At 37.7% G+C, this 72,089-nt stretch overlaps 1 protein-coding gene and 6 non-coding genes across 7 annotated transcripts; 5 read left to right on the top strand and 2 right to left on the bottom strand.

The window, feature by feature from the left end:
* Positions 1-2,183: 2,183 nt before the first annotated feature.
* Positions 2,184-40,589, bottom strand: LOC136203902 (uncharacterized; the record flags this gene model as incomplete). Its single annotated transcript, XM_065995127.1, has 7 exons — positions 2,184-2,643; positions 18,881-19,014; positions 19,084-19,952; positions 29,278-29,985; positions 33,565-33,568; positions 39,339-40,082; positions 40,218-40,589. Coding segments are annotated over 7 exons (3,291 nt in total), but the record flags the coding sequence as incomplete, so codon positions are not given.
* LOC136204981 (small nucleolar RNA R71) lies at positions 12,215-12,321 on the top strand. The gene has a single exon (XR_010675791.1). It is a non-coding gene; the product is annotated as a small nucleolar RNA R71 (small nucleolar RNA).
* On the top strand, positions 22,247-22,353 carry LOC136204982 (small nucleolar RNA R71). The gene has a single exon (XR_010675792.1). It is a non-coding gene; the product is annotated as a small nucleolar RNA R71 (small nucleolar RNA).
* On the top strand, positions 31,793-31,899 carry LOC136204984 (small nucleolar RNA R71). Its single transcript, XR_010675793.1, has one exon. It is a non-coding gene; the product is annotated as a small nucleolar RNA R71 (small nucleolar RNA).
* A 2,962-nt stretch (positions 40,590-43,551) lies between the features above and the next one.
* Positions 43,552-43,658, top strand: LOC136204986 (small nucleolar RNA R71). The gene has a single exon (XR_010675795.1). It is a non-coding gene; the product is annotated as a small nucleolar RNA R71 (small nucleolar RNA).
* Positions 43,659-45,430: 1,772 nt separating this feature from the next.
* LOC136204320 (small nucleolar RNA R71) lies at positions 45,431-45,536 on the bottom strand. Its single transcript, XR_010675164.1, has one exon. It is a non-coding gene; the product is annotated as a small nucleolar RNA R71 (small nucleolar RNA).
* A 3,429-nt stretch (positions 45,537-48,965) lies between these two features.
* LOC136204987 (small nucleolar RNA R71) lies at positions 48,966-49,072 on the top strand. Its single transcript, XR_010675796.1, has one exon. It is a non-coding gene; the product is annotated as a small nucleolar RNA R71 (small nucleolar RNA).
* The last annotated feature ends 23,017 nt before the right edge of the window (positions 49,073-72,089 follow it).

Genomic DNA, 72,089 nt, shown 5'->3' on the forward strand with positions numbered 1-72,089 from the left:
TATGCTATTCAGAAACAGAGAACAACACAGAATTTTTAGACATTTAACACAAAGTACGAGGAATTAAGAAAAACTGCGAACATGTACTAACATTTACAAGATAGAAAAAGAAAGAGAATGACACAACATTTGGGGTTCGAATGACACACTAACAACCATATCAAGCAAGTGTCTAATTTTGAGTTTCCTCAAATTTTCACAAGCTAATTTCACCTTTCAATCACAGTTTTCATCAAAATTTTAGGGCTTTTATCCCGTTCTCACAACAAATATATCAAGATATTCATTTTCTTTCCCCACCCCCAAATTAAAATATAACATTGTCCTCAATGTTAAACTTAAACACCGTGAGAGTGGAAATTTGCAGATTATCAACAAGCATGCAGTAAACAAGAAATTAGAAGTAGGGTTAGATTCGTTACCGAAAGAGGAAGACAGCAAACACCCCCAAATTAATTTGGTAAAAATTCGAACTCCATCCTAATTTTAGGAAATGAAAGTTTAAAACCTTTGCCAACAAAATTTAGGAAGAACCACAAAATTCAACATTAGTCATGTTAGTGCATAAAAATAACAAAATTAAAAAGGAATTTAACACAAAACTAACTAAGGGATAGATAAATTGGGGGTTGCCCAATTAGTTTGCTGCAATTGGTGTTTGCAGCGAACACACTGTTCTCTTTGAGTCATGGTGGATCCTGGAAGTGGACGGTCTCAACTACTCCTGGTTTAAAAATTTCTACATCCCCATTAAGGAACACCTTGTTCACAATGTAAGGTCCAGACCATATGCACTTCAATTTTTTAGGGAACAGCCTCAACCTGGAACTATACACGAGCACTTTCTGCCCTTCATGGAATTCCTTCCCTTGAATCTTTTTATCACGCCACCTTTTTGGGGTGGGTATATCAGGTGGTTCTTTGAGTGAGGCCCCAGTTGTGTTTGGTGGAAATGGTGCTTTTGTTGCTGTTTCTAGGGAACAGCCTGTTCCTAGGGAACAGCCTGTTCCTTCACAGATATTCACTTCTTCCCCCAGCAGCGTTTCCAAAGTGTCTTGGTGATAGTCCTGCAAAACAGACGAGGTATGGCATGCATCCAAAAAATAGCATGTATCATCACTTGAGTTAGCATGCCTCATGGCCTCATTCATCCTAAAAATTATTTCTTTACCATTTATCCTTAAAAACAATTGTCCCTTTTCAACATCTATCAAGGCCCTACCCGTAGCTAAAAATGGTCTGCCTAAAATGATGGGCACATGCAAATCCTCATCTATTTCCATGATAATAAAGTCTACGGGTAATATGAATTTCCCTATTTTAACTAGCACATCCTCCACAATTCCCCTAGGATAACGTACAGACCTATCTGCTAATTGAATCGACATCCTAGTAGGTTGAGGTTCTCCCAAGCCTAGCCTAGCATAAACAGAATACGGCATAAGATTGATACTAGCTCCAAGGTCACACAATGCATTTTCAATATTCAATTTACCAATGGAACAAGGGATTGAGAAACTCCCTGGATCTTTGAGCTTTTTAGGAAGCTGCTGCCTGTTCTGCAGTATTGAGGAACAGTCTCGATTCAGTTTGATCATGGAGATGTTCTCAAGCTTTTTCTTGTTGGACAGAATATCCTTCAAGAACTTGGCATACTTTGGCATCTGAGCTAGAGCTTCCACAAATGGAATATTGATGTGTAACTTTCTCAATGTATCAAGGATTTTGGAGTTTTCCTCTTTCAACTTTTGATTCACAAGCCTTGCTGGATAAGGAACATGTGGTACATAGGGAGGAGGTGGAATATACTTCTCCACAGGTTCCTCCTGAACTTGAATAGGCTCATGTTCTTTAGCAACCTGCCTGGTGGCCTCTGGAACAGTCTGTTCCTTAACAGTTTCAGCTTCTTTTGAGGTACCTGCAACATCAACAACTTTTTTAGTTTTAGTAAGGGTAGAGAGTTCTTTACCAGACCTCAGCGTGATAGCCATGACATCTCCTTCAAGATTAGGCTCGGTATTGCTTGGAATGACACCCTTTCCCTTGGATGAGCATGAATATGCCAATTGATGCATTTGAGTCTCCAGATTCTTGATGGAAGCCTCAGTTTGCTTCATGAACTGCATCACCATGGTTTTCAAATCTGGATCAACCTCTTCTTTAGCTTGAACAGGCTGTTTTTACTATTGCTGAGGTTGTTGTTGGTATTGCCCTCTTTGTTCCTGCTGGTACCTAGGTTGTTCTTGCTGATTTTGCTGATGGGTCCACTCAAAGTTGAGATGATTCATGGAACCAGAATTATATGTGTTTGAGTACGGATTGGGTGGATTTCTTTGATTGTACCCAACATAATGACATTGTTCTTGGTTGGCTTTGCTCGGTTTAACTCTTGGGCAATTGATATCGAGGTGTGGACCACCACAAAAGTCACATTCATCAGAAAATGAAGGTTCACTATGAATGGAAGACACATTCATCTTGCTGATTTGCTTAACAAGCTGTTCCACCTGAGTTGTCAGCTTTGAAACAACATCAGAATCTGAAATCTTCTTCCCATCACTCCTCACCGAGTGCCAATTGTAACTTGTATTGACCACCCTTTCAAAGAGATCATATAGAGCTTGCGGTTCAAGATCTTCGGGGCTACCATTTGCAATGGAACACCATAGTCTTCAAGCTATTGCTTAATCCATAGGACTTGAGCAACACAGTGTCCAGCAGCAATGTACTCAGCTTCAGTGGTAGACAAGGCTATTGACGCCTGCTTCTTGCTGAACCAGGATACAAGACAGCTTCCTAAGAAATGACATCCTCCAGAGGTGCTTTTCCATTCTAGCTTGTCTCGTCCATAGTCAGCGTCAGTGTATCCAACGAGTGTAAAACCATGAGTGTTGGGATACCATAAACCTGCGTTCACTGAGCTTTGCAAATATCTAAAGATTCTTTTTACAGCTATGTAATGAGATTCCTTAGGGTTAGATTGATATCTAGCACAGTAGCATACTGAGAACTGAATGTCCGGTCTACTTGCTGTTAAGTAAAGTAGAGAGCCTATCATACCTCGATACAATTTGCTGTCTACTGACTTACCATTCTCGTCAGCGCAGAGGACAGTGTCAGTGCCCATAAGAGTGGATATTGGCTTGCAATTTTCAAGATCATATTTCTTCAATATCTCCTTGGCATATTTAGCTTGACTGATGAAGATGCCATTTTTCCCTTGTTTGATTTGAAGTCCAAGGAAGAAGTTGAGTTCTCCCATCATTGACATCTCAAACTCAGTTTGCATTTGCTTGCTAAATTCCTTACACATTGACTCATTAGTAGCACCAAAAATAATATCATCAACATATATTTGAGCCAGCAGGGTATCTTTACCCTTTCTCTTAATGAATAAGGTTGTATCAGCTTTGCCCCTGACATAATTTCTAGTCAGCAGGAAACTGGTCAGCCTCTCATACCAAGCACGTGGTGCTTGCTTGAGGCCGTACATAGCCTTTTTGAGTTTATAAATGTGGTTTGGGAATTTAGGATCCTCAAACCCTGGAGGTTGATTAACATAATCTTCCTCGTTTATAACTCCATTAAGGAATGCACTCTTAACATCCATTTGAAACAGTTTAAAGTTCATGTAAGATGCATATGCACATAAAATTCTAATTGCCTCTAGCCTTGCCACTGGGGCAAAGGTCTCACCGTAGTCAATACCTTCTTGCTGACTATAGCCCTGAGCTACAAGTCTTGCTTTGTTTCTGACCATGTTCCCTTGTTCATCCAGCTTGTTTCGAAAGACCCATCTTGTTCCAATAGTCTTCTGACTCTTGGGATGAGGCACCAACTCCCATACATCATTCCTTCTGAATTGATCAAGCTCCTCTTGCATTGCGATCATCCAGAACTCGTCGTACTCAGCTTCAGCAAAATTCTTTGGTTCCTGAACTGAGACGAAGGCCACGTTGCTGAGGTATCTCCTGAGTTGATTTCTTGTCATCAGGGTATTCTCAGTGGCATCAAGGATTGCACTCTCTGAGTCTCCTCTTGGAATTCTTATCTCCTTTGGTAGATTTATGTCTTATGCTGTCTGTGTTTCAACAATCTCTGCAGGTGAAGACTGGTCAGTGAAAACTATATTTGGTTCACTTTTACCTTTGGTCAGCCCTTGAGGGAATGACTCAGCGGTTGTATCTTGATCAGTGGGTACTGAGTGTGGATCATCCTCGGTCAGCGGCAGATATCTTCCTGTAGGGTTAGTTTCGTCAAACTCAACATGTACTGACTCTTCTAAAACTTGAGTTCGTTTATTAAAAACTCTGTATGCTTTGCTGTTTGTTGAGTAAAGATAGCTTCATCAGCTTTTGAGTCAAACTTAGCTAGGCTATCTTTGGTGTTTAAAATAAAACATTTACAGCCAAAGGCACGAAAGTATCCAATGTTGGGCTTTCGTCCTTTCCAAAGTTCGTAGGGGGTTTTCTTTAGTATAGGTCTAACAAGAGCCCTATTAAGAATATAGCACGCTGTGTTAACAGCTTCTCCCCAAAAGTACTTTGGAAGCCTATGCTCACTCAGCATTGTCCTGGCTATTTCAACCAAGGTTCTGTTCTTCCTTTTAACAACCCCATTTTGTTGAGGCGTCCTAGGAGCAGAGAAATTATGGTCAATGCCGCTGGCTTCACAGAATTCAACAAACTGTTGGTTTTTGAATTCTCCACCATTATCACTTCGGATGTGAGCCAACTTTAGGTCTTTATCATTTTCAAGTTTTCTAACCAAATTTGAAAATGTCTCAAAGGTCTCATCCTTGCTACTCAGCAAGATGACCCAAGTGTACCGAGAGAAGTCATCTACAATGACCAAGGAAAATCTTCTTCCACCCAGACTCAGCGGCTGGACTGGACCGAAGAGATCCAAGTGTAGTAATTCTAACGGACGCTTAGTTGAGACAATATTTTTACTATGAAAAGATTGTTTGGTTTGTTTTCCAGCTTGGCAAGCGTGGCATAGTTGATCTTTTTCAAATTTAAGTTCTGGCAGTCCCTCAACCAATTGCTTTCTTGCTAATTTGGCCAGGAGGTCCATGCTTACATGACCAAGTCTCCTGTGCCATAGCCAGGAATTTTCTTCCTTTGAAACTAAGCATACAGTTTTTGAAAACTTTTTCTTCAAGTTCAGCATGAAGACATTATCAATGCGAGGGGCAGTTAAAATTAACTCATTAGTTTTACCCTCGTATATTTTACATCCATTGTCATCAAATATAACTTTTCTCCCATTATCACATAGCTGAGCTACGCTGAGTAAGTTATATTTGAGTCCGCTGACTAGGGAGACTGACTCAATAGTAGGATTACCTCCAACGGTTCCTGACCCTACTATCTTACCCTTTTTGTTGTCTCCAAAACTTACGCTTCCTCCTCATTTACGCTCAAATGTGATGAACTGAGTTTCATCACCAGTCATATGCCTCGAGCATGCGCTGTCAATATACCACATCTTTGACTTCTCAGCACATCTCAGGCTTACCTGCAATGTAACTAGTTACTCTTAGGTACCCAATTCTTTTTGGGTCCTTGCTTGTTAGGTTCAACAGGTAAAGCATCATATTTAATTTTATGGCGGCATACTTGGACAGTATGGCCATTCTTTCCACAGAAGTCACATCTGACCTTCCGTTTAGGATTTCTCACTGACTGGTCAGCACCCCAGTGCTGAGCGTGCCAACACACCTTTGTGGTGTGTCCTTTCTTCCCACAGAAGTCACACTGGACATTCTGCTGAGGATTCCATCTCTGCTCACCAGTACCTCGGTACTGAGTATTCAGAGGAATATTTCTTTTGTTTGGAACCTTTAGTTGGTTCTGGATAGTTGTGACGTCCTTTCTCAGTTTCTTAGAATATTATTGGACTTCAGAGACAGACTTATGTATGATCTCCATGTTATCATGCAAAGTTGAGTTGTCCTGAAGAAGGAATCTGAGGTCACTCAGCTTGACCTCTTCAACCTCGTCACAACGCCTGCTGAGTGCTCTAACTTTCTTATTACACTTTTTGACAAGTGTGTAGAGGTCACTCAGGGCATTTACCATTTCATTTCTGAGCTGGGGAAGTGATATTACCTCATTTGATTGCTCCTCATCGTCAGATGCAATGGAGGGGTCAGCATGCTCAGAGACGCACGGCTCAGCAAGTTCGTCAGCCATAAAACAGATCTTTGCTGACTCAGTGGCATCAGCTTCTGATGATGAAGACTCATCACTGTCGCTCCATGTTGCCACCACTGCCTTTTTGCCGTTCTTCCTTTCTTTCCTCAGCGTGGGGCAGCTTGACTTGATATGGCCAGTTTGATGACATTCAAAGCATGTAATGGGCTTTGAGTTGTCCTTCTTGTATTTGCTGTCGCTGGACTCAGCTTTATACTTATCAAACTTTCTGTAAGGCTTCTTAGAATATTTTTCATTCTTTCTGAACAGCCTTTTCATCTTCTTGTGAACATAGCCATCTCTTCATCATCTGTTGAGCTCCCATCAGTGGAGTCAGCTTTCATGACAAGAGATTTTTGCTTCTTGTCTTCAGACTTTTCCTTCACCTCGAAATTCTTCATTGAGATCTCATGGGTCAGCAATAAGCCGATGAGTTCATCATATTTGTAGGTGGTTAAGTCTTGAGCTTCCTCAACAGCAGTCTTCTTTACTTGCCAGTTTTTAGGAAGACTCCTAAGAATCTTCTTGACTTGTTCTTCCTCAGTGAAGATCTTCCCAAGTCTCTTGAGCTCATTGATGATGTTTGTAAACCTTGCATTCATGTCAGATATTCCCTCATCATCGTTCATTTCGAACAGCTCGTACAGTCTCATCTGCTGGTTCACCTTGGACTCCTTTACTTTATTGGTTCCTTCGTAGGTGACCTCCAGCTTCTTCCAGATCTCTTGCGCCGACTCACAACCTGAAATTTTATTAGATTCTGCAGCATCGAGCGCACAGTGAAGCATGTTTATAGCCGAAGCGTGATTTTGTAGCTTCTTAAGATCATCCTCTGTCCATTTGGCCTCAGCTTTAACAACTGTTTGGCCAGCCACAACTTCGACATGTACAAATAGGCCTTGGACTATGGACAGCCAGGCACTCATATTTGTAGCCTGAATGAAATTTTTCATCCTATTCTTCCAAAAGGTATAGTTAGACCCGAAGAATAGGGGAGGCCGAGTAATGGACAGCCCCTCAGGTAAGATCTGAGTTGTTTGGTTTCCTGGGAGAAACCGAGTGCTGTTTTCGCCCATAGTGGGGATCAGCTCAAGGTGGTTAAACCTTTTACAGTGAGCTTTCAGGCTCTGATACCACTTGTTGGTCCCTTATAACGTTACAAGTATAGTTCCAAGGGGGGGGGGGGTTAGGAACTATTTAAAATTTTTCTTTAGGGCAGACTTCTTTTTCTTCAAGAAAAAGGTTTTAACAGCGGCGCTGAGTGAATAGCAAGACACTGGCTTAGTCAACTGGTGACTAGGTCAGTTTCTTTACTTGAGTCAGGAGATAGCACTTAGGGTCTATTCCTGAGCTCAGATATTCAATGCGCACAACTCAGCTTGACCTCTTTACTTGGTCAGTTTTGTTTAAGCAAGCAATATATATATTAAGGAGTTTAAGGTTAGAAAGATATTACTCAGCAGATTTATCCAGGTTCGGCCTCCAAGCCTACGTCCTGTCCCCGGAACACGTTCCGAGATTTCGAATTCTCTACTGAGCTCTTTAACGGTAGAGCATCAAACCTTTTACAACTTAGAAGCTGAGTATAACAAGAGTACCTTCCTCTATACCTCTACTCACTCCTAATCTCTCGCTGAGTACTATAACCGAGTACTCAGCCTCTCCTTTCTAATCTCTAGAAATGATAAGTGTTTGTCCTAAACAACAATTGCTAAGACACCTTAGATGATTGAATAATCACTCTAGACTTTTACACGTAAGATATGAAATTTGGTGTAAGATTGCTTTGCTTTTTCTTGCAGAACTTTGAGTAGAATTTTGGTCAGCGTAATGGCTTGTTCAAGTTCTGTGTCGAATGAAGCAACTGAAGGGCTCTATTTATAGAGACGTCTGAGACATCGGTCAATTCGAATTTCGAAATAACCGTTGGAGGGAAACGGCTTCCTGTCGTTGTCACTCAGTCTTGCTCAGAGCTCTCGGCCAATCAGATTTGAGTATCTTCTGTCCTCGGTCAGTGTTGAGCAGCTTTTAGTCAGCTCGCCAGATTGTCTCTCCATTTATGGTAAGGTCAACTAGACAGCGTTCTGTGTCTTCTGAACTTTACCCAAAGTGGAAACACTTTGTCTGGAAGTTGTTCTTGCTCAGCTGCTGTCTTGTACTCTTTGTCGATTCAACTCAGCAGCTTCGTCCCGAAGTTGTTAAACGAAGGTCTTCTAGATCCTTCTTCCGCTGAGCTGCGTTTTGTACATAACGACAGCGTTTTGACATACGCGGGCCGAGTTGCCTTGAACTGTTTGACTTGGGCTTTGACTTCCGTATTACGCTTTGGGCCTTTTAATCTTTATGTCTTATAAACAATTTAACTCAACATTGAACAAACACATTAGTAGAATAAATCAAAGCATTTAAACTTAGTGTGTTTAGAATATTTTAGATTACACTTAAACAATTTTGTCAAATCAAAATTATGTGGAAAGGTGTTTCAACAACATGCCTTCAATTCTTAAGTTATCTACCTAAGTAATGATTTTAGCATTTCTTCAAAAGTAGGGTCTAAATGCAAACTTTAGCTCTTGCTTTTACAGATACAAGGGTTGTGTCCTACACCTAAACTAGTTGTCCTGCAATCTTAGATTCGGTTCTCAGCTCTTAAAGACAAATAACGAAGTTTAGATTCGAAGGAGGTTCACGGTTTTAGGTCCTAAACATGCAAAAACATACATAAAACCCGAAAACGCTAAACTAAACTAGACACGATGCAACAAAAATTTAAAAATTATACAAATTTTTGTAAGTTTGTCTACCCCTCCTCCTCACACTTAAATCATGCAATAAGTTCCAACATTGCATACAAAACCATTAAGCGCATGTGCAAAAAGTTAGGGTGGAGAAGACAACTTACTGATTTTATCGCAATCGCCAAAAACTTGATGATTTGCGGTGCCAATTTTTTTTTTTTAACTCGTTCGGGATTTAAAAATCCCGAACTGTTGCTTATTTCGGCCGAGCAGCGGGCTGGGCGGCAGCGCCCAGCGTGAGCTGGGCGGTAGTGCCCAGCGGGCTGCTGGGCGGCAGTGCCCAGCTCGGCGAGCTGGACCTCCCGGGGTGATTTTTTTTTGTCCAGCTCGCCGCGAGCTGGCAGGCAGAAGGTTCGAATAAAATATTTATTTATTTATTTTTTTTTTATTTTTTTTAAACCCGAACACTTAAAAAAAACGTAAAAGAAAACTAAACAACTAAACTAAAAGATCAATGTATAATCTAAATAAAATAAACCTGAAAAGTTTTATTAAAACTTGGGTTGCCTCCCAAGAAGCGCTACGTTATAGTCGGTGAGCTCGACATAGAATTCCCTCCTAGGTGTATGCTGACATTCGCGTTAGGAATTCAAATTCCTGAATAAATAATCCGTACATGCAAAACGGATTATCAGTTTCAAAGAATTTTATTGAAAACAAATGATCAAATTTAAATAAATTATGAAAAAGTTTAGTTTGCTCCCTTTTTGATTCTCTAGGTAGATCAAAGAGAATGAAAATTTCTGGACTTGGAGCAAAACTGAACTCTTCTATCTTTGGATTCTTTTCTAGAGGCTCAATTTCAACTGATTCTTCAATTAATATTGAAACTTTTGGTTTCTCATAATTAGGGATTAGTTCTTCATTGTTAATGGGAAAATATATTACCTGATCAACCTGACCTACCAAATTGGGTTCTTTAATTGATTCGTCCGCGGTTGAATCAACTAGGATCCCTTTTTGTATGCATAATTTTTTGATTGAGGCATACAAATCGTCAGTTTGATCTTCGTGAGTAGATAGGAAGTTAAGCAAATGCGTAACGGACTCCTTATTTCCATTGTTTCTAGCCATTTTCTCAAAAAAGAAGAATCATTAGAAATAACAATAAAAATTAAAAACAAATATTCACAAAAAGAAAAGTATAAAGTAATATATATAAACAAGTATAAACGATTATAAACAAGTATAGATTAACAAGTATAGATGATATTCACAAAGATATTCACAAAGGAATGCCTAAACTAACAAATCGACCTTTGGTTCGATATTGCAGAAGAAATAAATCCCCGACAACGGCGCCAAAAACTTGATGCGCCTCCCGTAAGAAGGCTCACTAAGGGATAAGTGTACCCCGTCGTTATCAAGTAATAAATCTGGAAAGTCCAGGTATCGAATCCACATGACTTATTTACCACAAATATCGAGCTATTTGGTCTCAGGTGTTATCTAGGCTTTGGGGGGTTTTGAGTTTGTTTGTTTAAGTTAATCTACTCCTAGGTTGAATTACGCTACTCCTAGCTAAATTATGCTAATTCTAATTAAGTTATTCTACGCCTAATTAAGTTAAACTACTCCTAATTAAGTTATACTACTCCTAGGTGATCTTTCACTAATGCAATTACCCAAAGGAACATGGTATGAACGATAATAATGAAGTTAGGTTATTAGGTCTATTGATTAAAAACCTAATCTAAGTCACTTGTATTCAAGGCGATTAACCCTACTTACCCTCCTGAAGTTCCTAGTTCGTGATTCCCTTGTAAGGCCGAAACTAGGTCTAAGGCTCAGCAATTTGGGCTTAATCAACTAAGAGGTCGTCAATCTCCTAGGATCTGACTAGGTCAGATTCAGCTTACAATATGTGCCTACTCGATTTTGGGGCTTTTGAATGAGTTAAACCAATTGAATAAAGCATAAGATAAAGATTAAACAAATAATCATAGAACAAAAGAAGAGCTAAAATATTATTAAAGGCGAAGAACAATGTCACAGGATACAATTAGCCTAGGATTCATAGACTGTATCAAAGAGTACAAACAAGGAAAGATAAAAGGAGATACGAAAATCCCTTTCAGGGAACCTGTCTACTCTGCAGCCGGCTTCATAGGTCTTAAGGACGGACCTTGAATATTCCTCGGAGAACAGCTTTGAAGGAGCTTCAATGGAGGTTGAAGAAGATGGAGGAGATGGAGAGGAATTTCAAGGGGAAAGCTAAAGTAAATTACAAATAATGAAAGATATCTAATTTACATTGAAAAAATCCTATTTATAGACGCGGTTCAGGCCCTCTTCTTGACCTATTTCGTGTCCTTATGTAGGTGGGAAGTCGTGGGACCGGTCGTGAACTCGTGGGGGCGGAATTGGTCTTTTTGACCAATTCCCGGTAATGTTACATCTTTGGGCATTTCAGGCCCTTGATAATTTTTTCCTGAACGAAAAGTAATAGCCTTCACCTGCTCTTTCGGATTTTCTTCCGTATGGCTGGGAAGACTTCCCTCTTTTCGGGATGGAATTGATTTAGCAAGTTGACCAATTTGAACCTCCAAATTATGGATGCTAGATGAGTGGTTTTTAATAAGCTGATCGAATTTATTTTCGATCCGTTTAAAACCATCGTCGTGATTACTTATTTTTCCACTGATAGCATCTATAAACTTGTCGATTTTAGAAGATAAAGTGCTAATCGTATCTCTTGACTGATTTTGATAATTAGTGGTACGATTTTGATTAGCACTAATATTATTGTTACTATTATCTTTCCAATTAAAGTTAGGATGATTCCTCCATCCAGAATTATAAGTATTAGAATAAAGATTATTAGTTTGGTTTTGCCCTTGGACAAAATTTACCTGTTCAATCTCACTCATATTTTCGTAATCCACATCCGTTTGGATTGGATTACCATTGGTATCGCGTGGTGCCATAAATTTGTCAATTTTATGCGATAAAGCAGAAAATTGGGCTTGTAGCATCGCGACTGGATCAAGTTCAACTATACCCTTAACTGATGATGAGGTTGAGGATGATGGTTTTGCCACCGGCATATGTCCACGTTCCGCGGGCCACATACTACTGTTGATTGCCATTTCCTCCAAAAGTTCTCTCGCTTGGGCTGATGTTTTCTTCATAAATAGCCCTCCCGACATAGCATCTAATGAACCCCTAGTTGTAGGATTTAGTCCATTGTAAAATGTTTGCATTAAAAGTTCAGCGGGTAATTGGTGGTGTGGGCATAAACGTTGAAGTTCTTTAAAACGTTCCCAAGTTTCATAAAGGGTCTCATTATCATTTTGAGAAAAAGATGTTAACTCCTTTATGACTCTTGCGGTTTTTGCTAAAGGAAAATATTTCGATAAAAACGCTTGGGCTAATTATTCCCAAGTGGCAAAAGTTGCGGCTGGCATAGAAGTTGACCATTCTTTGGCTCGATCCTTCAAAGTGAAAGGAAAGAGGCGAAGTTTGATTGCTTCTGCAGTCACATCTGGAATTTTAAAAGTGTCACAAATTTCTAGGAAATTTGTTAAGTGGGTGTTAGGATTTTCGTTAGGTAACCCGTAAAATATTACATTATTTTGCAACATATTAAGCAAAGCTGGCTTAATTTCAAATTGATTTGCGGTGATTCTGGGTCTAACGATACTATTGGTTACACCGGCCACACCTGGCCTAGCGTATTCCATAAGTGTTGGTGGGTCTGCCATTTTTTCTGGCTCGGTATGGGTTTTTACTGGGGTCTTATTTTTGTTTTTCTTATTTTTCTTGTTCTTCCTAATGGTTTTCTCAATTTCTGGGTCTATAGGGTCTGGTACAATGCCTGAACTTCGAGAACTGCTCATGAACCTGAAATCTTGCACGAACCGAAACTACCTACAAAACAGAATTTTGAAAAATAAATAAATTAGTAAATGAAAACTTTTAAATTATAAAAGTTAGAATAAATATGTTTAAACCTAGATTCGAAATAAAACACGAAAAATTTAAAATTTTGTCAAAATTTTTGGCGTTCCCCGGCAACGGCGCCAAAAACTTGTTGAGCGATTTCCGCAAGTGCACGGTATACGCTTGTAGTAATAAAAGATATCGAACCCACAGGGAACGCTTTTTAACTAAAACTTTATCTAATTCGGTTTAATCACGTGTTTAGGTTTAATAAAAGAAATACGTTTAATTGATTGTATTGGTTTTGGTAAATTAGGATTAGATAGAAGGATTATATCGAGTTTAGAGAACAATTCCGTTTTGGAATTTTGATTATAAAACAGATACTTCCGTAATTTGAATAAAATAGATTTTATTTTCATAAAGCAAAGTTAACAACTTTAACTTTGTGAGATTATGGACATGTAACAATATAATAATTTACTCAATTAAATGGCTTCGAACCATAGAAATCCCTCTAGCGTAGAGACGATTCCTACCTTAATCAAACTAGTGTTTTACTTCTGATAAGCCGCGATCAGCGATCATGTCATCCATAAAAACTAAATTTGTTAAGTGTTCAACAAAGTTCTTATAAGAATAAGATGGAATAGAACGTTTTAATAAAAACACCAATATATCATTTTGAAAATCATTTTGTCAGAACAATATCAAAATAACAACAGCAAGAATATATTGAATAAATAAGTATATCATTAATTGAAATGTGAATTTTCACAAGTTAACAGAGAAGTAGAAACTTGGATAGCATTGTAACGAAGACTTTGAGATCCGGGTCGTCAATCTTTCTCTCAAACTTCGTAGGCTCGTCAAACCATATGCGCTTCAGCCGTCAATTCTTCTCGCTGGATCTTTGGAATAGAGACTGGTCTCGTCCACTATCAGAATGAAAACTAAACTAATACTGTGTTTATAACTAATCTAAATACAATTCGTGTACAGCACGATTGCTTACAGAAATGAAATCTAACTTTCTGATTCTTTTCTGAATCAGAAAACTCTACATAACAACTTTCTTCTCTAATTTCTCTAACTTTTCCCAACATAACCAACCTTGATTTCTGAAATGGATCACTTATTTATAGTTGGTGAAAGGTTGTAAATGACGGGTCGTGTCTGCTGGTGAAGGATTGCTTTTATCCGAACGAACAGACGCGTTTTTACGAATTAAACATGTGTTCTGTGTGCAGGAAGACTTGCTGTCGCGACTGAGATTCTGAAAATCTCAGTCGCGACAGGGGGTATAGGGGCAAGCTTGAATACATTGTTTTCCCCCGGTCTGGCCTCCGTAAGTCGCGGCTGAGATTTAGAGAATCTCAGTCGCGACAGAGAGATGTTCTCCCTGGCGTTCGACTGTTTTTCGTCCTCCTCGGTGGCATTAACATCAACATTCTCCTCTTCTTCTTCTTCTTCATCAAATTCCTCTTCATCCTCCTCATTATCATCTTGGGCACCTAAACCTTGAGAACCCGAGGCTTCACTACTCATCGTAGCAAAAACACGTCTCGTGCGATCCGCATAAGATATAAAAGCGGGTGGTCCCAACTTCTTCAATAAATTGGCCCTTTGAAGTGCCGAGAGATCCAATGATGGTAAACCAACATGAGGCATATTTTGATAATCCGCTAATTCACCTCGAGCGCCCAAAACAATACCGGTAATCAAATTACCCATAGGCACTTGCTTATTGCGGGACTTGGAAGCTCGAACTAAATTAGTAAATATCATCTCAATACTATCAATTGTCAAACCCTTAAAAATAGCATCAAACACAACCAAATCACGAACTTGCACTTTTGAACTTTTAACCCGACCAAATAAGGAGAATGATAAAAACTTGTGAAAGAAGAATACACAATCATCCTTAATTAGCTTACTAGATGTATTCTTTGGACTAAAAACATCTAAACCGGTTAAAGAATTCCAAACCGTGTGTGAATCAAAAGGCTTTGGCTTCGAATAAAAATTGCGAGTAGGAAAACCAAACCAACGGTTCATGGCCGCATAATTAACATCATAACGAACTCCATCACTCCGAAAAGAGATAACTCCTTTCTTCTTGTCATAGGTTAGAGTAACCAAAAACTCAATAATATGCGTTTTAAAACTAGGAAAACCCATACTAGCAAATCGTTTCCAACCAAGAACGGTAAGAAATTCATCAATACGCTCGGTAAAAGAAAGAGTATCTACCGTGTCGGTGTCAAGAAAAGGCATAGCCACGAACTCTACGAGGACATTAGAAAACCGGCGATATTTGCGTCCTTCGGCTTCCGACGTGATATCGAACGGAGCGTCATATTGAACCCGTAATCTATTGATCTCGGTGGCCTTGGCTTTGTTTGCAACGGTCTTTTGTCTAGGCATATTGTTTTGGTTTGTGAAATTAGGGTGAAAATAGATGAAATTTGGGTGACATAGGTGAAAATAATATGAAAGGATGAAAGTTAGAATGAAAGAGAATGGTGGTGAATTGGGGAAGAAGATGAATAGGGTAAAAATTTATGGGGAAGATGAGTGAATCTTGTTATTGGGAAGAGAAAAGATGATTGATTGGTGTAAAAATAGGTGATATATATAGGTGTAAGTACGCTTACCCTTCCTCGCTAACCAATCTTTAATCAAAAAAATATAGGTGTAAGTAATAGGTATTGATTAGGATAGTTGAATAGGGTAGTAAATAGAGTAGGAATAGGAAAAGATGGTGAAAATTTCGCCCAATCCCGCACCTACATGTCGCAGGTCGCGACTGAGATTTTCAAAATCTCAGTCGTGACAGCAAGTAGGGAAGGGGCGAAATTTTGCCTAAAAAATTCTTCCTTCGCTGTCTCAACTGAGAATTCGAAATCTCAACTGAGATTCTGAAAAATCTGGGTAAAAGTGGGACTGTTTTTTATGATTTTAACACTTCAAAACCAATTCCTCTTAAAATTAAGTACCAAAAATATGAACATTAATCCCTGAAACTGAGATAAACAAAACTAAAAAATTAAATTAAAGGAAAACCAAAGGTTGTTCCTTAAGAAAAAAAAAAAGAAATAAACTAAACAATCAATGCACTTTTATTTATCATTTGTAAACAATACCATAATATACATCTACATAGAAACATTATAAAAACATAATTTACAAACAAGCACTCATATATATATTAAAAACAACAAACAGAAACACAAAAAAATATATATATATATCCCTAACTAAATTACAGACGACGTGCATTGGCCCTTTTAATCTTCGTTTGAACGAAGACTTGCCTCTCTGGTGCAGAAAGGAATGTTGGACCAGAACGGAAAACTCGTTTGACAAGTCCCTCGTTCTCTAAGAACTCGTAGTCTAAAATCGGGTATGGTTCTGTATTAGTCCAAGGAACAGAAATGGTTTCCTTGGCTCCTAAAATTATTCCACATATGATGTTGGCGAACCCAATCTTCCGTTTCTTCGAACGGGAAGCAGCAAGTAACCCCTCCATCAAAATCTTTGAGGAGTTAACTGAGTTGTCTTGGAAAATGTCGCCCAACACATAAAGATCAGTATCTTTCACAACATTGCTACTGACTCGACCAAAAAGGCTATGACAGAGGAATTTGTGCAGATACAATATGGAATTAGAATTAATGGATTTGTTGAAGGCAATACGTGGATTGAATTGCCAAAATCCTGTTAGCATCCTCCATATATCTCTAGAAGTCATATCCCTTCCAGGATGGTGCTGAGTTGTGTCTCGGGGTGGAAATCCAAACCAATTGTGAAGTTCTGGATAGCCAAAAGTAAATACCTTCCCCTCACAACGAAAACTGAGACGAACACGTCTCTTGTTGACGAATCGAACTGTGGAGAAAAATTCCAGAACCCAATTTCCAATAATAGGAAATTTCATATGAACAAATTTTGACCAACTCAAATTAGTCAGATAGCGATCAATGTCTTCGCTTATCCCGAGTTCCTCGTTCAGAAACTCGTCCAGATACATCATGCCAAAGAACTGAGCATATCTGAATTGCGTAAAACGTTTCCCCTCGTCATGGTTATAAATGGGAAACCATGCTCCATATCTATCAGAGATATCAACTTTCTCTTTTCGAGAAGAATTTTGTTTTTGAATGTTCTTTAAAGACTTAGTCATGTTTGTGATAGAAAAGAAAAATGAAGTCTGTAGGATTTGAGAACTTGAGAAAGAAATTTAGAAAGATGAAGTAAAATGGAAGAAGTCTGATCCTACAGGAATATATAAGAACTATAAGTGAAAGGTTATGTCTGTTAGAAAGAAATAGGTGTCAAAGTGATACCTCTTCGATTTAACTGACAGAAAATTTTGAAGAAAGAAGACTGTAATCACTTACAGTTATTTCAAATGTAAAAAGACAGAAAATTTCTCAACTGAGATTTTCGGAATCTCAGCTGAGATTTCCAAATCCTGGAACATAGAAAATCTCAACTGAGATTTATGCATATATAATTTCTAAATAACACTTAACACTTAATGAAAATTTCATAACATGACTAAATTAAAATTTTAATGTGAACAAAACTCATTTGTACTTAATGATAAATATATAAAAATAAAAATTAAAGTAAATAAATTAAAAAGAAAACAATAAATTAAAAAGAAAAAGAATGAAAATAAGAAAAGCTATAAATTAAAAACATAAAAATCAAAGAAATTAATTTTTATAAAATTTATCCACGGATTCAATTGCTTGAATAGGAGCTCCGTCGAAATAAATTTTGCAACGATTACCATTGACCTTAAATCGGTCGCCATTAGACTTTTCTAGCTCCAATGTTCCGTAATCAAATGTTTGAACAACCAAAAATGGTCCAGCCCATCTAGATTTTAGCTTACCTGGAAATAATTTTAATCTAGAATTAAAAAGTAAGACCTTATCTCCAACATTAAAGTTTTTAATTTTTATTTTGGCATCATGCCACTTTTTAATTTTCTCCTTATAAATGCTCGCATTTTCGTAGGACAAATAGCGTAATTCATCCAACTCGTTTAAGTCAAACAAACGCTTTTTCCCTGCGCTCTGCAAATCATAATTAAGGGTTTTTATAGCCCAATATGCTTTATGTTCTAATTCAACCGGCAAATGACAAGCTTTACCATAGACTAATCTATAAGGTGTCATCCCGATAGGTGTTTTAAATGCAGTACGGTATGCCCATAGTGCATCGTCAAGTTTATGTGCCCAGTCTCTTCTAGAAGACGAAACTGTTTTCTCAAGTATCCATTTGAGTTCTCTATTTGAAATTTCTGCTTGACCATTCGTTTGAGGATGGTACGGTGTAGAGATACGATGGTGTACTCCGTATTTTTTCATAAGTGACTCAAAAGCTCTATTTACGAAATGGGTACCACCGTCGCTTACCATAACTCTAGGAACTCCAAATCGACAGAATATTGAATTTAAAAACTTAACAACTACTTTAGAATCATTTGTCGGGGTTGCAATTGCTTCAACCCACTTTGAAACATAATCTACGGCTACTAATATATAATTTTTGCCAAAAGAAAGAGGAAAAGGACCCATGAAATCAATTCCCCATACGTCGAAGATTTCAACTTCCAAAATGTTCTTAAGAGGCATCTCATCTCTCCTTCCTATATTCCCTGTTCTTTGACATTTATCACAGTGGAGAATAAATGAACGGACATCTTTAAACGGAGTAGGCCAAAAGAATCCGCATTCAAGTATTCTAGCTGCTGTTTTGCTTACGCTATTATGACCTCCGTAAGCGCTAGCATGACATTCTATCATTATATTGTCATATTCAAACTCACTAACACATCTCCTAAATATTCCATCGCCGCATGTTTTTAACAAGAATGGATCTTCTCAAAAATATTTCTTAACTTCTGAAAAGAATTTCTTCTTTTACTGGTAAGTCAATCCATCTGGCACAACATGTGCAGCTAAGTAATTGGCTATATCCGCATACCATGGAGTTATGACACTTTGTAATTGCATGAGATGTTCATCGGGAAAATCATCTCGAATACCTGATGTTTCACCGATGGGACCGTTTTCATCCTCAAGTCTTGACAGATGATCGACGACCAGGTTTTCAACTCCCTTTTTGTCTTTAATCTCAATGTCAAATTCTTGCAATAGTAAAACCCATCTAATAAGACATGGTTTTGCATCTTTCTTAGCAAATAAATATCGTAAAGCTACATGATCAGTATAAATAATAACTTTAGATCCTAACAAATAAGATCGGAACTTATCGCATGCAAAAACTACTGCTAACATTTCTTTTTCAGTTGTGGTGTAATTTAGTTGTGCACCGGACAATGTGTGACTCGCATAATATATAACATGAAGTTTCTTATCCTTCCTTTGACCTAATACACATCCTACAGCTAAGTCACTCGCATCACACATAATTTCGAAAGGTAGATTCCAATCGGGTTTTGATATTATTGGTGTACTGACTAAAGCCGTTTTCAAAGTATTGAAAGCTTGTAAACAATCTTTATTAAAATCAAAAGTTGAATCGTTCATAAGCAAATTAGTAAGTGGTTTGGAGATTACAGAAAAGTTCTTTATAAACCGTCTGTAAAAACCTGCATGACCTAAAAATGATCTTACTCCCTTAACAGTGGTTGGTGGGGGTAATTTTTCTATAACTGAAGTCTTTGCTCTGTCCACTTCTAAACCTTTTTCAGAAATCTTATGACCTAAAACAATTCCTTCGTCTACCATGAAATGACATTTTTCCCAATTTAATACTAAATTCGTTTCCTCACATCTAGACAATACTTTATCTAAGTTTTGTAAACACGCATCGAAAGAATCTCCATAAACTGAAAAATCATCCATGAAAACTTCCATTATGTCTTCAATGAAGTCATTAAAAATTGCTGTCATACATCGTTGAAATGTTGCTGGTGCATTACATAGACCAAAAGGCATTCTCCTATATGCAAATGTTCCGTAAGGACATGTGAAGGTTGTTTTATCTTGGTCATCCGGGTAAATGTAAATTTGAAAGAATCCGGAGTAACCGTCTAGGAAACAGTAAAATGCATGACCGGCTATCCTTTTGATCATTTGATCAATGAAAGGTAGAGGAAAATGATCTTTCCTGGTTGCTTTGTTTAGGTTCCTATAGTCTATACAAACCCTCCAACCGGTGGTGGTTCGTGTAGGTATCATTTCACCTTCATCATTTCTTACAACAGTTTTGCCTCCCTTTTTAGGTACACAATGGATTGGACTAACCCATTCACTATCCGAGATCGGATAAATGATTCCATTGTCTAAAAGTTTAGTAATCTCATTTTTTACTACTTCTTTCATGTTCGGATTTAAGCGTCTTTGCCTATTCGCTTTAGGTGGCTTATCCTCTTCTAAGTGAATTCTGTGCATTACTATACTAGGATTAATTCCTTTTAGGTCTGAAATTTTCCATCCCATACTTCCTATCCTATTTCTAACAACTTCTTTCAATTTTTCTTCTTGATCGCTTGTTAATTTGTTAGAAATAATTATAGGTAGAGAATCGCCTTCGCCTAAGAAAGCGTACCTCAAATGACTGGGTAACTCTTTAAGTTCTAATTTAGGGGGTGTTACAATTGAAGGCGGAACTGGTCCATCTTCTCTAATCAAAGGCTCTGGGTCCTTATCATCTAATTCCTCGTCTACTATAGGTTCAATTATTTCTTCACTTTGAATTACATCATTGACACATTTCTCGACTAAGTCAAGTTTCATACAAGTGAATTCCTCCATAGGGTATTTCATCGCTTTGTTCATGTTAAACTCGACCTTATCTTCTCCTATCCTTAAAACTACCTTCCCTTCCGACACATCTACTAGAGCACGTCCCGTGTTCATAAACGGTCTACCGAAAATTAAAGGGCAATTTACATCATATGCAAAGTCTAATATAACAAAATCGGCAGGAAAAATAAATTTATCGACTTTGACTAAAACATCTTCAATTATACCATACGGCCTTTTAGTGGTTTGATCCGCTAATTGCAAAACCATATTGGTACGTTTGATATCTTCTTCTAAACCTAACTTGTTAAAAATAGACAATGGCATTAAGTTTATACTTGCTCCTAAATCACAAAGACAACTTGGGAATTCAATATCTCCCAACTTACATGGAATAGTAAAACATCCGAGATCCTTGAGTTTAGTGGGCAAATTACTTGATACTATTGAACTACAGTCTTCAGTTAACGAAATGGATGAAATTCCTTCCGAACTGATTTTCTTTGAAATCAAATCCTTTAAAAACTTACCATAGTTAGGAATTTGTGTGATTGCATCCATAAACGTCAAATTGATATGCAAATTTTTGAGTTTATCAAAAAACGTTAGAAGTTGTTTATCATAATCCTTATTGCAGACTTTGTGTGGAAAAGGTGGTTTGGGTGCAAAAGTTTTAGTACCTGTGTCAAATGGTGAAATATTTGTGTTTAAGATATCTTCTTTGGACTTTGGTAAATCATTTCCCGGTAATGTTACATCTTTGGGCATTTCAGGCCCTTGATAATTTTTTCCTGAACGAAAAGTAATAGCCTTCACCTGCTCTTTCGGATTTTCTTCCGTATGGCTGGGAAGACTTCCCTCTTTTCGGGATGGAATTGATTTAGCAAGTTGACCAATTTGAACCTCCAAATTATGGATGCTAGATGAGTGGTTTTTAATAAGCTGATCGAATTTATTTTCGATCCGTTTAAAACCATCGTCGTGATTACTTATTTTTCCACTGATAGCATCTATAAACTTGTCGATTTTAGAAGATAAAGTGCTAATCGTATCTCTTGACTGATTTTGATAATTAGTGGTACGATTTTGATTAGCACTAATATTATTGTTACTATTATCTTTCCAATTAAAGTTAGGATGATTCCTCCATCCAGAATTATAAGTATTAGAATAAAGATTATTAGTTTGGTTTTGCCCTTGGACAAAATTTACCTGTTCAATCTCACTCATATTTTCGTAATCCACATCCGTTTGGATTGGATTACCATTGGTATCGCGTGGTGCCATAAATTTGTCAATTTTATGCGATAAAGCAGAAAATTGGGCTTGTAGCATCGCGACTGGATCAAGTTCAACTATACCCTTAACTGATGATGAGGTTGAGGATGATGGTTTTGCCACCGGCATATGTCCACGTTCCGCGGGCCACATACTACTGTTGATTGCCATTTCCTCCAAAAGTTCTCTCGCTTGGGCTGATGTTTTCTTCATAAATAGCCCTCCCGACATAGCATCTAATGAACCCCTAGTTGTAGGATTTAGTCCATTGTAAAATGTTTGCATTAAAAGTTCAGCGGGTAATTGGTGGTGTGGGCATAAACGTTGAAGTTCTTTAAAACGTTCCCAAGTTTCATAAAGGGTCTCATTATCATTTTGAGAAAAAGATGTTAACTCCTTTATGACTCTTGCGGTTTTTGCTAAAGGAAAATATTTCGATAAAAACGCTTGGGCTAATTATTCCCAAGTGGCAAAAGTTGCGGCTGGCATAGAAGTTGACCATTCTTTGGCTCGATCCTTCAAAGTGAAAGGAAAGAGGCGAAGTTTGATTGCTTCTGCAGTCACATCTGGAATTTTAAAAGTGTCACAAATTTCTAGGAAATTTGTTAAGTGGGTGTTAGGATTTTCGTTAGGTAACCCGTAAAATATTACATTATTTTGCAACATATTAAGCAAAGCTGGCTTAATTTCAAATTGATTTGCGGTGATTCTGGGTCTAACGATACTATTGGTTACACCGGCCACACCTGGCCTAGCGTATTCCATAAGTGTTGGTGGGTCTGCCATTTTTTCTGGCTCGGTATGGGTTTTTACTGGGGTCTTATTTTTGTTTTTCTTATTTTTCTTGTTCTTCCTAATGGTTTTCTCAATTTCTGGGTCTATAGGGTCTGGTACAATGCCTGAACTTCGAGAACTGCTCATGAACCTGAAATCTTGCACGAACCGAAACTACCTACAAAACAGAATTTTGAAAAATAAATAAATTAGTAAATGAAAACTTTTAAATTATAAAAGTTAGAATAAATATGTTTAAACCTAGATTCGAAATAAAACACGAAAAATTTAAAATTTTGTCAAAATTTTTGGCGTTCCCCGGCAACGGCGCCAAAAACTTGTTGAGCGATTTCCGCAAGTGCACGGTATACGCTTGTAGTAATAAAAGATATCGAACCCACAGGGAACGCTTTTTAACTAAAACTTTATCTAATTCGGTTTAATCACGTGTTTAGGTTTAATAAAAGAAATACGTTTAATTGATTGTATTGGTTTTGGTAAATTAGGATTAGATAGAAGGATTATATCGAGTTTAGAGAACAATTCCGTTTTGGAATTTTGATTATAAAATAGATACTTCCGTAATTGGAATAAAATAGATTTTATTTTCATAAAGCAAAGTAAACAACTTTAACTTTGTGAGATTATGGACATGTAACAATATAATAATTTACTCAATTAAATGGCTTCGAACCATAGAAATCCCTCTAGCGTAGAGACGATTCCTACCTTAATCAAACTAGTGTTTTACTTCTGATAAGCCGCGATCAGCGATCATGTCATCCATAAAAACTAAATTTGTTAAGTGTTCAACAAAGTTCTTATAAGAATAAGATGGAATAGAACGTTTTAATAAAAACACCAATATATCATTTTGAAAATCATTTTGTCAGAACAATATCAAAATAACAACAGTAAGAATATATTGAATAAATAAGTATATCATTAATTGAAATGTGAATTTTCACAAGTTAACAGAGAAGTAGAAACTTGGATAGCATTGTAACGAAGACTTTGAGATCCGGGTCGTCAATCTTTCTCTCAAACTTCGTAGGCTCGTCAAACCATATGCGCTTCAGCCGTCAATTCTTCTCGCTGGATCTTTGGAATAGAGACTGGTCTCGTCCACTATCAGAATGAAAACTAAACTAATACTGTGTTTATAACTAATCTAAATACAATTCGTGTACAGCACGATTGCTTACAGAAATAAAATCTAACTTTCTGATTCTTTTCTGAATCAGAAAACTCTACATAACAACTTTCTTCTCTAATTTCTCTAACTTTTCCCAACATAACCAACCTTGATTTCTGAAATGGATCACTTATTTATAGTTAGTGAAGGGTTGTAAATGACGGGTCGTGTCTGCTGGTGAAGGATTGCTTTTATCCGAACGAACAGACGCGTTTTTACGAATTAAACATGTGTTCTGTGTGCAGGAAGACTTGCTGTCGCGACTGAGATTCTGAAAATCTCAGTCGCGACAGGGGGTATAGGGGCAAGCTTGAATACATTGTTTTCCCCCGGTCTGGCCTCCGTAAGTCGCGGCTGAGATTTAGAGAATCTCAGTCGCGACAGAGAGATGTTCTCCCTGGCGTTCGACTGTTTTTCGTCCTCCTCGGTGGCATTCACATCAACATTCTCCTCTTCTTCTTCTTCTTCATCAAATTCCTCTTCATCCTCCTCATTATCATCTTGGGCACCTAAACCTTGAGAACCCGAGGCTTCACTACTCATCGTAGCAAAAACACGTCTCGTGCGATCCGCATAAGATATAAAAGCGGGTGGTCCCAAATTCTTCAATAAATTGGCCCTTTGAAGTGCCGAGAGATCCAATGATGGTAAACCAACATGAGGCATATTTTGATAATCCGCTAATTCACCTCGAGCGCCCAAAACAATACCGGTAATCAAATTACCCATAGGCACTTGCTTATTGCGGGACTTGGAAGCTCGAACTAAATTAGTAAATATCATCTCAATACTATCAATTGTCAAACCCTTAAAAATAGCATCAAACACAACCAAATCACGAACTTGCACTTTTGAACTTTTAACCCGACCAAATAAGGAGAATGATAAAAACTTGTGAAAGAAGAATACACAATCATCCTTAATTAGCTTACTAGATGTATTCTTTGGACTAAAAACATCTAAACCGGTTAAAGAATTCCAAACCGTGTGTGAATCAAAAGGCTTTGGCTTCGAATAAAAATTGCGAGTAGGAAAACCAAACCAACGGTTCATGGCCGCATAATTAACATCATAACGAACTCCATCACTCCGAAAAGAGATAACTCCTTTCTTCTTGTCATAGGTTAGAGTAACCAAAAACTCAATAATATGCGTTTTAAAACTAGGAAAACCCATACTAGCAAATCGTTTCCAACCAAGAACGGTAAGAAATTCATCAATACGCTCGGTAAAAGAAAGAGTATCTACCGTGTCGGTGTCAAGAAAAGGCATAGCCACGAACTCTACGAGGACATTAGAAAACCGGCGATATTTGCGTCCTTCGGCTTCCGACGTGATATCGAACGGAGCGTCATATTGAACCCGTAATCTATTGATCTCGGTGGCCTTGGCTTTGTTTGCAACGGTCTTTTGTCTAGGCATATTGTTTTGGTTTGTGAAATTAGGGTGAAAATAGATGAAATTTGGGTGAAATAGGTGAAAATAATATGAAAGGATGAAAGTTAGAATGAAAGAGAATGGTGGTGAATTGGGGAAGAAGATGAATAGGGTAAAAATTTATGGGGAAGATGAGTGAATCTTGTTATTGGGAAGAGAAAAGATGATTGATTGGTGTAAAAATAGGTGATATATATAGGTGTAAGTACGCTTACCCTTCCTCGCTAACCAATCTTTAATCAAAAAAATATAGGTGTAAGTAATAGGTATTGATTAGGATAGTTGAATAGGGTAGTAAATAGAGTAGGAATAGGAAAAGATGGTGAAAATTTCGCCCAATCCCGCACCTACATGTCGCAGGTCGCGACTGAGATTTTCAAAATCTCAGTCGTGACAGCAAGTAGGGAAGGGGCGAAATTTTGCCTAAAAAATTCTTCCTTCGCTGTCTCAACTGAGAATTCGAAATCTCAACTGAGATTCTGAAAAATCTGGGTAAAAGTGGGACTGTTTTTTATGATTTTAACACTTCAAAACCAATTCCTCTTAAAATTAAGTACCAAAAATATGAACATTAATCCCTGAAACTGAGATAAACAAAACTAAAAAATTAAATTAAAGGAAAACCAAAGGTTGTTCCTTAAGAAAAAAAAAAAGAAATAAACTAAACAATCAATGCACTTTTATTTATCATTTGTAAACAATACCATAATATACATCTACATAGAAACATTATAAAAACATAATTTACAAACAAGCACTCATATATATATTAAAAACAACAAACAGAAACACAAAAAATATATATATATATATCCCTAACTAAATTACAGACGACGTGCATTGGCCCTTTTAATCTTCGTTTGAACGAAGACTTGCCTCTCTGGTGCAGAAAGGAATGTTGGACCAGAACGGAAAACTCGTTTGACAAGTCCCTCGTTCTCTAAGAACTCGTAGTCTAAAATCGGGTATGGTTCTGTATTAGTCCAAGGAACAGAAATGGTTCCCTTGGCTCCTAAAATTATTCCACATATGATGTTGGCGAACCCAATCTTCCGTTTCTTCGAACGGGAAGCAGCAAGTAACCCCTCCATCAAAATCTTTGAGGAGTTAACTGAGTTGTCTTGGAAAATGTCGCCCAACACATAAAGATCAGTATCTTTCACAACATTGCTACTGACTCGACCAAAAAGGCTATGACAGAGGAATTTGTGCAGATACAATATGGAATTAGAATTAATGGATTTGTTGAAGGCAATACGTGGATTGAATTGCCAAAATCCTGTTAGCATCATCCATATATCTCTAGAAGTCATATCCCTTCCAGGATGGTGTTGAGTTGTGTCTCGGGGTGGAAATCCAAACCAATTGTGAAGTTCTGGATAGCCAAAAGTAAATACCTTCCCCTCACAACGAAAACTGAGACGAACACGTCTCTTGTTGACGAATCGAACTGTGGAGAAAAATTCCAGAACCCAATTTCCAATAATAGGAAATTTCATATGAACAAATTTTGACCAACTCAAATTAGTCAAATAGCGATCAATGTCTTCGCTTATCCCGAGTTCCTCGTTCAGAAACTCGTCCAGATACATCATGCCAAAGAACTGAGCATATCTGAATTGCATAAAACGTTTCCCCTCGTCATGGTTATAAATGGGAAACCATGCTCCATATCTATCGGAGATATCAACTTTCTCTTTTCGAGAAGAATTTTGTTTTTGAATGTTCTTTAAAGACTTAGTCATGTTTGTGATAGAAAAGAAAAATGAAGTCTGTAGGATTTGAGAACTTGAGAAAGAAATTTAGAAAGATGAAGTAAAATGGAAGAAGTCTGATCCTACAGGAATATATAAGAACTATAAGTGAAAGGTTATGTCTGTTAGAAAGAAATAGGTGTCAAAGTGATACCTCTTCGATTTAACTGACAGAAAATTTTGAAGAAAGAAGACTGTAATCACTTACAGTTATTTCAAATGTAAAAAGACAGAAAATTTCTCAACTGAGATTTTCGGAATCTCAGCTGAGATTTCCAAATCCTGGAACATAGAAAATCTCAACTGAGATTTATGCATATATAATTTCTAAATAACACTCAACACTTAATGAAAATTTCATAACATGACTAAATTAAAATTTTAATGTGAACAAAACTCATTTGTACTTAATGATAAATATATAAAAACAAAAATTAAAGTAAATAAATTAAAAAGAAAACAATAAATTAAAAAGAAAAAGAATGAAAATAAGAAAAGCTATAAATTAAAAACATAAAAATCAAAGAAATTAATTTTTATAAAATTTATCCACGGATTCAATTGCTTGAATAGGAGCTCCGTCGAAATAAATTTTGCAACGATTACCATTGACCTTAAATCGGTCGCCATTAGACTTTTCTAGCTCCAGTGTTCCGTAATCAAATGTTTGAACAACCAAAAATGGTCCAGCCCATCTAGATTTTAGCTTACCTGGAAATAATTTTAATCTAGAATTAAAAAGTAAGACCTTATCTCCAACATTAAAGTTTTTAATTTTTATTTTGGCATCATGCCACTTTTTAATTTTCTCCTTATAAATGCTCGCATTTTCATAGGACAAATAGCGTAATTCATCCAACTCGTTTAAGTCAAACAAACGCTTTTTCCCTGCGCTCTGCAAATCATAATTAAGGGTTTTTATAGCCCAATATGCTTTATGTTCTAATTCAACCGGCAAATGACAAGCTTTACCATAGACTAATCTATAAGGTGTCATCCCGATAGGTGTTTTAAATGCAGTACGGTATGCCCATAGTGCATCGTCAAGTTTATGTGCCCAGTCTCTTCTAAAAGACGAAACTGTTTTCTCAAGTATCCATTTGAGTTCTCTATTTGAAATTTCTGCTTGACCATTCGTTTGAGGATGGTACGGTGTAGAGATACGATGGTGTACTCCGTATTTTTTCATAAGTGACTCAAAAGCTCTATTTACGAAATGGGTACCACCGTCGCTTACCATAACTCTAGGAACTCCAAATCGACAGAATATTGAATTTAAAAACTTAACAACTACTTTAGAATCATTTGTCGGGGTTGCAATTGCTTCAACCCACTTTGAAACATAATCTACGGCTACTAATATATAATTTTTGCCAAAAGAAAGAGGAAAAGGACCCATGAAATCAATTCCCCATACGTCGAAGATTTCAACTTCCAAAATGTTCTTAAGAGGCATCTCATCTCTCCTTCCTATATTCCCTGTTCTTTGACATTTATCACAGTGGAGAATAAATGAACGGACATCTTTAAACAGAGTAGGCCAAAAGAATCCGCATTCAAGTATTCTAGCTGCTGTTTTGCTTACGCTATTATGACCTCCGTAAGCGCTAGCATGACATTCTATCATTATAGAGTCATATTCAAACTCACTAACACATCTCCTAAATATTCCATCGCCGCATGTTTTTAACAAGAATGGATCTTCCCAAAAATATTTCTTAACTTCTGAAAAGAATTTCTTCTTTTGCTGGTAAGTCAATCCATCTGGCACAACATGTGCAGCTAAGTAATTGGCTATATCCGCATACCATGGAGTTATGACACTTTGTAATTGCATGAGATGTTCATCGGGAAAATCATCTCGAATACCTGATGTTTCACCGATGGGACCGTTTTCATCCTCAAGTCTTGACAGATGATCGACGACCAGGTTTTCAACTCCCTTTTTGTCTTTAATCTCAATGTCAAATTCTTGCAATAGTAAAACCCATCTAATAAGACGTGGTTTTGCATCTTTCTTAGCAAATAAATATCGTAAAGCTACATGATCAGTATAAATAATAACTTTAGATCCTAACAAATAAGATCGGAACTTATCGCATGCAAAAACTACTGCTAACATTTCTTTTTCAGTTGTGGTGTAATTTAGTTGTGCACCGGACAATGTGTGACTCGCATAATATATAACATGAAGTTTCTTATCCTTCCTTTGACCTAATACACATCCTACAGCTAAGTCACTCGCATCACACATAATTTCGAAAGGTAGATTCCAATCGGGTTTTGATATTATTGGTGTACTGACTAAAGCCGTTTTCAAAGTATTGAAAGCTTGTAAACAATCTTTATTAAAATCAAAAGTTGAATCGTTCATAAGCAAATTAGTAAGTGGTTTGGAGATTACAGAAAAGTTCTTTATAAACCGTCTGTAAAAACCTGCATGACCTAAAAATGATCTTACTCCCTTAACAGTGGTTGGTGGGGGTAATTTTTCTATAACTGAAGTCTTTGCTCTGTCCACTTCTAAACCTTTTTCAGAAATCTTATGACCTAAAACAATTCCTTCGTCTACCATGAAATGACATTTTTCCCAATTTAATACTAAATTCGTTTCCTCACATCTAGACAATACTTTATCTAAGTTTTGTAAACACGCATCGAAAGAATCTCCATAAACTGAAAAATCATCCATGAAAACTTCCATTATGTCTTCAATGAAGTCATTAAAAATTGCTGTCATACATCGTTGAAATGTTGCTGGTGCATTACATAGACCAAAAGGCATTCTCCTATATGCAAATGTTCCGTAAGGACATGTGAAGGTTGTTTTATCTTGGTCATCCGGGTAAATGTAAATTTGAAAGAATCCGGAGTAACCGTCTAGGAAACAGTAAAATGCATGACCGGCTATCCTTTTGATCATTTGATCAATGAAAGGTAGAGGAAAATGATCTTTCCTGGTTGCTTTGTTTAGGTTCCTATAGTCTATACAAACCCTCCAACCGGTGGTGGTTCGTGTAGGTATCATTTCACCTTCATCATTTCTTACAACAGTTATGCCTCCCTTTTTAGGTACACAATGGATTGGACTAACCCATTCACTATCCGAGATCGGATAAATGATTCCATTGTCTAAAAGTTTAGTAATCTCATTTTTGACTACTTCTTTCATGTTCGGATTTAAGCGTCTTTGCCTATCCGCTTTAGGTGGCTTATCCTCTTCTAAGTGAATTCTGTGCATTACTATACTAGGATTAATTCCTTTTAGGTCTGAAATTTTCCATCCCATACTTCCTATCCTATTTCTAACAACTTCTTTCAATTTTTCTTCTTGATCGCTTGTTAATTTGTTAGAAATAATTATAGGTAGAGAATCGCCTTCGCCTAAGAAAGCGTACCTCAAATGACTGGGTAACTCTTTAAGTTCTAATTTAGGGGGTGTTACAATTGAAGGCGGAACTGGTCCATCTTCTCTAATCAAAGGCTCTGGGTCCTTATCATCTAATTCCTCGTCTACTATAGGTTCAATTATTTCTTCACTTTGAATTACATCATTAACACATTTCTCGACTAAGTAAGTTTCATACAAGTGAATTCCTCCATAGGGTATTTCATCGCTTTGTTCATGTTAAACTCGACCTTATCTTCTCCTATCCTTAAAACTACCTTCCCTTCCGACACATCTACTAGAGCACGTCCCGTGTTCATAAACGGTCTACCGAAAATTAAAGGGCAATTTACATCATATGCAAAGTCTAATATAACAAAATCGGCAGGAAAAATAAATTTATCGACTTTGACTAAAACATCTTCAATTATACCATACGGCCTTTTAGTGGTTTGATCCGCTAATTGCAAAACCATATTGGTACGTTTGATATCTTCTTCTAAACCTAACTTGTTAAAAATAGACAATGGCATTAAGTTTATACTTGCTCCTAAATCACAAAGACAACTTGGGAATTCAATATCTCCCAACTTACATGGAATAGTAAAACATCCGAGATCCTTGAGTTTAGTGGGCAAATTACTTGATACTATTGAACTACAGTCTTCAGTTAACGAAATGGATGAAATTCCTTCCCAACTGATTTTCTTTGAAATCAAATCCTTTAAAAACTTACCATAGTTAGGAATTTGTGTGATTGCATCCATAAACGTCAAATTGATATGCAAATTTTTGAGTTTATCAAAAAACGTTAGAAGTTGTTTATCATAATCCTTATTTCAGACTTTGTGTGGAAAAGGTGGTTTGGGTGCAAAAGTTTTAGTACCTGTGTCAAATGGTGAAATATTTGTGTTTAAGATATCTTCTTTGGACTTTGGTAAATCATTTCCCGGTAATGTTACATCTTTGGGCATTTCAGGCCCTTGATAATTTTTTCCTGAACGAAAAGTAATAGCCTTCACATGCGATAAAGCAGAAAATTGGGCTTGTAGCATCGCGACTGGATCAAGTTCAACTATACCCTTAACTGATGATGAGGTTGAGGATGATGGTTTTGCCACCGGCATATGTCCACGTTCCGCGGGCCACATACTACTGTTGATTGCCATTTCCTCCAAAAGTTCTCTCGCTTGGGCTGATGTTTTCTTCATAAATAGCCCTCCCGACATAGCATCTAATGAATCCCTAGTTGTAGGATTTAGTCCATTGTAAAATGTTTGCATTAAAAGTTCAGCGGGTAATTGGTGGTGTGGGCATAAACGTTGAAGTTCTTTAAAACGTTCCCAAGTTTCATAAAGGGTCTCATTATCATTTTGAGAAAAAGATGTTAACTCCTTTATGACTCTTGCGGTTTTTGCTAAAGGAAAATATTTCGATAAAAACGCTTGGGCTAATTATTCCCAAGTGGCAAAAGTTGCGGCTGGCATAGAAGTTGACCATTCTTTGGCTCGATCCTTCAAAGTGAAAGGAAAGAGGCGAAGTTTGATTGCTTCTGCAGTCACATCTGGAATTTTAAAAGTGTCACAAATTTCTAGGAAATTTGTTAAGTGGGTGTTAGGATTTTCGTTAGGTAACCCGTAAAATATTACATTATTTTGCAACATATTAAGCAAAGCTGGCTTAATTTCAAATTGATTTGCGGTGATTCTGGGTCTAACGATACTATTGGTTACACCGGCCACACCTGGCCTAGCGTATTCCATAAGTGTTGGTGGGTCTGCCATTTTTTCTGGCTCGGTATGGGTTTTTACTGGGGTCTTATTTTTGTTTTTCTTATTTTTCTTGTTCTTCCTAATGGTTTTCTCAATTTCTGGGTCTATAGGGTCTGGTACAATGCCTGAACTTCGAGAACTGCTCATGAACCTGAAATCTTGCACGAACCGAAACTACCTACAAAACAGAATTTTGAAAAATAAATAAATTAGTAAATGAAAACTTTTAAATTATAAAAGTTAGAATAAATATGTTTAAACCTAGATTCGAAATAAAACACGAAAAATTTAAAATTTTGTCAAAATTTTTGGCGTTCCCCGGCAACGGCGCCAAAAACTTGTTGAGCGATTTCCGCAAGTGCACGGTATACGCTTGTAGTAATAAAAGATATCGAACCCACAGGGAACGCTTTTTAACTAAAACTTTATCTAATTCGGTTTAATCACGTGTTTAGGTTTAATAAAAGAAATACGTTTAATTGATTGTATTGGTTTTGGTAAATTAGGATTAGATAGAAGGATTATATCGAGTTTAGAGAACAATTCCGTTTTGGAATTTTGATTATAAAACAGATACTTCCGTAATTTGAATAAAATAGATTTTATTTTCATAAAGCAAAGTTAACAACTTTAACTTTGTGAGATTATGGACATGTAACAATATAATAATTTACTCAATTAAATGGCTTCGAACCATAGAAATCCCTCTAGCGTAGAGACGATTCCTACCTTAATCAAACTAGTGTTTTACTTCTGATAAGCCGCGATCAGCGATCATGTCATCCATAAAAACTAAATTTGTTAAGTGTTCAACAAAGTTCTTATAAGAATAAGATGGAATAGAACGTTTTAATAAAAACACCAATATATCATTTTGAAAATCATTTTGTCAGAACAATATCAAAATAACAACAGCAAGAATATATTGAATAAATAAGTATATCATTAATTGAAATGTGAATTTTCACAAGTTAACAGAGAAGTAGAAACTTGGATAGCATTGTAACGAAGACTTTGAGATCCGGGTCGTCAATCTTTCTCTCAAACTTCGTAGGCTCGTCAAACCATATGCGCTTCAGCCGTCAATTCTTCTCGCTGGATCTTTGGAATAGAGACTGGTCTCGTCCACTATCAGAATGAAAACTAAACTAATACTGTGTTTATAACTAATCTAAATACAATTCGTGTACAGCACGATTGCTTACAGAAATGAAATCTAACTTTCTGATTCTTTTCTGAATCAGAAAACTCTACATAACAACTTTCTTCTCTAATTTCTCTAACTTTTCCCAACATAACCAACCTTGATTTCTGAAATGGATCACTTATTTATAGTTGGTGAAAGGTTGTAAATGACGGGTCGTGTCTGCTGGTGAAGGATTGCTTTTATCCGAACGAACAGACGCGTTTTTACGAATTAAACATGTGTTCTGTGTGCAGGAAGACTTGCTGTCGCGACTGAGATTCTGAAAATCTCAGTCGCGATAGGGGGTATAGGGGCGAGCTTGAATACGTTGTTTTCCCCCGGTCTGGCCTCCGTAAGTCGCGACTAAGATTTTGAGAATCTCTATCGCGATAGAGAGATGTTCTCCCTGGCGTTCGACTGTTTTTCGTCCTCCTCGAGCGTTCTTCTGACTGATATGCATTCTTGGTACGTTTTTAAGGTTTTTCGTCCATTTTAGCTCCGTTTTGGCTTCGTTTTTGCTCCTATTTGGATTTTACCAAATATTTAGGTACCTTGCATCAAAGAAGTAAATAAAGACGTAAAAGTATTCCAAATGAATATAATTAGCATGATTTTAATGTAAATTTAACGTATTTATATATGATATTTTAGGTATATTTTGGGCTTAACAAACTCCCACACTTAAGCTTTTGCTAGTCCCGAGCAAAAATTTCACTGAATTTATTCTTTAATCAATCTCTTTATAAATAGAATATATACCCATATATTCCTCTTTGAATTAGTTAAACCGAAAGATAAACTTTTCATGGTAAATTTATACGCAAGGTATCAAACTAGCTAGTGTAAAAGAGATATATCATCCGTCTTGTATTTCAATTTTTATATTGAAGTATTCGGGACGGTGTAAGCACGCATGTTTCCGAATCTTTCGTCTCAAGGCATTTCTAAGCACAAAATTTCCTTTCCCAAACCTAAACTATTACAAATATGGATTTAAGGACTTAGGTTTAATATATTTGCTTAGTTACGCCCAAGATAAGGGTGGTCTCGATCGTAACTTTATACGCATTTTATTTGCTTTCGTGTTCGTTTAAGAGGTACCGACCATGCCATGGGTGGACGCAATCGTTACTTAAAACTTTTAACACGTTTAATTTTGCTTTAATTTTTTAACGTTCCTTTCATACCTCGACCGTGATAAGGGTGGTCGCAATCGTGGCCAAAAGTAAACGGTACTTAATTTTCTTCCCTTTCATACCTCGATTGTGATAAGGTTGGTCTCAATCGTGGCCAAAAGTTAAGAATACGACTACTTGATTTAATATGAAAATAAAATTGGGAAAGAAAAATAGCACATTCATCCTATATTGACTTGAAATTCAACATGTATTATGGCTAAAGTTTCCTTAAAAACTTCAATTGGTTTTTAATGTAAGACGAAAAATAATATCGAGCTAAAAAGCTAAAGTTATTAGTTCGATTTATGCCTATAAACCTAATTGAAAATTGAAAATAGATTTATATTTATCATGAATTCATGATATAAAATAGAGATTTGAAACTAAAGAAATTTTACTTATATACATTTACTCGAGACGTTTTTGATAAAATCGTATCGGAGATTTGTAAAAATATTTGTAAAAATATAGCCCGTATAGAAATATTATTTCTATCAATAATGATAACCTTAAAATATGCTTAACATTATTTTGAAAGTTAAAGTGTTTGAAAACATATGAAATATTTTCTTTAACAAAAATTTATCCTTTATGAAAAATTGCTATTATTTTTGAAAAATGTTGCACATTAATAAAAATGTTGCAATTGATTTGGCAAAATGTTGCATTTATATTTTACTTAAAATTGAATAACAATATGCATTTATACTTAAATAAATAGCATTCATTCTCATTCGTTGCATTCATTCGTACTTAAAATTAAAATGAATATGAAATATCTCCTCCCACACTTAATTTGGACCATGTCCTCATTGGTGCAAAAAGCGATAAAACACGAAAAATAGGACGAAAAAAAAACATACGAATTAGAAATGAAAAATAGAATACCATAACATTCAAACATTAATAATAAAGATAATTGTACCAAACATAAGTAAAAATATTGTACCAAACCGAATAAAACATAATAATAATAACGAAAATGAGTTAAAGAGAGAAACGATAAAACCTATCAAGGTGATGGTGGTGGAGAAGGCGTAGTCTCAACTCCTTGGCGTCGGAAGAAAGAGAGCATCCGGCGACGAGTAGACTTGTGCTCACGACTCAACGTAGTGATCCTTGAACTCATTTCGGCATTGTTGGCAACGACTTCATCGAACCGCAAATTCATGTGATGGTTATGCTCGTTCATTTGTGTCAAAACACGTTGCCATCCAACTTGTTCTTCTTCATTTGGTTCCATATGTGCGTGCTCGTTGGCATCAACATGCTCCTCTTCTTCTTCTTCTTCATCAAATTCCTCTTCATCCTCCTCATTATCATCTTGGGCACCTAAACCTTGAGAACCCGAGGCTTCACTACTCATCGTAGCAAAAACACGTCTCGTGCGATCCACATAAGATATAAAAGCGGATGGTCCCAACTTCTTCAATAAATTGGCCCTTTGAAGTGCCGTGAGATCCAATGATGGTAAACCAACATGAGGCATATTTTGATAATCCGCTAATTCACCTCGAGCGCCCAAAATAATACCGGTAATCAAATTACCCATAGGCACTTGCTTATTGCGGGACTTGGAAGCTCGAACTAAATTAGTAAATATCATATCAATACTATCAATTTTCAAACCCTTAAAAATAGCATCAAACACAACCAAATCACGAACTTGCACTTTTGAACTTTCAACCCGACCAAATAAGGAGAATGATAAAAACTTGTGAAAGAAGAATACACAATCATCCTTAATTAGCTTACTAGATGTATTCTTTGGACTAAAAACATCTAAACCGGTTAAAGAATTTCAAACCGTGTGTGAATCAAAAGGCTTTGGCTTTGAATAAAAATTGCGAGTAGGAAAACCAAACCAACGGTTCATGGCCGCATAATTAACATCATAACGAACTCCATCACTCTGAAAAGAGATAACTCCTTTCTTCTTGTCATAGGTTAGAGTAACCAAAAACTCAATAATATGCATTTTAAGACTAGGAAAACGCATACTAGCAAATCGTTTCCAACCAAGAACGGTAAGAAATTCATCAAGACGCTCGGTACAAGAAAGAGTATTTACCGTGTCGGTGTCAAGAAAAGGCATATCCACGAACTCTACGAGGACATTAGAAAACCAGCGATATTTGCATCCTTCGGCTTCCGACGTGATATCGAACGGTGCGTCATATTGAACCCGTAATCTATTGATCTCGGTGGCCTTGGCTTTGTTTGCAACGGTCTTTTGTCTAGGCATATTGTTTTGGTTTGTGAAATTAGGGTGAAAATAGATGAAATTTGGGTGAAATAGGTGAAAATAATATGAAAGGATGAAAGTTAGAATGAAAGAGAATGGTGGTGAATTGGGGAAGAAGATGAATAAGGTAAAAATTTATGGGGAAGATGAGTGAATCTTGTTATTGGGAAGAGAAAAGATGATTGATTGGTGTAAAAATAGGTGATATATATAGGTGTAAGTAATAGGTATTGATTAGGATAGTTGAATAGGGTAGTAAATAGAGTAGGAATAGGAAAAGATGGTGAAAATTTCGCCCAATCCCACACCTACATGTCGCAGGTCGCGACTGAGATTTTCAAAATCTCAATCGCGATAGCAAGTAGGGAAGGGGCGAAATTTTGCCTAAAAAATTCTTCCTTCGCTGTCTCAACTGAGAATTCGAAATCTCAACTGAGATTCTGAAAAATCTGGGTAAAAGTGGGACTGTTTTTGATGATTTTAACACTTCAAAACCAATTCCTCTTAAAATTAAGTACCAAAAATGTGAACATTAATCCCTGAAACTGAGATAAACAAAACTAAAAAATTAAATTAAAGGAAAACCAAAGGTTGTTCCTTAAAATAAAAGAAATAAACCAAGGAATCAATGCATTTTTATTTATCATTATAAACAATACCATAATATACATTTATATAGAAACATTATAAAAACATAATTTACAAACAAGCACTCATATATATATTAAAAACAACAAACAGAAACACATAAAATATATATATCCCTAACTAAATGACAGACGACGTGCATTGGCCCTTTTAATCTTCGTTTGAACGAAGACTTGCCTCTCTGGTGCAGAAAGGAATGTTGGACCAGAACGGAAAACTCGTTTAACAAGTCCCTCGTTCTCCAAGAACTCGTAGTCTAAAATCGGGTATGGTTCTGTATCAATCCAAGGAACAGAAATGGTTCCCTTGGCTCCTAAAATTATTCCACATATGATGTTGGCGAACCCAATCGTCCGTTTCTTCGAACGGGAAGCAGCAACTAACCCCTCCATCAAAATCTTTGAGGAGTTAACTGAGTTGTCTTGGAAAATGTCGCCCAACACATAAAGATCAGTATCTTTCACAATATTGCTACTGACTCGACCAAAAAGGCTGTGACAGAGGAATATGTGCAGATACAACATGGAATTAGAATTAATGGATTTGTTGAAGGCAATACGTGGATTGAATCGCCTAAATCCTGTTAGCATCCTCCATATATCTCTAAAAGTCATATCCCTTCCAGGATGGTGTTGAGTTGTGTCTCGGGGTGGAAATCCAAACCAATTGTGAAGTTCTGGATAACCAAAAGTAAATGCCTTCCCCTCACAACGAAAACTGAGATGAACACGTCTCTTGTTGACGAACCGAACTGTGGAGAAAAATTCCAGAACCCAATTTCCAATAATAGGAAATTTCATATGAACAAATTTTGACCAACTCAAATTAGTCAGATAGCGATCAATGTCTTCGCTTATCCCGAGTTCCTCGTTCAGAAACTCGTCCAGATACATCATGCCAAAGAACTGAGCATATCTGAATTGTATAAAACGTTTCCCCTCGTCATGGTTATAAATGGGAAACCATGCTCCATATCTATCGGAGATATCAACTTTCTCTTTTCGAGAAGAATTTTGTTTTTGAATGTTCTTCAAAGACTTAGTCATGTTTGTGATAGAAAAGAAAAATGAAGTCTGTAGGATTTGAGAACTTTGAGAAAGAAATTTAGAAAGATGAAGTAAAATGGAAGAAGTCTGATCCTACAGGAATATATAAGAACTATAAGTGAAAGGTTATGTTTGTTAGAAAGAAATAGGTGTCAAAGTGATACCTCTTCGATTTAACTGACAGAAAATTTTGAAGAAAGAAGACTGTAATCACTTACAGTTATTTCAAATGTAAAAAGACAGAAAATTTCTCAACTGAGATTTTCGGAATCTCAACTGAGATTTCCAAATCCTGGAACATAGAAAATCTCAACTGAGATTTCTGCATATATAATTTCTAAATAACACTCAACACTTAATGAAAATTTCATAACATGACTAAATTAAAATTTTAATGTAAACAAAACTCATTTGTACTTAATGATAAATATATAAAAATAAAAATTAAAGTAAATAAATTAAAAAGAAAACAATAAATTAAAAAGAAAAAGAATGAAAATAAGAAAAGCTATAAATTAAAAACATAAAAATCAAAGAAATTAATTTTTATAAAATTTATCCACGGATTCAATTGCTTGAATAGGAGCTCCGTCGAAATAAATTTTGCAACGATTACCATCGACCTTAAATCGGTCGCCATTAGACTTTTCTAGCTCCAATGTTCCGTAATCAAATGTTTGAACAACCAAAAATGGTTCAGCCCATCTAGATTTTTGCTTACCTGGAAATAATTTTAATCTAGAATTAAAAAGTAAGACCTTATCTCCAACATTAAAGTTTTTAATTTTGATTTTGGCATCATGCCACTTTTTAATTTTCTCCTTATAAATGCTCGCATTTTCGTAGGACAAATAGCGTAATTCATCCAACTCGTTTAAGTCAAACAAACGCTTTTTCCCTGCGCTCTGCAAATCATAATTAAGGGTTTTTATAGCCCAATATGCTTTATGTTCTAATTCAACCGGCAAATGACAAGCTTTACCATAGACTAATCTATAAGGTGTCATCCCGATAGGTGTTTTAAATGCAGTACGGTATGCCCATAGTGCATCGTCAAGTTTATGTGCCCAGTCTCTTCTAGAAGACGAAACTGTTTTCTCAAGTATCCATTTGAGTTCTCTATTTGAAATTTCTGCTTGACCATTCGTTTGAGGATGGTACGGTGTAGAGATACGATTGTGTACTCTATATTTTTTCATAAGTGACTCAAAAGCTCTATTTACGAAATGGGTACCACCGTCGCTTACCATAACTCTAGGAACTCCAAATCGACAGAATATTGAATTTAAAAACTTAACAACTACTTTAGAATCATTTGTCGAGGTTGCAATTGCTTCAACCCACTTTGAAACATAATCTACGGATACTAATATATAATTTTTGCCAAAAGAAAGAGGAAAAGGACCCATGAAATCAATTCCCCATACGTCGAAGATTTCAACTTCCAATATGTTCTTAAGAGGCATCTCATCTCTCCTTCCTATATTCCCCGTTCTTTGACATTTATCACAGCGGAGAATAAATGAACGGACATCTTTAAACAGAGTAGGCCAAAAGAATCCGCATTCAAGTATTCTAGCTGCTGTTTTGCTGACGCTATTATGACCTCCGTAAGCGCTAGCATGACATTCTATCATTATAGAGTCATATTCAAACTCACTAACACATCTCCTAAATATTCCATTGCCGCATGTTTTGAACAAGAATGGATCTTCCCAAAAATATTTCTTAACTTCTGAAAAGAATTTCTTCTTTTGCTGGTAAGTCAATCCATCTGGTACAACATGTGCAGCTAAGTAATTGGCTATATCCGCATACCATGGAGTTATGACACTTTGTAATTGCATGAGATGTTCATCGGGGAAATCATCTCGAATACTTGATGTTTCACCGATGGGACCGTTTTCATCCTCAAGTCTTGACAGATGATTGGCGACCAGGTTTTCAACTCCCTTTTTGTCTTTAATCTCAATGTCAAATTCTTGCAATAGTAAAACCCATCTAATAAGACGTGGTTTTGCATCTTTCTTAGCAAATAAATATCGTAAAGCTGCATGATCAGTATAAATAATAACTTTAGATCCTAACAAATAAGATCGGAACTTATCGCATGCAAAAACTACTGCTAACATTTCTTTTTCAGTTGTGGTGTAATTTAGTTGTGCACCGGACAATGTGTGACTCGCATAATATATAACATGAAGTTTTTTATCCTTCCTTTGACCTAATACACATCCTACAGCTAAGTCACTCGCATCACACATAATTTCGAAAGGTAGATTCCAATCGGGTTTTGATATTATTGGTGTACTGACTAAAGCCGTTTTCAAAGTATTGAAAGCTTGTAAACAATCTTTATTAAAATCAAAAGTTGAATCCTTCATAAGCAAATTAGTAAGTGGTTTGGAGATTACAGAAAAGTTCTTTATAAACCCGTCTGTAAAAACCTGCATGACCTAAAAATGATCTTACTCCTTTAACAGTGGTTGGTGGGGGTAATTTTTCTATAACTGAAGTCTTTGCTCTGTCCACTTCTAAACCTTTTTCAGAAATCTTATGACCTAAAACAATTCCTTCGTCTACTATGAAATGACATTTTTCCCAATTTAATACTAAATTCGTTTCCTCACATCTAGACAATACTTTATCTAAGTTCTGTAAACATGCATTGAAAGAATCTCCATAAACTGAAAAATCATCCATGAAAACTTCCATTATGTCTTCAATGAAGTCATTAAATATTGCTGTCATACATCGTTGAAAAGTTGCTGGTGCATTACTTAGACCAAAAGGCATTCTCCTATATGCAAATGTTCCGTAAGGACATGTGAAGGTTGTTTTATCTTGGTCATCCGGGTAAATGTAAATTTGAAAGAATCCGGAATAACAGTCTAGAAAACAGTAAAATGTATGACCGGCTATCCTTTCGATCATTTGATCAATGAAAGGTAGAGGAAAATGATCTTTCCTGGTTGCTTTGTTTAGGTTCCTATAGTCTATACAAACCCTCCAACCAGTGGTGGTTCGTGTAGGTATCATTTCACCTTCATCATTTCTTACAACAGTTATGCCTCCCTTTTTAGGTACACAATGGATTGGACTAACCCATTCACTATCCGAGATCGGATAAATGATTCCATTGTCTAAAAGTTTAGTAATCTCATTTTTGACTACTTCTTTCATGTTCGGATTTAAGCGTCTTTGCCTATCCGCTTTAGGTGGCTTATCCTCTTCTAAATGAATTCTATGCATTACTATACTAGGATTAATTCCTTTTAGGTCTGAAATTTGCCATCCCATACTTCCTATCCTATTTCTAACAACTTCTTTCAATTTTTCTTCTTGATCGCTTGTTAATTTGTTAGAAATAATTATAGGTAGAGAATCGCCTTCGCCTAAGAAAGCGTACCTCAAATGACTGGGTAACTCTTTAAGTTCTAATTTAGGGGGTGTTACAATTAAAGGCGGAACTGGTCCATCTTCTCTAATCAAAGGCTCTGGGTCCTTATCATCTAATTCCTCGTCTACTATAGGTTCAATTATTTCTTCACTTTGAATTACATCATTGACACATTTCTCGACTAAGTCAAGTTTCATACAAGTGAATTCCTTCATAGGGTATTTTATTGCTTTGTTCATGTTAAACTCGACCTTATCTTCTCCTATCCTTAAAACCACCTTCCCTTCCGACACATCTACTAGAGCGCGTCCCGTGTTCATAAATGGTCTACCGAAAATTAAAGGGCAATTTACATCATATGCAAAGTCTAAGATAACAAAATCGGTAGGAAAAATAAATTTATCGACTTTGACTAAAACATCTTCAATTATACCATACGGCCTTTTAGTGGTTTGATCCGCTAATTGCAAAACCATATTGGTACGTTTGATATCTTCTTCTAAACCTAACTTGTTAAAAATAGACAATGGCATTAAGTTTATACTTGCTCCTAAATCACAAAGACAACTTGGGAATTCAATATCTCCCAACTTACACGGAATAGTAAAACATCCGGGATCCTTGAGTTTAGTGGGCAAATTACTTGATACTACTAAACTACAGTCTTCAGTTAATGAAATGGATGAAATTCCTTCCCAACTGATTTTCTTTGAAATCAAATCCTTTAAAAACTTACCATAGTTAGGAATTTGTGTTATTGCATCCATAAACGTCAAATTGATATGCAAATTTTTGAGTTTATCCAAAAACGTTAGAAGTTGTTTATCATAATCCTTATTTCGGACTTTGTGTGGAAAAGGTGGTTTGGTTACAAAAGTTTTAGTACCTGTGTCAAATGGTGAAATATTTGTGTTTAAGATATCTTCTTTGGACTTTGGTAAATCAGTTCCCGGTAATGTTACATCTTTGGGCATTTCAGGCCCTTGATAATTTTTTCCTGAATGAAGAGTAATAGCCTTCACCTGCTCTTGCGGATTTTCTTCCGTATGGCTGGGAAGACTTCCCATAGCAAGTTGACTAATTTGAACCTCCAAATTATGGATGCTAGATGAGTGGTTTTTAATAAGTTGATCGAATTTATTTTCGATCCGTTTAAAACCATCGTCGTATTAGAATAAGGATTATTAGTTTGGTTTTGCCCTTGGACAAAATTTACCTGTTCAATCTCACTCATATTTTCGTAATCCACATCCGTTTGGATTGGATTACCATTGGTATCGCGTGGTGCCATAAATTTGTCAATTTTATGCGATAAAGCAGAAAATTGGGCTTGTAGCATCGCGACTGGATCAAGTTCAACTATACCCTTAACTGATGATGAGGTTGAGGATGATGGTTTTGCCACCGGCATATGTCCACGTTCCGCCGGCCACATACTGCTGTTGATTGCCATTTCCTCCAAAAGTTCTCTCGCTTGGGCTGATGTTTTCTTCATAAATAGCCCTCCCGACATAGCATCTAATGAACCCCTAGTTGTAGGATTTAGTCCATTGTAAAATGTTTGCATTAAAAGTTCAGCGGGTAATTGGTGGTGTGGGCATAAACGTTGAAGTTCTTTAAAACGTTCCCAAGTTTCATAAAGGGTCTCATTATCATTTTGAGAAAAAGATGTTAACTCCTTTATGACTCTTGCGGTTTTTGCTAAAGGAAAATATTTAGATAAAAACGCTTGGGCTAATTGTTCCCAAGTGGCAAAAGTTGCGGCTGGCATAGAAGTTAACCATTCTTTGGCTCTATCCTTCAAAGTGAAAGGAAAGAGGCGAAGTTTGATTGCTTCTGCAGTCACATCTGGAATTTTAAATGTGTCACAAATTTCTAGGAAATTTGTTAAATGGGTGTTAGGATTTTCGTTAGGTAACCCGTAAAATGTTACATGATTTTGCAACATATTAAGCAAAGCTGGCTTAATTTCAAATTGATTTGCGGTGATTCTGGGTCTAACGATACTATTGGTTACACCGGCCACACCTGGCCTAGCGTATTCCATAAGTGTTGGTGGGTCTGCCATTTTTTCTGGCTCGGTATGTGTTTTTACTGGGGTCTTATTTTTGTTTTTCTTATTTTTCTTGTTCTTCCTAATGGTTTTCTCAATTTCTGGGTCTATAGGGTCTGGTACAATGCCTGAACTTCGAGAACTGCGCATGAACCTGAAATCTTGCACGAACCGAAACTACCTACAAAACAGAATTTTTGAAAAATAAATAAATTAGTATAGGAAAACTTTTAAATTATAAAAGTTAGAATAAATATGTTTAAACCTAGATTCGAAATAAAACACGAAAAATTTAAAATTTTGTCAAAAATTTTGGCGTTCCCCGGCAACCTTCTCCTCTTCTTCTTCTTCTTCATCAAATTCCTCTTCATCCTCCTCATTATCATCTTGGGCACCTAAACCTTGAGAACCCGAGGTTTCACTACTCATCGTAGCAAAAACACGTCTCGTGGGATCCACATAAGATATAAAAGCGGGTGGTCCCAACTTCTTCAATAAATTGGCCCTTTGAAGTGCCGAGAGATCCAATGATGGTAAACCAACATGAGGCATATTTTGATAATCCGCTAATTCACCTCGAGCGCCCAAAACAATGCCGGTAATCAAATTACCCATAGGCACTTGCTTATTGCGGGACTTGGAAGCTCGAACTAAATTAGTAAATATCATCTCAATACTATAATTTAAAAGTATTGAGGTGATATTTACTAATCGCTCAATACTAATCGCTCAACAAGTTTTTGACAAAATTTTAAATTTTTCGTGTTTTATTTGAAATCTAGGTTTAAACATATTTATTCTAACTTTTATAATTTAAAAGTTTTCATATACTAATTTATTTATTTTTCAAAATTCTGTTTTGTAGGTAGTTTCGGTTCGTGCAAGATTTCAGGTTCATGCGCAGTTCTCGAAGTTCAGGCATTGTACCAGACCCTATAGACCCAGAAATTGAGAAAACCATTAGGAAGAACAAGAAAAATAAGAAAAACAAAAATAAGACCCCAGTAAAAACCCATACCGAGCCAGAAAAAATGGCAGACCCACCAACACTTATGGAATACGCTAGGCCAGGTGTGGCCGGTGTAACCAATAGTATCGTTAGACCCAGAATCACTGCAAATCAATTTGAAATTAAGCCAGCTTTGCTTAATATGTTGCAAAATAATGTAACATTTTACGGGTTACCTAACGAAAATCCTAACACCCACTTAACAAATTTCCTAGAAATTTGTGACACTTTTAAAATTCCAGATGTGACTGCAGAAGCAATCAAACTTCGCCTCTTTCCTTTCACTTTGAAGGATCGAGCCAAATAATGGTTAACTTCTATGCCAGCCGCAACTTTTGCCACTTGGGAACAATTAGCCCAAGCGTTTTTATCGAAATATTTTACTTTAGCAAAAACCGCAAGAGTCATAAAGGAGTTAACATCTTTTTCTCAAAATGATAATGAGACCCTTTATGAAACTTGGGAACGTTTTAAAGAACTTCAACGTTTATGCCCACACCACCAATCACCCGCTGAACTTTTAATGCAAACATTTTACAATGGACTGAATCCTACAACTAGGGGTTCATTAGATGCTATGTCGGGAGGGCTATTTATGAAGAAAACATCAGTCCAAGCGAGAGAACTTTTGGAGGAAATGGCAATCAACAGCAGTATGTGGCCCACGGAACGTGGACATATGCCGGTGGCAAAACCATCATCCTCAACCTCATCGTCAGTTAAAGGTATAGTTGAACTTGATCCAGTCGCGATGCTACAAGCCCAATTTTCTGCTTTATCGCATAAAATTGACAAATTTATGGCACCACACGATACCAATGGTAATCCAATCCAAACGGATGTGGATTACGAAAATATGAGTGAGATCGAACAGGTAAATTTTGTCCAAGGGCAAAACCAAACTAATAATCCTTACTCTAATACTTATAATTCTAGATGGAGGAATCATCCTAACTTTAATTGGAAAGATAACAGTAACAATAATATTAGTGCTAATCAAAATCGTACCACGAAGATATTAAACGTACCAATATGGTTTTGCAATTAGCGGATCAAACCACTGACTAAAGCCGTTTTCAAAGTATTGAAAGCTTGTAAACAATCTTTATTAAAATCAAAAGTTGAATCCTTCATAAGCAAATTAGTAAGTGGTTTGGAGATTACAGAAAAGTTCTTTATAAACCGTCTGTAAAAACCTGCATGACCTAAAAATGATCTTACTCCCTTAACAGTGGTTGGTGGGGGTAATTTTTCTATAACTGAAGTCTTTGCTCTGTCCACTTCTAAACCTTTTTCAGAAATCTTATGACCTAAAACAATTCCTTCGTCTACCATGAAATGACATTTTTCCCAATTTAATACTAAATTCGTTTCCTCACATCTAGACAATACTTTATCTAAGTTCTGTAAACATGCATTGAAAGAATCTCCATAAACTGAAAAATCATCCATGAAAACTTCCATTATGTCTTCAATGAAGTCATTAAATATTGCTGTCATACATCGTTGAAAAGTTGCTGGTGCATTACATTGACCAAAAGGCATTCTCCTATATGCAAATGTTCCGTAAGGACATGTGAAGGTTGTTTTGTCTTGGTCATCCGGGTAAATGTAAATTTGAAAGAATCCGGAGTAACCGTCTAGGAAACAGTAAAATGCATGACCGGCTATCCTTTCGATCATTTGATCAATGAAAGGTAGAGGAAAATGATCTTTCCTGGTTGCTTTGTTTAGGTTCCTATAGTCTATACAAACCCTCCAACCGGTGGTGGTTCGTGTAGGTATCATTTCACCTTCATCATTTCTTACAACAGTTATGCCTCCCTTTTTAGGTACACAATGGATTGGACTAACCCATTCACTATCCGAGATCGGATAAATGATTCCATTGTCTAAAAGTTTAGTAATCTCATTTTTGACTACTTCTTTCATGTTCGGATTTAAGCGTCTTTGCCTATCCGCTTTAGGTGGCTTATCCTCTTCTAAGTGAATTCTATGCATTACTATACTAGGATTAATTCCTTTTAGGTCTGAAATTTGCCATCCCATACTTCCTATCCTATTTCTAACAACTTCTTTCAATTTTTCTTCTTGATCGCTTGTTAATTTGTTAGAAATAATTATAGGTAGAGAATCGCCTTCGCCTAAGAAAGCGTACCTCAAATGACTGGGTAACTCTTTAAGTTCTAATTTAGGGGGTGTTACAATTGAAGGCGGAACTGGTTCCATCTTCTATAATCAAAGGCTCTGGGTCCTTATCATCTAATTCCTCGTCTACTATAGGTTCAATTATTTCTTCACTTTGAATTACATCATTGACACATTCCTCGACTAAGTCAAGTTTCATACAAGCGAATTCCTCCATAGGGTATTTCATCGCTTTGTTCATGTTAAACTCGACCTTATCTTCTCCTATCCTTAAAACTACCTTCCCTTCCGACACATCTACTAGAGCGCGTCCCGTGTTCATAAACAGTCTACCGAAAATTAAAGGGCAATTTACATCATATGCAAAGTCTAATATAACAAAATCGGTAGGAAAAATAAATTTATCGACTTTGACTAAAACATCTTCAATTATACCATACAGCCTTTTAGTGGTTTGATCTGCTAATTGCAAAACCATATTGGTACGTTTGATATCTTCTTCTAAACCTAACTTGTTAAAAATAGACAATGGCATTAAGTTTATCCTTGCTCCTAAATCACAAAGACAACTTGGGAATTCAATATCTCCCAACTTACACGGAATAGTAAAACATCCGGGATCCTTGAGTTTAGTGGGCAAATTACTTGATACTACTAAACTACAGTCTTCAGTTAACGAAATGGATGAAATTCCTTCCCAACTGATTTTCTTTGAAATCAAATCCTTTAAAAACTTACCATAGTTAGGAATTTGTGTTATTGCATCCATAAACGTCAAATTGATATGCAAATTTTTGAGTTTATCCAAAAACGTTAGAAGTTGTTTATCATAATCCTTATTTTGGACTTTGTGTGGAAAAGGTGGTTTGGGTGCAAAAGTTTTAGTACCTGTGTCAAATGGTGAAATATTTGTGTTTAAGATATCTTCTTTGGACTTTGGTAAATCATTTCCCGGTAATGTTACATATTTGGGCATTTCAGGCCCTTGATAATTTTTTCCTGAACGAAGAGTAATAGCCTTCACCTGCTCTTTCGGATTTTCTTCCGTATGGCTGGGAAGACTTCCCTCTTTTCGGGATGGAATTGATTTAGCAAGTTGACCAATTTGAACCTCCAAATTATGGATGCTAGATGAGTGGTTTTTAATAAGCTGATCGAATTTATTTTCGATTCGTTTAAAACCATCGTCGTGATTACTTATTTTTCCACTGATAGCATCTATAAACCTGTCGATTTTAGAAGATAAAGTGCTAATCGTATCTCTTGACTGATTTTGATAATTAGTTGTACGATTTTTATTAGCACTAATATTATTGTTACTGTTATCTTTCCAATTAAAGTTAGGATGATTCCTCCATCCAGAATTATAAGTATTAGAATAAGGATTATTAGTTTGGTTTTGCCCTTGGACAAAATTTACCTGTTCAATCTCACTCATATTTTCGTAATCCACATCCGTTTGTATTGGATTACCATTGGTATCGCGTGGTGCCATAAATTTGTCAATTTTATGCGATAAAGCAGAAAATTGGGCTTGTAGCATCGCGACTGGATCAAGTTCAACTATACCCTTAACTGATGATGAGGTTGAGGATGATGGTTTTGCCACCGGCATATGTCCACGTTCCGCGGGCCACATACTGCTGTTGATTGCCATTTCCTCCAAAAGTTCTCTCGCTTGGGCTGATGTTTTCTTCATAAATAGCCCTCCCGACATAGCATCTAATGAACCCCTAGTTGTAGGATTTAGTCCATTGTAAAATGTTTACATTAAAAGTTCAGCGGGTAATTGGTGGTGTGGGCATAAACGTTGAAGTTCTTTAAAACGTTCCCAAGTTTCATAAAGGGTCTCATTATCATTTTGAGAAAAAGATGTTAACTCCTTTATGACTCTTGCGGTTTTTGCTAAAGGAAAATATTTCGATAAAAACGCTTGGGCTAATTGTTCCCAAGTGGCAAAAGTTGCGGCTGGCATAGAAGTTAACCATTCTTTGGCTCGATCCTTCAAAGTGAAAGGAAAGAGGCGAAGTTTGATTGCTTCTGCAGTCACATCTGGAATTTTAAAAGTGTCACAAATTTCTAGGAAATTTGTTAAATGGGTGTTAGGATTTTCGTTAGGTAACCCGTAAAATGTTACATTATTTTGCAACATATTAAGCAAAGCTGGCTTAATTTCAAATTGATTTGCGGTGATTCTGGGTCTAACGATACTATTGGTTACACCGGCCACACCTGGCCTAGCGTATTCCATAAGTGTTGGTGGGTCTGCCATTTTTTCTGGCTCGGTATGTGTTTTTACTGGGGTCTTATTTTTGTTTTTCTTATTTTTCTTGTTCTTCCTAATGGTTTTCTCAATTTCTAGGTCTATAGGGTCTGGTACAATGCCTGAACTTCGAGAACTGCACATGAACCTGAAATCTTGCACGAACCGAAACTACCTACAAAACAGAATTTTGAAAAATAAATAAATTAGTATAGGAAAAGTTTTAAATTATAAAAGTTAGAATAAATATGTTTAAACCTAGATTCGAAATAAAACACGAAAAATTTAAAATTTTGTCAAAAATTTTGGCGTTCCCCTGCAACGGCGCCAAAAACTTGTTGAGCGATTTCCGCAAGTGCACGGTATACGCTTGTAGTAATAAAAGATATCGAACCCACAGGGAACGCTTTTTAACTAAAACTTTATTTAATTCGGTTTAATCACGTGTTTAGGTTTAATAAAAGAAATACGTTTAATTGATTGTATTGGTTTTGGTAAATTAGGATTAGATAGAAGGATTATATCGAGTTTAGAGAACAATTCCGTTTTGGAATTTTGATTATAAAACAGATACTTCCGTAATTGGAATAAAATAGATTTTATTTTCATAAAGCAAAGTAAACAACTTTAACTTTGTGAGATTATGGACATGTAACAATATAATAATTTACTCAATTAAATGGCTTCGAACCATAGAAATCCCTCTAGCGTAGAGACGATTCCTACCTTAATCAAACTAGTGTTTTACTTCTGATAAGCCGCGATCAGCGATCATGTCATCCATAAAAACTAAATTTGTTAAGTGTTCAACAAAGTTCTTATAAGAATAAGATGGAATAGAATGTTTTAATAAAAACACCAATATATCATTTTGAAAATCATTTTGTCAGAACAATATCAAAATAACAACAGTAAGAATATATTGAATAAATAAGTATATCATTAATTGAAATGTGAATTTTCACAAGTTAACAGAGAAGTAGAAACTTGGATAGCATTGTAACGAAGACTTTGAGATCTGGGTCGTCAATCTTTCTCTCAAACTTCGTAGGCTCGTCAAACCATATGCGCTTCAGCCGTCAATTCTTCTCGCTGGATCTTTGGAATAGAGACTGGTCTCGTCCACTATCAGAATGAAAACTAAACTAATACTGTGTTTATAACTAATCTAAATACAATTCATGTACAGCACGATTGCTTACAGAAATGAAATCTAACTTTCTGATTCTTTTCTGAATCAGAAAACTCTACATAACAACTTTCTTCTCTAATTTCTCTAACTTTTCCCAACATAACCAACCTTGATTTCTGAAATGGATCACTTATTTATAGTTGGTGAAGGGTTGTAAATGACGGGTCGTGTCTGCTGGTGAAGGATTGCTTTTATCCGAACGAACAGACGCGTTTTTACGAATTAAACATGTGTTCTGTGTGCAGGAAGACTTGCTGTCGCGACTGAGATTCTGAAAATCTCAGTCGCGACAGGGGGTATAGGGGCGAGCTTGAATACGTTGTTTTCCCCCGGTCTGGCCTCCGTAAGTCGCGACTGAGATTTTGAGAATCTCTATCGCGACAGAGAGATGTTCTCCCTGGCGTTCGACTGTTTTTCGTCCTCCTCGAGCGTTCTTCTGACTGATATGCATTCTTGGTACGTTTTTAAGGTTTTTCGTCCATTTTAGCTCCATTTTGGCTTCGTTTTTGCTCCTATTTGGATTTTACCAAATATTTAGGTACCTTGCATCAAAGAAGTAAATAAAAACGTAAAAGTATTCCAAATGAATATAATTAGCATGGTTTTAATGTAAATTTAACGTATCTATATATGATATTTTAGGTATATTTTGGGCTTAACACATTTAAATGCGAGAATTGCTCGCTTATTAACTAAATAACGCTAAAAACCATCCTAAAACCGTACCCAAAGATAGGGGTTTTTGACCCCCTATCAGTGCTTTAGCATTAAATGCAACGAATCTTATACTCAGTGTTTAGAATTCTAAACGTTCTATATTCTGAGTAGTCAGTTTTATACAAACGGATGGTTTAAGTAGTTGGTTGGTCAGTTTGAGATAACTACTCGGTGTGCATATTTGCTCAGTATGTGATATTCATTCATTTAGCATTAAACACTCAGCATACATCTATTCACTCAGCAAATAATAGCATAAGTCATTCAGCATGGTAATTCACTCAGCATGAATATATATTAAGAGCTGGAATTTACTGAAGAGGGTTAAACATACCAATGGCTTCTCTTAGTATGCTGAACTGCTCTCGAGCCAGTGGCTTCGTGAAGATATCCGCAAGCTGCTCATCCGTTGGGACATAGGTCAGCTTGATCTCACCTTTGAGTACATGGTCTCTAATGAAGTGATGTCTGATGCTGACATGCTTCATCCTGCTGTGCTGAATTGGGTTCTTTGATAGATCAATTGCACTTTTGTTGTCACATCTGACCTCAATTGTCTTTGTTTGAACCCCATAGTCTTCAAGCTGTTGCTTAATCCAGAGGACTTGAGCAACACAGTGTCCAGTAGCAATGTACTCAGCTTCAATGGTAGACAAGGCTACTGACGCTTGCTTCTTGCTGAACCAGGATACAAGACAGCTTCCTAGGAAGTGGCATCCTCCAGAGGTGCTTTTTCGTTCAAGCTTGTCTCGTCCATAGTCAGCGTCAGTGTATCCAACGAGTGTAAAATCATGAGTGTTGGGATACCATAAACCTGCGTTCACTGAGCTTTGCAAATATCTAAGGATTCTTTTTACAGCTATGTAATGAGATTCCTTAGGGTTAGATTGATATCTAGCACAGTAGCATACTGAGAACTGAATGTCCGGTCTACTCGCTGTTAAGTAAAGTAGAGAGCCTATCATACCTCGATACAATTTGCTGTCTACCGACTTACCATTCTCGTCAGCACAAAGGACAGTGTCAGTGCCCATAGGAGTAGATATTGGCTTGCAATTTTCAAGATCATATTTCTTCAATATCTCCTTGGCATATTTAGCTTGACTGATGAAGATGCCATTTTTCCCTTGTTTGATTTGAAGTCCAAGGAAGAAGTTGAGTTCTCCCATCATTGACATTTCAAACTCAGTCTGCATTTGCTTGCTAAATTCCTTGCACATTGACTCATTAGTAGCACCGAAAATAATATCATCAACATATATTTGAGCCAGCAGGGTGTCTTTACCCTTTCTCTTAATGAATAAGGTTGTATCAGCTTTACCTCTGACATAATTTCTAGTCAGCAGGAAATTGGTCAGCCTCTCATACCAAGCACGTGGTGCTTGCTTGAGGCCGTACAGAGCCTTTTTGAGTTTATAAACGTGGTTTGGGAATTTAGGATCCTCAAACCCTGGAGGCTGATTAACATAGACTTCCTCGTTTATAACTCCATTAAAGAATGCACTCTTAACATCCATTTGAAACAGTTTAAAGTTCATATAACTTGCATAAGCGCATAAAATTCTAATAGCCTCTAGCCTTGCCACTGGGGCAAAAGTCTCACCGTAGTCAATACCTTCTTGCTGACTGTAGCCCTGAGCTACAAGTCTTGATTTGTTCCTGACTACATTTCCTTGTTCATCCAGCTTGTTGCGGAAGACCCATCTTGTTCCAATGGTCTTCTGACTCTTTGGATGTGGCACTAACTCCCATACATCGTTTCTTCTGAATTGATCAAGTTCCTCTTGCATTGCGCTCATCCAGAATTCATCGTGCTCAGCATCAACGAAGTTCTTTGGTTCCTGAACTGAGACGAAGGCTACGTTGCTGAGGTATATCCTGAGTTGATTTCTTGTCATCAGGGTATTCTCAGCGGCATCAAGAATATCACTCTCTGAGTGTCCTCTTGGTATTCTTATCTCCTTTGGTAGATTGATGTCTTGTGCTGTCTGTGTTTCAACAATCTCTGCAGGTGTAGATTGGTCAGTGAAAACAATTTGAGGTTCACTTTTACCTTTGGTCAGCCCTTGAGGGAATGACTCAGTGGCTGTATGTTGATCAGCGGGTGCTGAGTGTGGATCATCCTCGGTCAGCGGCTGATATCTTCCTGCAGGGTTAGTTTCGTCGAACTCAACATGTACTGACTCTTCTAAAACTTGAGTTCGTTTATTGAAAACTCTATATACTTTGCTGTTTGTTGAGTAGCCTAAAAAGATAGCCTCATCAGCTTTTGAGTCAAACTTAGCTAAGCTATCTTTGGTGTTTAAAATAAAACATTTACAGCCAAAGGCTCGAAAGTATCCAATGTTGGGCTTTCGTAATTTCCAAAGTTCGTAGGGGGTTTTCTTTAGTATAGGTCTAACAAGAGCCCTATTAAGAATATAGCACGCTGTGTTAACAACTTATCCCCAAAAGTACTTTGGAAGCCTATGCTCACTCAGCATTGTCCTGGCTATTTCAACCAAGGTTCTGTTCTTCCTTTCAATAACCCTATTTTGTTGAGGCGTCCTAGGAGCAGAAAAATTATGGTCAATGCCGCTGGCTGATAGCGTGCGCGCCTAGGTAGAGTTTTCTTACGACGATTAAATGTGTATTGCGGTGAATGTGCTATTATCTATGGATGTGATCTTTTAAATGTTCTTAACTCTACTAGATGCTACGGCTACTTAGGGGCAAGTGTACCCCGTCGTATCAAGTAATAATCTGGTTAAGACCGGGTATCGAATCCACAGGATTTATAATTACAAGTATTAGACGACTCGGTTTCGTATGTTATTTAAGCGGCAATTACTTTGGGGTGAAGCAAGATACAACTACACACTATCCTAACTATTGGCGACTCAGATTTGTGTAGCTAAAACTCTATGAAGTGGGATGAATATTGATAAGTTATAACCACGATAATTAATGACTCTAAATGTATACGGATAATAATTTACTCTTGCAAAGACGACTAAGTATAGTAGGACCGATCCGTGAAGCACTTAGACTACGTAATTCCTAGTCAATGCGTGTCTAATGCGGGGGAATTAGAAACTAGGGCCCGTAAGTTCTGTGGCTTGTCAATTCCTACGGTTTCCGGTTTGTCACTTCCGGTAGGGCAACACCTATATAACTCCCTAAAGATAACCCGAATGGCGTCGGAAATCACGTTCTCCTACACAATAGTCAATTATCAATATCAAAACAAGTAGCAAATACTAACACGTAAAGGGAAATAGAGATTATAAATCATGAAATTATAAATATGAAATGTATATAAATGGGATACAACCAAGCCTAGTACGTAGGAAGAGTACAAGCTAATTAGCATGAAAAAGGGGAGAATCCGCCCTTGAAACTAGCTAACCGGACTCAAAGCCGTCTCCTAGGTCGTGGAGGTGGAACTCTCGAGCTTGGTGACGAATGGTGGAGCGGAACTTCGATGGAATGCCGGAACAAACGAACAAGCTCTCGAGGTGGAGAGTTTAGCTACAAAAACTGAATCTATACTACCACAAACAACAAAACAAGTATAGTTTGCTCTCTAGTGTGTAAATTATTTCTTCGTGTCAAATGAAGTTCAAGAGCTTCTTATTTATAGACATCAAGCAAGGGCAAGTTTGTAATTTCACAAAGCATAAGTATGGAGCAACATTATTTGGTGCAGAAATCCCATGATACGCCCCGCGTAAATTGGTCTATGCCCCGCGTAAATGCCCATTCCGTCAGAAATCTCCTGCATGTGGACCAATTCGTTGTCTTGTTGTCTCAAGCACGCCCTGCGTAAAGGATTGTACGCCCCGTGTGTTTGAGTCTCTGAAGTTTTATTGCTTGAATTGGTGCTTTTACGCCGTGCGTAGATGAAGTGCGCCCCGCGTAAAAGAGTCTCTGATCTTTTTACGTTGAAGAACTGCCTTTTACGCCCCGCGTATATGGTGATACGCCCCGCGTATGGAGGGTTTGAAGGATATTAAGGCTAAGGTATAGCAGCGGAAATATAAAATTTTAGCCTACTTCCTTTTAACCATAGGATCCGTTAATCGTTATTTCATATAAAGAGGGATAAGAAGAAATACCTTTTGAAGAACAATCTACCGTTGTTAAAGAAGCGCCCACAATTCTTCTCCGAGTTCCCAAGCACGAAGTATAATACGGTGAGGTTAAGTTAGAATCAACCGTATGAGATGCAACCAAAATAGATTGCCTCTAATTAACCAACACAAGATCAAAGAGAAAGAAAGATAGATGAAATTAATCGATCGATGGAAGCCGTATGAATTCTTGTCCACGAACTAGGGGACGCGAATTCACTTTCTCTCTCTAATTGTATGTTTCGAAAATCACAATGAGGGGAGGGGTTAGGCTTAGTCGAAATTCATGTAGTAGGGGGTATATATAATAACTTGTATCTAAACCCTAGTTAGATAGGAATAGGTTACTTAATAGGAATTCAATTCGGAATAGGATTCCCAATTATTATCTTATAATACATCTAATATATCTAGGATAATAATAAATAACCTAATTGGATAATAATAGGAGTATATTAATCTAATTAAAACTCCTAACTTAATTATCTCTTAATTAATTTAATTCATAAACCTAATCAAATTAGGATTAATGGAATTAAAATAATTCCTTATTTATTATATATAAATTTCGGCCCCCTCTATTTAAATGGGCCTTACTGGGCTCAATTGGGCTTCCATCTATTAATGACATCCATCTCTCTTTTGGTTCCAAGTCTTATGTGTGATCCATTAGGTTCTTACTACTTCTGGCCGTATGCAACTATTAAATTAATTTCTTCAAGAATTATATTTAATCCTTGCATAACGGAATGATGTACTGAGTATGTTATTGGCAAGTCTGTAATCATTCCCCCAGAGTCCGTTAAGAAGACAGGTTGATTCTGTCGTTAACCCTTCCGTATTAGTTACAGTATAATTCGATCCTTTATCAACTACATCCTTGAACTGAATCTTATGACTATGGGTGATGTCAAGTCACATATAGCGAGACGTTCATTTTACTTGTATAGGCCGAGTCAACTCAAATAGATAGGTTAAGTGAAATCTGTATTTCTTACTCTTAAGCTATCACCTTGCAAGGATTTAGAGTCGAGTCTTCCACAAGCGATCCTTGGATGTATCTCCCATTAATCGGGAGTGATAAATGCTCAATCCAATGTATAACTACCCTGACATTACCTCCTGTGACACCCAACCTTTCCAGTTCACACCCCAGAGTCATCTCTGTTAAGGATCGTGGGACCGCAGGATCAAAGTCTCACATTCAGTAATTTAGGATGACCAATTAACATTCCTTTGAGTCTGAGGATTAGTTATACCTATTAATACCAATGAGATGAACAGGTGACAATGATGAATCTACCCATCCTGTTATCTCAAATCGGATCCCCAATCCTAATGAACGACGTTTCATCGGATCTATGTAACTGTCCAGATATCTATATATATGAAGCTTGTGAGATCAGCTTTCTGTCGGACAAAAGACATTGTTACATACAAGTCTCAACAGTGATATATCAATCCTAAACATATCACTTGACTTGGGGTGGTTTTAAGTTTATTAGTTTCTTATAAAGTTTTGTCTCATTTCATGCTTGTATGAACACTTTATAATCACTTTAAACAAACTTACGGATTTCCTTTTATTAGACTTTATTTAGTGCTTAAAAGGGATTGCCTTTATATATAGTTATAAAACATATATCTCATTAAAACAAATGATATAAAGAACAATTCATTTACATTAAGTTTGTATCCTGCAACAATTGTCTATAGGACACTAAACCCCAACAGGGTTGACTCTGGGAGACAATGCAGTCTGACTTTTGGGATTAGGCCAATTATTGCCGACATGTGTCATACGCCCCGCGTAGAGTGGCATACGCCCCGCGTATACTGAGTCAGTTCCACATGGCTTCTGCGGATAAGGCAATCATTACTGACACCATGTTTCACGCCCCGCGTAGAGGATTCTACGCCCCGCGTATGGAGTGGATTTTTGCTCCTTTCTCGTACCTGAAATACAAAACTTGAGAGCCGAGTTAGCTTGACGTTTTTATTTCCTAAACTAATAAAAAACGAGGAAAATTAACTGAAAGTACGAGATTTATTTTTATTTCTTTATTTTATCAAAACACTTTATTTTTGTAATTAAACTTATTTATTTTATCCAAAATCAACCCGTAAATCACGCTAAAAGATAGGGGTAAAATACCCCTATCAAACCTCCTCGGACTTTAAAGTTTTACTTGTCCTCAAGTAAAAGAAATCGAAAGACAAAGGATTGAGAAAATTAAGAAACAAACCGAAGGTTGGTTTTGCCAAGTGCGTGATTTCAAAGTTATGGTTTTATGCAAAGGTTTCGGTAAGTACCTACGCAAAAAATTGAGTACAAAAACTTGTTTGAAACCTCCATGATCAAGATTTAGTAGGCAATATTAATGGGGGTTGATTATCTTTTGAGAACCCGATAGTACCTCACCAAGGGATTTCGCTCTTACGCTCAATTTTAGGTGGGTCGGTGTTTTAGCACTCTTCTTTGTACTTACTCGAGATCATGTTGAATTTGCATTTTTATCCGGGTTTTTCCTCCTAAAATATGGTTAGGCAATATTAAAAATGAACCCGGAGGGGGGTTGTAATGTGGGTGGCTTCTTTAGTGGTTATTTTAAAGAAACTCGAGTTCAAAAATACCGTTTTGTGATTGCACCGCATCATTGCTTATTTTGGCCTTGGCGAATTTTGCAAGATATACTTCAAAATTGCTCGGGTGGAGCTTGAGAATGCCTTTTTATTTTTATTGTATCCTTCGTTTTGATAGAGGCACAAAAACAATATTTTGAGAACTAATGGTGCTCATTTGCTAAGGCCGTGACTTATTTCGGGTAATTCGGGTGCAACTTGATTATGTCGGTATTTGAACAAGAGGAAAAAGGGTTAAATGTTAAGAGGGTATTAACAAAAAAGTTGGTTAATAGGCTCGAGGGGGTTTCCTAATATTTAATGAAAACGAGAAAAATAAATTAAGAAAAATTAGCCTAAGTGAGTTCGGTTTATCATCTATTGCCTTTTTACCACAATAAGTGTACTTAACCCGGTATTGGATGCAAATTCTATGAGTCAAGTGAAGTCAAAGCTCTCGAAAAATCGTGAAAGAATTAGAGTTCTTGTACGAACTCTTTTAGGCTCAAAAATACCTCACAAAGATTCGGGTTTAAATTGTGTACTATCAAGTTTTCGCTAAATTCTCAACTATCCCGTTTTTATTGCCTTTTTAAAGTTCATTATGGAGATAACATTTGGGTTAAGACTCAATGCCTTAGTTTAGTACTAACCTAAGCTTTGCACAAATTCCCTAATTTTAAGATCAAGACTAAAATTTCTTAATCGAATCATTCCTTTATGTTCCGACGTTTTTATTTTTGATGACAAATAACAGAACTTTAATTAATTTCCGAAGGAGGGATAACACGTCGGGAAAATTTAAAAGAGTCAATAAATTAGTTTAATTATTTTGTTGTTATTAAGTTTTTATTTTTGTTTTTGGTAGTGCAAAACAAACGTTAAGTGCGGGGTTGCACGTCCCTCCGCATTATTTAAAATGACGCCTATTCCAAGGGCGTCGCAAAAAGAAACAAAAACAAAAATAAAGCTAAGGAAGGGAAAGAAGAAGACCCTTAGTGGTCAGGGGCCCTACGCGAGGCGTGCCCAGGGGGGCGCCCCGCGTAGGGCGGCATTTTTAATGCGTTATGAGTTAGAGACTCAAAGACGCGGGGCGTAATGGTGAGGGCGCCCCGCGTAAGGTGGTGTTTTTATTATTTTTGGAGTCAGAGACTCAAATACGCGGGGCGTAATAGAGGACGCCCCGCGTGTTTGAGTTTCTGAACTTTTTTTACGTATGAAAATGAGTGGTACGCGGGGCGTTCCATGGGGTACGCCCTGCGTGGATTTATTATAAACAGCAAAAATAAACGCACAAAGAGCACGAAACATAAACGGAAATTACTAATATATTAGAAAATAAAAAGAGAGTACATCAAAACATTAAAACATCAAATCATCAAAAATGAAAATGAAAAACAAAAAGAAATGGAACTATGGTTGAGGTGGAGGTGGATTGCCATGGAGGTTGAAGTAGGAAGCGAAAGAAGCGGTGAGGGCATCGAAATGAGAGTCGATATGAGCCCGGTCCTCACGTTGTTGTGCCTCAATGGTGTCGAAGCGGGTGTCAAAATGGGCCCGATCACGACGTTGGTTATCCTCCAAGATATCCAACCGAGCGTAAAGGGCATTGAAGTCATGAAGGGGTGGAGGACTAAAATTGAGACCCAAGCTCGAGTCCGAGTCACCTTCCGCATTGGAGTTGGCTGCCCCCGAGGTCTCGCCCAAGCCGGAGGTCGAACGGTTAAGAGACTTAAAGGCGTTCTTATCAACGGGCCGAGGCAAAAGGCTCGGGAGGCGATCAAGGGCAGCGTCACCGAGAGTGGTGAGGGCGAAGATGGTGACGAGGTGGCCAAAACCGAGCTTGGCCCGCTTCCGGACGGGTGTGGCGTGGAGGTGAACAGCCACGTGATAGGCAAGGTCATAGGTGAGCGCATTGACAAAACAGTAGAGGGCCAACAGCTCATGTTTGTTGACCTTAGATGCATCGGACTTCCCCGAGAAGTAAAATGAAATGAAGCGGTGGAGAAGTTGGAGGATAGGGTCACAGATGAGAGATGGGAGAAGGTTGGAGATGTGATAGTCATCGGACCCCGTAATGGAGGCCCAAAACTCATGAGCCACAACGCCGTCGGGCCAACTTGACCTGCCTCCCTCCGTTTAGAAAGTGAAATGGTGTTGGAGCCATTGAGTGTCAATGGAAAATGGGCAGTTGTGGAGGCAAAAGTTGAAGAGGGCGGCTCCGGGGACGTTGTTGGAGGTGAGGGTGGTGTAGAATTCCACCACTAGTGATGGGTACACCCACCGATGCGTAGAGTAGATGTCGTACCAACCGAGGGCACGGAGATAAGCTTCGAAGGGAAGGCCTAAATCATATTGATCAAGCACGCTTCGTTGGATATAGGGAAGCTCCATGATAGTGGCGGCACAAAGATCTTCAAGATCTTCATACCTTTGGGCCTCCTCCTCGGTGAGGAGATGAAAAGGGGCCCGGTATTGGCGGGTGAGTGGTGGAGTTTCCTCCCGGTCGGGTGGTGGTGGTTGTTGATTTTGGGCGGAGCGTGTGGTGCGAGCTCGATGAGCTTGCATTTGTTGGTCGAGGGGGGTGTTAACGACGGCTCATTTGCTTCGGGTCATGATGATATGAGGGAGAAGGGAGAAGGAATGAAGAGGGAGTAGGAGATGAATGTTTGTGAAGAGTTGGGGTAGTTGTGAGGAAGGAAAGGGAGAAAAAGGGAGGATATATATATAGGGGAGAAGTGGGGAATCCAAGCAAAGCTCGGATTCCCAGAGGGGTACGCGGGGCGTAAAGGGGCCACGCCACGCGTATCCCTCCCCCTGATGTTATTTTATGCAAGAATGGTGAGATACGCGCGGCGTAAATAGGGTTACGCCACGCGTATCGGACCTCCTGTTCCTTTTTTATGACAAAAAGGGTGGAGACGCGGGGCGTAAATGGGGTTACGCCCCGCGTATGTGTTGGTCCCTGATAATTAGTTCCAAGGGGGGGTTAGGAACTAATATAACTTTTTCTCGTTTTAATTAAGCTGACTGGAAGTAATTTTGAAAGTTTAATAACTCTGCTTTTGGTCAGCTTGGTGAGAAATGTTTGAAGACAGCTTTAGTCAGATGTTGACTAAAGTTGTTTTCTTGTGAGTTAAGAATTTACACTCTTGGAGGTCAGCTTCTAACTCAGCACCACTTATTTACTCAAGGTCAGCTTAGGCAATTTATATGCTGAGTAAATTTAGCAAACAACACATACAATATAAGAGAGAGTTTAGAGATTACTCAGTACCACTTATCCTGGTTCGGCCTCTCTGCCTACGTCCAGTCCCCAGAGTCCTCCGGGCTTTTTGAATCCAATACTGAGCTCTTTAACGGTAGAGCACAAACCAATTACAAGGCAGTTGAATATGCAAGAGTACCTTCCTCTATTCGTCTACTCAACTCCTACTAAGTGCTACAACCCAGCACCTAGATTTCTCTACTGCTGAAATGCTTACAACCAAGCACTCAGTTTTACTCTCTCGATATTTCTATTGATCACAGACTTGTTCCTTTGTGAACTAAAGAATACTTTAGATGATTACAACTCAATCTAGCATTTACACATAGAATAGAAACGTGGGTGTAAGATTCTTTTTGTATTTGAGTGCTTTTGAAACTTTCTCTCTTGTATTTTTCTTTTGATGCTTCAGTGCTTCTTATTATTTAGGTTCTTCGATTGTCCTTTTATAGACTAAATCCTGTGGATTTGATCGTTTAAAATGTCTTGACCGTTGCTACCAAAACGGCTCTTTTGGGGAACATTTTCTGGAAATCTTCATACTGCACACCATTCCCTGCTTCTGTTTTTCTTCAGACGTCAGGTTGTCTTCTAGCGTCTGTTTTGTTTGTTTGTGCCAGTTGTCTGTTTCCAATAATCCAACGTCCCATGACTCTCGGAATCAGTCTTCTTAGGTATCTTCGAGGTTCTAATTATTGGTGCAGAAGATTGGCAGACTTTGTCTTTTAGTAAAACGGATCCTTCATGATGTCCTGATGAATACTCAGCTTCGTTGGTTCATGCTGAGTTCCTTCAAGGTCAGCTCCGTTTTGTTTAACCGCTCCTGAAGAGGTCTTCAGCTTTAGTCAGCTTCGTTTTGTTTCTGAACTTTAACTCCACTCAGCTTCTATTCTGTCATGCTGAGTTCTTTTCTACTCAGCTTTGTTTGTGCTGAGTTTTGTCCTGTCTTTTACTTTATATATTTTTTGCACTCAAGATTTAACAAACATATTAGTACAATTAAATCAAAACATCTAAATTTAATTTTCTCTTAATCATGGATGATTTTGTCAAATCAAAATCTTGTGGAAAGGTGTTTCAACAAACTCCCCCATTTTGATGTTGGCAAAATACATAATTACGGAACTCAGTTTTAAGTTTCCCCATGATTGAAATTTTTTGACGTGACTCCCCCGTAAGGGTTGCATTTATTTTGTCTTAATTTTATTCTAAGCCTTTCAAGATCTAATTTCATTAGATTTGTTGCTTTTGAGTATACTGGCTTAATTTTGGAGAGATGTTGTCTCTTAGTTTAGTTTTAGTGTCTTTTTGAGTTGTTTGTTCAAACTTGATTAGTCAGATATAGGAAGAGAAAACTGATATTGATTTGGATTTAAAAACAACAAAACAAAGCATAGTATCCTAAACAGTGGATAACAAAAACACACAGATAACAGCAGATAACAGGATATGGTTTGATATGGTGCCAAATTTCTAGACACAAACTGGCTAGATTCACTTCTTCGTTCTTTGAGCTGAGGGGTCAACATGAGCAATGCCTTTTCCTTTGCTCCCAGAGGCAGACGCAGTTCCTAAAGTCAGAGGCTGAGTTTCTCTCTGAGTTCCTCTTTTACTAGTCTCCCCCATTTTGCCATCATCGGGTTGATAAAGGAAGTTTTTATTCCTGGCGGCAGAGGAGAGGTAGTTGGAATAGCGCTGAAGCCTTTTGGTGCTTTCTCCTAAACAGTCAATTACAGGAACGCTATCGTCTTGGACGTGTCTGGGGACCCTAAGAGAACTGCTTATCATGCTAAGGAGACATTCATGTGCCTTGCTCGGACAGGAAATGGAGCTGGTGACCTGACTGTAGGATTGATGGAATAGTTTTAGCAAAGCAGAGTCATAGAACATGCGTTGTGCATTGTTGATTCTCATGGCTTTCATGATAGCTTGCGAGAAGCTCATGAGCTTTGTGTTGGATACTGGATCAACATCCATCTGGGCTCGATCAATGTTCAAGAGTCTCACTGCCTCACTCAGTTGATCAATCGTACATTGAGAGGAAGAGGATACAAGGTCACTGGTACTTGTCAGCTCTGCTTGAATCTTAGTGAAACATTGTTGGAGCTCGGTGGTGGTGACAGATTCTGTATTGCTTGATGGACTGGATTTAGTTAGCTCAGCATATAGCCAATCTTGCAACTCAGCAGATGTTACAGACTCAGTGTGGGCAGTTGCTCTGGAGGGGGTCAGTTCCGCTGCTAGCTTAACAAAATAGTTTTGAAGCTCAGAGGAAGTGACGTACCCTAGATTGACTTCAGATAGCTGTTGAATTTTTCCTTCAAGAGAGTTCAGATGAGTGGCCATAGTAAGCACTAATTGAGTCAGTTTGGCCATTTGCTCTTGGTTTGGTTGCTGAGTTTGCACTGCAGTGATAATACTGATCAAATCTTTCAGGCTCCGGAGTTCTTGTAGAAGTTGAGTGATACCTGTTAGGTGAGAGGGCTCTTGAGTGGATTGGCAACCTTCAGCTTGAGTAGAATGAAAGTCTTGAAGTAGAGACTGAGCTGAAGCAATGACCCTACGGCCAGACTCAGTTGCATTCAAGTAGGCAAACTTAGCAGCATCGGACTCAGATGCTGGTGCAGGATTTTCCGATGGTGGAGGTGTTGGTTCCTTGCCAGATTGAGGACCTGGATTTTGAGGAAGTTGTTGAGCTGAGTTGTCAAATTTTTGTGATGGAGGTGGAGTTGAGGTATGAGTTGGCTCAAATGGTGCAGCTTGACTTGGATTTGTAGGGTTCTTGGCATGTTCCTCATCTTGAGTAACAGTGGCTTGCTTTTCCGCTAGATCTTCTGGTGGAGATTCAGTGGTAGTTGAGAAATACTTGAACTGAATTGTAGACAAGTCAGTTTCTGGCTCGTCAAGGGGAAAGTCGTTCATGAGATCAAGGTGCTTTTGCGCTTTCTTCTTTAATCTTCGCCGGGTCTCAGTTTTTGGCGGAGAATGGTCAATTTGAAGACCTTCACTTGACTCAGCAGCAACTGTTCCTTCATCTACAGGTTGCTCAACATTACCTTCTTTCCTTGTCTGCTCAGCATCATCATGAGGGTATTCTTCCTCTTCAGTATTACCTTTTTGGTGCTCAACTTGTTCCACATCTTCCTTTTCTTGGTCAATCTCATGACCTTCAGTTTGAGGAGAGGTTAGTGGTACGACTTCCACTATCTTCAAAGAGTGACCTCTTTTCCTTTTCTTTAGCGGGGTTTCAGGAGTCTCTTCGTTCTCATCCTCAGGCACTTCTGGCCTCTTTCTTTTCTCAACTTGCTCATCAACTTTGTCAGCTTTGGCTTTCTGCCTTGATGAAAGCCTTATTTTCTTTGGAACAGAGTGGATATCCTTGGAGCTAACTTCTACAGCCTTCCTCTTCTTCCCTTTTTCAGGCTGAACTGACTTAGGTGACTCAGTATGAGCTTCAACTTCTTGTGTAGGCTCAGCTTCAGATTCCATTTCTGCTTGCTCTTCTTCCTCATCCTCCTCAGCATCCCCAGTTCCTTCATACCCCTTCAAAGGTTGATTATACAATAGTCCATTCAGGAGGACAGCAGTGATTTCATTTCCCAACGAACTTGTCTCATTCACAGTCTCTATTTGCTTGTCCTGTATAATTTTCGTAATAAGTGAACCCAAATGTAGTTTCCTACCGCTTCGTTGAAGGGCTCCAACTAGAACCACAGGGAGATTGAATGGAGTGGAAGTCAACATGTGCCATATAAAGCACTGTTCGAAGTTAGATGCGGAGGAGGCTGAGCTGAGTTTGGGAAAGATAAAGTTAGTCAGCATGAAATGAACCATCTTTTGATCTTTACCCATACAGGTACTGGGTATTTCTCCTTTATGATCTTTGGGTTTACAGAACCCCTTTAGCTTCTCAGAAGTAGCTTTAGGTATCTTCTCTTTTGTTGTTCGAAATTGGATTCCTTCGTTCGGTATCTCTAATAGTGTGGCTAGATAGGCAGGGGTTATAACGATTTTCTGACCTTTCACAGTGGTCTCCAAGTAATCTGAGTCGTCTGCATCAACTCGTAAATTTGAGTAGAACTCACGTACCAACCTTGGGTAGGCTTTTCCTAGAAGAGAAAAGAGACCTGTCCAGTTGTTTTTCGCAATCCATTCACAGAATGGTGTTTCAGTCGATACGAAGCTCGGAGAGAACCACCGGCATTTTAACACCTCCATATTGTTAACCTTCGAGTGAACTTTCAGCATTATCCTCTCCTTTTCTATTGAAGGACCAGCGTGGTCAGTGGGTGTGTTTTGCTCTTCTGGGGTTTTCTTTTTGCTGGGAGACATTTTTGACGATTTTGAGATTTTTGGAAAGGAAGAAGTTTGAGTTTTAGGGATTGCAAGAATGAGGAAGGAAGAGTGGGTGTTCTACTATTTTATATAAGTTAATGAGGATCCTAAATCATTATCTTGCCGTTTTTCTCCTAGGGACGTTCAATCGTCAGATACTCTGTTCATTATGATATCTTCGGCGCATGAGTTTTTGCCATTAATGTGCGTCTTCCCAATGTGTCAGAATTTACACGTGTAGATTTACTTTATTGCTAAAATTCGAATCGTCAACAATATTGAGTGCCTTTTGTTAAGACAATTTTTTCTATCTCCTATTAACTCAGCATAGATTACATACTCAGCGTATGTTTTTACTCAGCATGGAGTGACTTGTTTATCTACTCAGCATGGAATGTTTACTTAACTTTTAAGCCAACTTAGTATCATTACTTACTACACAGGGTGGCTTTTTCATTTTAAGCTTAGTAGGGAACAAATATTTCACTCAACATGGCATTTGTACAATCATTTAAAGTTCCACTCATAATTATTCAATACAGATTTAGTTAGAGTGGATTTGACATACCAATTGTTTCCCTTAGTATGTTGAATTGCTCTCGTGCCAAGGGCTTTGTGAAAATATCTGCAAGCTGATCGTTTGTTGGTACGTAGGTCAGCTTGATCTCATCTTTTAGTACATGATCTCTGATGAAGTGATGCTTTATGCTAACATGCTTCATCCTGCTGTGTTGGACTGGATTTTTTGATAGATCAATGGCTCTTTTGTTGTCACATTTGATTTCTATAGTCTTTGTTTTGACTCCGTAATCCTCAAGCTGTTGCTTTATCCATAGGACTTGAGCAACACAGCTTCCAGCAGCTACATACTCAGCTTCAGTTGTAGACAGAGCTACGGATGATTGCTTCTTGCTAAACCAAGATACTAGACAGCTTCCGAGGAAATGACATCCTCCTGAAGTGCTTTTTCGTTCTAGCTTATCTCGTCCGTAGTCAGCATCAGTATATCCAATGAGTGTAAAGTCATTTGAGGTTGGATACCATAGACCTGCATCAACTGAGCTTTGCAAGTATCTAAAAATTCTTTTTACAGCAGTTAGATGAGATTCCCTGGGGTCAGCTTGATATCTAGCACAATAGCATACTGAGTATTGAATATCTGGTCTACTAGCAGTGAGATAGAGTAATGAACCTATCATACCTCGATAGAGTTTACTATCAACTGACTTACTCTTTTCATCCTTGCATAGGACAGTATCAGTACCCATGGGGGTTGATATTGGTTTGCACTCTTCCATGCTGAATTTCTTTAACATTTCCTTGGTGTACTTAGACTGACTTATAAATATGCCATTCTTACCTTGCTTGATTTGGAGTCCAAGAAAGAAGTTGAGTTCACCCATCATGGACATTTCGAACTCTGTTTGCATCTGTTGGCTAAATTCTTTGCACAAGGATTCGTCAGTAGCACCAAAAATTATATCATCAACATATATTTGTGCAAGTAGGGTATGTTTTCCCTTTTTCTTAATGAACAAGGTTGTGTCAGCTTTTCCCCTGACATAGTTCCTGGTCAGCAGGAAGTTGGTCAACCTCTCATACCAAGCTCTTGGAGCTTGCTTTAGGCCGTACAGAGCCTTTTTGAGTTTATAAACGTGATTTGGAAATTTTGAGTCTTCAAATCCAGGAGGTTGATTGACGTATACCTCTTCGTTTATAAAGCCATTAAGAAATGCACTTTTTACATCCATTTGGTATAATTTAAAATTCATGTAACTGGCATAGGCACACAGTATACGTATAGCTTCTAATCTAGCAACAGGAGCAAATGTTTCTCCATAGTCTATACCCTCTTGCTGACTATAGCCTTGAGCTACAAGTCGGGCTTTGTTTCTAATCACATTCCCATGTTCATCTAGCTTATTTCTAAAAACCCACTTAGTTCCTATGGGCTTTTGATTCCTAGGTTTAGGTACTAAATCCCATACCTCATTTCTGGTGAATTGATCAAGCTCTTCTTGCATAGCATTGATCCAATACTCATCTTGCTCAGCATCAGCAAAATTCTTTGGCTCATGTATTGATACGAATGCAACATTGCTGAGGTATTTTCTAAGTTGATCCCTGGTCATCAGTTTGTTGTTGGCGGCATCAAGAATGGCTTGTTCTGTATGGCCTCTTGGGATCTTTATTTCCTTTGGCAGTGCTGAGTCGCCTAGAAGAGGTGTTTCTACAATCTCTACAGGAATAGGTTGGCCAGCAAATGTTATTTCAATTTCTTGCTTACCTTGAGTCAGCTCCTGTATGCTTGTCATTGTGGCTTCCGGTTGATCAGAGGAAGCTGAGCCTGGTTCATCTTCTTCAGGCTGAGCTGACTTACCTGTAGGGTCAGTTTCATCGAACTCAACATGTCCAGACTCTTCTACAACTTGAGTTCTTTTATTAAATACTCTATATGCTTTACTGTTTGTTGAGTACCCTAAAAAGATCGCCTCATCAGCTTTAGCATCAAATTTAGCAAGGTTGTCTTTTGTATTGAGTATAAAACACTTACACCCAAAGGCACGAAAGTATCCAATGTTGGGCTTTCGACCTTTCCAAAGTTCATATGGGGTTTTCTTGAGTATAGGTCTGACTAGAGCCCTATTCAGTATATAACATGCTGTGTGAACAGCTTCACCCCAGAAGTACTTTGGAAGCCTATTTTCACTCAGCATTGTCCTAGCTATTTCAACAATAGTTCTATTTTTCCTTTCAACAACCCCATTTTGTTGAGGTGTTCTTGGAGCAGAGAAGTTGTGGTCAATACCACAGGTTTCACAGAATTCATCAAACTGTTGGTTTTTGAATTCTCCACCATTGTCGCTTCTAATGTGAGCTACTTTTAGGTCTTTGTCATTTTCAAGCTTTCTGATCAATGTGGTGAACATCTCAAAGGTTTCATCCTTGCTACTAAGCAAGATGATCCAAGTGTACCGAGAGAAATCATCTACAATAACCAAAGAAAATTTCTTACCTCCCAAGCTGAGTGGCTGGATAGGTCCGAAAAGATCTAAGTGTAGTAATTCCAATGGCCTTTTGGTTGAGACGATATTTTTACTATGAAATGACTTTTTTGTTTGTTTTCCTTGCTGACAGGCTTTACATAGTTGATCTTTTTCAAACTTTAATTTGGGTAATCCCTCAACTAATTGCTTTCTAGCTAATTTGGCAAGAAGATCCATGCTGACATGCCCAAGTCTTCTATGCCATAGCCAGGAGTTGTCCTCTTTAGATACTAAGCATATATTTTTAGAAAACTGTTTTTCCAAGTTCAACATATACACATTTTCTACATGAGGGGCAGTTAAAATCAATTCATTTGTATTTCCCTCGAGTATTTGACACTTAGTATCATCAAATACAACCCTTCTGCTGCTCTTGCAGAGCTGAGCTACACTCAGCAGATTGTATTTGAGACCTTTAACTAAGGAGACAAACTCAATGGTTGGGTTACCTCCGATAGTACCTGAGCCGACTATCTTACCCTTCTTGTTGTCTCCAAAGCTTACACTTCCACCTCGTTTAAGCTCTAGTGTGATGAACTGAGTCTCATCACCTGTCATATGCCTTGAGCATGCGCTGTCTATATACCATAGTTTTGACTTCTCCACGCATGTCAAGCTGACCTGCAATTTAGACTATTCATTTTTAGGTACCCAATTTCTTTTGGGTCCTTTCTTGTTAGTATAGACAGGAGCAAAGTCATGTTTTAACTTATGATGGCATACTTTTATGGTGTGGCCTGGTTTACCACAGAAGTCACAAAAAGGTACCCTTTGTGGGTTGAACTGAGTATAGTCAGCATTATTGTGTTGGGCATGCCAACATATTGTTGTGGTATGCCCTTTTCTTCCGCAGAAGTCACATTGGACAGTCCGCTTGTTATGCCAACACACATCCTTTGTGTGTCCCCGTTTTCCACAACAATCACATTGAGTGATTTGCTTATGCTGACTGTTATTTGCGTACTCAGCATGGGCTTTATTTCTGTTTAAGCCCTTCCCTTGACTTTGTAATTGTGTGATATCCTTCCTAAGTTTCTTTGACTCAGATTGGACCTCCGTGACAAACTTATGTAAGATTTGCATATTGGTATGCAAGTCAGAGTTGTCCTCATTGTTGTGATTCTCTTGGTCAGTTTCATCAGAAAGGTCGGCATGCGCAGACTGGGATTGGTCAGCTCCATCATCTGCCATAAAACATATGTTGGCTGTTTCATTTTGCTCAGCTTCAGATGATGTTGACTCATCACTGTCACTCCATGTGGCTACCATAGCCTTTTTGCTTCCCTTCTTTTCTTTCTTGAGATTGGGACAGCTTGACTTGATGTGCCCGGTTTGATGACACTCAAAACATGTGACAGATTTCGAGCTGTCCTTCTTGTACTTGTCGCTTGACTCAGCTTTGTACTTATCATTTCTTCTAAATGATCTTTTGCCATTTCTATCATTTCTTCTGAACAGCTTTTTCATCTTTCTGGTGAACATGGCTAATTCCTCATCATCGGTTGACTCTGCTTCAGTTGAGTCTGCTTTCATGACAAGGTATTTTTGTTTCTTATCCTCTGATTTTTCTTTTTCTTTAGCTTCAAAGTTTTTCATAGAGATTTCATGGGTCAGCAAGGATCCTATTAGCTCATCATATTTGTAGGTAGTCAAGTCTTGGGCTTCTTCTACGGCTGTTTTCTTTGCCTGCCAGCTCTTGGGCAGACTTCTCAGAATTTTCTTCACTTGTTCTTCTTCAATGAAGTTCTTTCCAAGCCTTTTTAGCTCATTTATAAAGTTTGTGAACCTTGCGTTCATTTCTGAGATGTCTTCATTCTCCTTCATCTCAAACAGCTCGTAGAGTCTCATATGTTGATTGACTTTAGACTCCTTAACCTTGCTTGTGCCTTCATAGGTTACTTCAAGCTTCTTCCAAATCTCTTGTGCTGACTCACAACCTGAAATCTTATTGTATTCTGCAGCATCTAACGCACAGTGAAGCATGTTTATAGCCGAAGCATTATTTTGTAGTTTTCTGAGGTCATCCTCTGTCCACTCAGCCTCACTCTTAACAATTTTCTCATTGTTAATAGTTTTGTATGGCACATGTGGACCTTGAACAATTACAAGCCATGCACTCATGTTTGTGGCTTGAATAAAGTTCTTCATCCTATGCTTCCAGAATGTATAATTTGATCCAAAGAATAGGGGTGGTCTAGTGATTGATAATCCCTCAGGGAGTATCTGTGTTGTTTGGTTTCCAGGAAGGAAACGAGTGCTATTCTCACCCATTTTTAGGGATCATCTCAAGATTGTCAAATCTTTGAGTAGTGAGCTTTAGCTCTGATACCACTTGTTGGTCCCTGATAATTAGTTCCAAGGGGGGATTAGGAACTAATATAACTTTTTCTCGTTTTAATTAAGCTGATGGAAGTAATTTTGAAAGTTTAATAACTCTGCTTTTGGTCAGCTTGGTCAGAAATGTTTGAAGACAGCTTTAGTCAGATGTTGACTAAAGTTGTTTTCTTGTGAGTTAAGAATTTACACTCTTGGAGGTCAGCTTCTAACTCAGCACCACTTATTTACTCAAGGTCAGCTTAGGCAATTTATATGCTGAGTAAATTTAGCAAACAACACATACAATATAAGAGAGAGTTTAGAGATTACTCAGTACCACTTATCCTGGTTCGGCCTCTCTGCCTACGTCTAGTCCCCAGAGTCCTCCGGGCTTTTTGAATCCAATACTGAGCTCTTTAACGGTAGAGCACAAACCAATTACAAGGCAGTTGAATATGCAAGAGTACCTTGTTGGAAGGTGGAGCGATTCGATTACCGGGTTAATATGTCCTTCAACAAGGACGTGACCGATTGGTCGTGCACATTGTTGGAAGGTGGAGCGTTTCGATTACCAGGCGCGGCTTGTGATTGCCCGAGCCCGTTTTCCCGAAATTCTTGCTCAAAGCCGGATGGGGGCCTCAACACGTTATTATTATTGCCATATGATAAGTTTGGGTGTTGGTACCGAGGCCTCCATCCGTCGTTATTATTATTATTATTGTGGTGAGAATAGGAGTTCGGATGGGAATTATACCTTTGGTTACCTCCTATATAACTTACGTTTTCGGCATCGCCGGCGAAGGGGCTACCGATTTGGCAATTAAATGCATCATGGTCTCCACCACAGTGAGTGCACATCAGGACCTGCACACTTTTATTGAGGCTCAATTGGGCGATCAACGAGTCAAGCTTCTTGTTCATTTCAGCTATGGAGCTTTTCGGAGCCTCTTTCTCCACAGCGAAAGTCTGGTGTCGCGACGGGCCGGCAAGCCGATCCTCTTGCCATTGCACACTTTTCCTTACGAGCTCATGAATGAGC

Source organism: Euphorbia lathyris, chromosome 8, assembly GCF_963576675.1.
Source record: "Euphorbia lathyris chromosome 8, ddEupLath1.1, whole genome shotgun sequence".
Classification (NCBI taxonomy): Eukaryota; Viridiplantae; Streptophyta; class Magnoliopsida; order Malpighiales; family Euphorbiaceae; genus Euphorbia; species Euphorbia lathyris.